At 37.9% G+C, this 72,089-nt stretch overlaps 1 protein-coding gene across 2 annotated transcripts; it reads left to right on the top strand.

The window, feature by feature from the left end:
* The first annotated feature begins 57,652 nt into the window (after nt 1-57,652).
* LOC148090022 (homeobox protein orthopedia-like) lies at nt 57,653-63,786 on the top strand. 2 transcript variants are annotated; one of them, XM_087785573.1, is made up of 3 exons: nt 57,653-58,222; nt 58,391-58,794; nt 60,937-63,786. In XM_087785573.1, the coding sequence occupies exons 1-3, from the start codon at nt 58,186-58,188 to the stop codon at nt 61,435-61,437; spliced, it is 942 nt and encodes a 313-aa protein (XP_087641699.1). In that variant the 5' UTR covers nt 57,653-58,185; the 3' UTR covers nt 61,438-63,786. The 2 variants fall into 2 exon arrangements, with proteins under 2 accessions (XP_087641699.1, XP_087641698.1); XM_087785572.1 differs by having other exon boundaries at nt 57,653-58,261.
* The last annotated feature ends 8,303 nt before the right edge of the window (nt 63,787-72,089 follow it).

Here is a 72,089-nt window from a genome sequence, read left to right as displayed (position 1 = left end):
TGTTGTGTTTGTGTTACGTTTAAAACGGTCTCTACTTTGTGGATTTGTATCGTTGCCGTAGCCACTAGCGCGCTGTTCATTTGCGGCCAGTTTGGCTCAAAACGTGGGCTGCGTTTAGAGAAATCGTGGCAGCAAAAGCACATGCGTCAGTGACGGAGGCGCGAGAGGATCTGGTGAACATGAGTCCAGAAGGAGCTGCTCACGAGGCTGTAAGTGCGGCTGCAGTGCCAGCACTCTGCTAACAAACACAAGATTTATCACCTGCAGTCGCAGCCTCCGCCCCTGACGGAGCAGGAATCCCCCCCGACACACACACACACACACACACACACGCGTGTTGTGTTGTGACAGGCGTGTGCGGCGGGTTCTTTTGTTTGGCCTTGACGAGTGTGTCATTAGCGGCGGCGCTCGGAGACAGAAGCCTCATCAGTATTTAAATTGTCTGACGTCTTCTCACGCCGTCCTCCGGCTCCTCGTCCTTCCCGAGGAATCCTCCGGGCGGCTCCGTCTTCTCGGACCTCGCGGACGTAATGAAGACGGAGCTGCAAGCGAAGACACTCGAGTCCAGATGTTTGTGTCTCGTGTCCCCTCACTCGAGAACAAGGCGCCGCCTTCTCGGACTTATTCATTGATAAATCAAAATAAAAAAAAGGTTAACTTACAATTAACAAACAAAGATAAACATCGTTTTTTCATTTTTGTGTTGAAATTAAACGTCCGGCCACTAGACGGCAGAAGTCATTAGTGTTAAAGAAACAATGAATTCCTATGCGCTCCAGGCCAGGACTGGGGACGAGAGGATACAGTGGCTGCCAGCAGCTTTTAAAGCTGATGTTTGGACATATTTTGGTTTAAAAAGAAAAGAAGGTAGTTACAACTTTGTCAAGAGTCATGTGGTCTATAAATTCTGGGGATGACTGAGGACAAGAGGATACAGCGACACCAGCAGCTTTTAAAGCTGATGTTTGGACATATATTGGTTTGAAAACGAATGAAAGTAGTTACGACTTCGTCAAGAGTCATGTGGTCTGTAAATACTACAACACCAGAGTCAAGTACTGGACAATACTACACATATATACTTGTTACTACACTATCACAACACCAGAGTCAAGTACTGGACAATACTACACATATATACTTGTTACTACACTATCACAACGACAGAGTCAAGTACTGGAAAATACTACACATATATACTTGTTACTACACTATCACAACACCAGAGTCAAGTACTGGACAATACTACACATATATACTTGTTACTACACTATCACAACACCAGAGTCAAGTACTGGACAATACTACACATATATACTTGTTACTACACTATCACAACACCAGAGTCAAGTACTGGACAATACTACACATATATACTTGTTACTACACTATCACTATATATCATGATACATCTCTCGTTTCCTCTGTATCGCTACTGCTAATGAGTGTGTTGTTGACACATTAGCTTGTAGTAGCAGTGATTTGTGTTTTTTCTCTGTTTATTGTTAACAAATAGTTGTTTTTTTTCAGTCAAGCTGGAAATTTGTTGAGTTAATTTTCATCATTTAATTTTGTGTTTATATGATTAAAATTCCAATAATTGTTTTTTAGTAATATATTGCTTTTCATTATTCTTTCTATTTTATTTGGTTTTGTGTTTTTTAAACACTTCAAAGACTTATTGGTTATATTATTATTGTTTGATTGTTTCGCTGATTGTTTTATTTAATATTTTGTTGTGTTTTCTTTCCTTACTGTACTTCGGAACTGGGATTTGTAATTGTTTTCTTAGCCCAAGAGTAATATTTGGTGATTATGTTTGGTTTAGTTGTGTTTTTCATGTTAATAAATGGTTTTGTTGTGCAACTCATGGTTGAGTCACACAATATGTTTCTGTATTTTGGGTTTGTTTTAGTCAAGTGATGTTTTTCTTACTTTGTTGACCGATGGTTTGTTGTTGTGCTTAATAATAAGTGTTTGTGTTTGCTGTGCCTCTGTGTTGAATGTCCGTATTTACAATTAGTATTTTTTAATCTGAGGTTGTTGGTTTTTTCCCTGTGTGTCTGTGGATGTGTTTTTTTAATTGTTTAATTCTTACTTGTTATTTTGGAGTATTTATTTGTTTCTGTGTTGATATTTGTGTTTATTAGTTGTAGCTGTGATTAATGTAATTGTAATTAATGGGATTTTGCTTATTTTTTTTGTTCTGTGATTTGGTAAATATATTGTTTTGTGTTTTTTTTTGTGTTCCTCATAGGATTTTTTTTTTTACATTGTTAGTTGTGTTTATTCCTTAAGTGTTGTTGTGTTAAGTGTGTGATGTTTATTGATATTTGATGCATTTTGTTTTGTTAAATCTGTTTGAAGTGGTTGATTTTGTGTTTACTAGTTGGTGATTGTGTTTGTTTAATTTATTGGTGAATTATTTTGGGGGGGTTTGGATGGTTTCTTTTGATGCGTGTAGAATTTTTGGTTATCAAAGTTTTATTTTTATCTTCAATTAGTCGTTGTGTTCATGGGGTTGTGTTGCTCATAAGTCGTTGTGTTGATTTGTTTCTTATTGTGTACAGCTATGTAATATTATGAATGATGACAGAGATATATATTATATTTATATTTATAAAACGTGCCTCAACTCCACAAACGTGACGTTAAACAATGAAAGTTAATTTCCAGTGGATCAACATGGATTTGAAATATTTCTCGAGAAAGTATTTGTGTAACGACATCAGTTCTGGCAGCATGTGGCCTCGGATTTAAGAAAAAAACACACAAACACCAGAGTGTAATTCATCCACTTGTTCTTTGTGTATCTCAGCGTGTGTGTGTGTTAGTCACGGTGTTTCCCGCCGAGCATCACGAGCTGCTGCGAATTATTAAATTCTTTCTCGTTTTGTTTGTTTTCCACTCAGTAGAGATTCATTAGGACCGAGTGCAGCAACGAGATTTGATTCCATCGTTTCTTCTTCGACGCGCTGCAGCCGCTGGTCGTCGTCGCCGAGCCCGGCAGGAGGGACAGAACCTCCTCAGATCCATTTGTACCGGATCGATACAGAAATATCTTTCACACAAATAACTTGGAAAGTCATCAACGGATCAGAAGGAAATGATCATAAAGTTATTATCTGTCGACGTCTTATTCTCACTGGAAACTTCTCTCATAAATTTGTCCGTCAAAACTTTAACAAATTTTATCCTTGTTTCTATTCGTCAGCTTTTAAGTTTGTATCCTTATTGTTCAAGGTTCAAATACGGATCACAAAGTTAAATATACAACAAGAATTCACTCCAGTTTCCTCCCACAGTCCAAAAACATACAGAGGTTGATAGGTTTATAAGTAGAATTGTGTGTAGGTATGAGTGTGCAAATGGTTGTGTGTCTTTGTGTGTCTTGCAACTTACAAGTGTCCAGGATGTCCCCCGCCTCTCACCCTGAGAAGCTGGGATAGACCTTCCCGCCGCAACACCCATATGGGAATAAGCGTTAGAAAGTAAATAAATGAAAAAAAATCACATTTTGTTTTTAGAATAGTTGTGTAATAAATTATATTTCAATAAAGTGTGTGTATAATAAAACGGTCAGAATACTGGTACAGCAGTATATATTTTTTTCTCACCGCCCTGTATCAATATTTGACACGTGTATTAAATAAAAAAACAACAACTATATTTTGGCTTTAAGTCATATATTTTTTAATGGTATATAGTTCAATAAAATGCAAATAATTTTTTTTAATTTACATTTTTCATGTTAATATTCACTGTGTTTCTTAATATTTCTGTTACAATTAAACCTCCGGCCACTTGATGGCAGCAGTCATTATGTCCTATGCAAGTAAAGGAACAATGAAATCTGTTGACTGAGGACGAGAGGATACAGTGACTCAAGCAGCTTTTAAAGCTGATGTTTTGGACATATTTAGGTCCCTGTATCGTGAAACTTATTGTATAAGCAGATTCGTGCAAATACACACCCCTAATATATAATATATAATAAAAACAATAATAATTTAAATAATACTTCTTCTAATAATAAAAATAATAATTGGATATTTGATGTACTTTTAACCGTTTATAGTTTATAGTAGTTTCATTTTTTATATATGAATAAAAGTATATGTTTCAACATAATTAACCATTTTTTTGGGTATTTTTTTACCAAAGATTGTTTTTTCTCCTTGTTCTAAGATTCAACAGTAAAAGCAGTGATGAAAGCAGTAAAAATATATTGTCGTAACTTCTGACTATTGCGCCGTCTTGTTGAAAAATGTAAGGATATATCTTCGATAAATATATGAACTTTGATTATAGGAAGTGTTTTTCTTATGATCTGCACCAGGATCAAGGAGTTTTTGTAAGTAAGTAAGGATGTAATTGGTATTTATAAAGCGCTTTTCCAGACCAGGGTCACAAACCGCTCAAACAATCAAAACAATACTCAATAAAATATATACTTTAAAGCTCAAGATAACACCGTAACTTTTCCATGTTTTTGCTTTTCTAGCCAAGTTCGGATCCGGTGTAAATACGGCGCGACGCTCATGTTTGTTCCCTTCGTATCGTCGGCAGCACTTTGTGTCGTCAAACACACAAATAAACATCCGGCTCCGGTTTAATTGTGAGTCTGATTTGAATGAGAAAGCATTTCAATAAAAGCTGCAGCAGCAGCAGCCGCGCAGGTAAAAGCTTTCTTGTTCTTCTGCCTTTAACAAGCACTAAAACAACTCTGAACCTGAAGAGGTCTCTCTCTCTGAAAGGCTCTTTGTAAGTGTCTCTGCTCATGTCTGCGCTCTTTGCATCTCAGATGTGTTTACAGCAGACGAGCCGGGGTGTGATGTGCAGCAGGTAAATTGAAGCAGGCCTTTCAGGTTGCTTTGCAGCTCCGGGCTCTAATGAGAGCGGCGTTCCCCCGGTTTCTTCGCCCGACAAAAGCCGGCGAGTTCTTAAGAGCTCCTCCAGGCCGGCGGCGGCACAAACACTCCACATTAGATCGCTGGCTCGCGGGAGCCGTCGCGCTGAAAGGCCTCGGTTCTCGCCGAACGCTTGTTTGATTCTCTCCCTGCTTTGCTTCTAAATGAATGATTTATTGGCTGTCAATGAGGAGGCCAAGCGTAATGGACAAAAAGCTGCGGCGCCGAGCTCCAGTCAAGAGGAGGCTGTCGTGGATGTTCTCTTTGAGGGTCTCCTGCTCCGACCAGCAAAACAAGACCCGCTGAATCAAGTCACATTAGGGGTCGAACCCCCCCGACAACGAACAAAAGATTTACAAGTGCACACAAGTCGAAGCTTTAAGATGACGAAACTTTTACATTTTTAACACGACATCTTCCACAAACTTGAGTCTTTCAACCACCGAATCGTTTTATTCAAAACATTTAATGACACTTTGATACGACACAGTTTCATATACATTTTTACTTGTTTAGTTAAAGGTTAAAATGACTCGATAATCATGTGATCTGTTGTTAGACGGTGGTTGTTGTTGTCGTCTGCACAAGATTCGAGATACAACTGTCATTACTGGCCTGGTGTCTCAGATTCGATCCTTCTTAAGGTGGTAGGAAGGCTCTTAAGAAGGGGTGCTAAGATGCCTGTGTTTTTAAATCACGTTCTTAACTGCCTTCTTAGGAGAACCAAGTCTAAGGCGCTTCTTAAGAAGCTCTTAATGGACTTTGGCAACACCTTTATAACCTGAGCTCAATGTTTTCTTGATATCTGTGAAATAGTTGTTGATGTTTTTAACGTGTAGTTGTTAGAAAGTCCATATATTTTTTTATGTTTTACTCAGTTTATTGGAGTTAAAATCGTTTAGTCACGGTGTGTTTGTGTTGTCTCTGGGTCAAGGTGACCCAAGGCCCCAAAAACAAATGTGTGTTCACTTTGACCCGGAGACAACACAAGGGATACCACAAACACATTTGTTTTCAGGCCTTTGTGTCACTTTGACCCGGAGACAACACAAGGGATACCACAAACACATTTGTTTTCAGGCCTTTGTGTCACTTTGACCCGGAGACAACACAAGGGATACCACAAACACATTTGTTTTCAGGCCTTTGTGTCACTTTGACCCGGAGACAACACAAGGGATACCACAAACACATTTGTTTTCAGGCCTTTGTGTCACTTTGACCCGGAGACAACACAAGGGATACCACAAACACATTTGTTTTCAGGCCTTTGTGTCACTTTGACCCGGAGACAACACAAGGGATACCACAACTACAGTTGATTGAAAATATTGTGAGGACAGTCTTGGGGTGTGTCACAAATCGCGCACTTCTGTGCTTACACTTAATATTTTGAGTACACAAGTGCACCCCAATGTGCAGTGTGTGAAAATGTAGTGTGCAATGAGCACTCAATTTCTGCACTCAAACGGTCAGATAATTGAGTGTGGATCGATGGACACTTTCCACCCTTAACGTCCTTCATCTTAGTGACGTAGATGAAGCTAAACTGACGCTACGTCACTGACGACACGTCTTCAGTGCAGATACCGACGTAAATGTCTCGAAGAAAACACTAATTTTATCACAAAACAACAGTAATAACACAATAAAACACAACTTACTATCTTGTTTCAATCAATACTGTCAAGTGTCAACGATAATGTTGCAATTTCCGGTGATCAGTGTTAAAAAGTAGTAGAAGAAGAAGCTGTCTTAATGTGCACTATCTTAATGTGCACTTTCTTAATGTGTACTATAAACCAGTGCACTCGTCATTTAGATAATCCTGGCTTTGATTGTCTGAGCTGTAGCAAAAAAGAGGCTCCTATTGAGAAGGACCTAAGATAGACCCTTGATGAACACCACTGCGAAAATCTCTATTGAGCTGTAATAAATACTATATAGTAATACTTCATTATCATTGTAAGAGCACTCTTGAAACATGATGTTTTCATAACAAAAGACGTCGTATGAATCAAAAAAATCATAGTAATCATAATAAGAGTTTTCTAGAAGACATCCTTCTTCTGAAAACAAGTGCTAAACTTTAAATGCATTTATATTGATAGTTTAATGTTAATGGGCGGATTTTATATAGTAAACACTTATTTAATTTTCATACATTTTGCCCCCAAAATATCAGTGATACTAAGTGTGTAATATTGTACCCATAATTTAATGATATATATATATATTTAACAATTTTAATTCTTAAATTATATTATTCTAGCTAAATTGAAGCAGGAAAATTGTTCTTTAGAAGCACTTAATTTTATTTTATTTTTTAAATACGTTTTAAGAAAGTGTTTAAACCTTTTCAATTGATTTCATTTTGAATTTTTCGTTCCAGACATCCGTTCAACCTGAAATAAAAGTCCTTTAATAGCAAAAACGCTGCATCTTTATCTGAAAAACCTGGATTTTTCTGGTCTCATTTATTGACTCGGTGTCTCTGAGCGGACCAGAGCCGCAGATGCAGTGCCGGTCCAGACCATCAGACCAATTCAGCTTCTCCTCAGCACGTGACTTCAATTAATTAACAAGCCCACCACTCACCCGGGGTCCACGGCGTCTGCAGGCGGCGATAGAAACCTGTTATTTAAAATCCCTGCTGCTTTTGTTCGCTTGAAAGGGGACATTAACACCCGCTAGTCCTTTGGCCTCTGCTTGTCATCCAAACGGCTAATTTCTGCAGATCCCTCTAATCCCCCAGGAGCGTCCTCGGGGATGGGGGGGTTGATGGGATGGGGGGGCTGCCAGAAGAGTCGACTGGTGCTTTTGGAATCGACGCCCTAAAACGTGCCTTTGTTTGCTCGCCGCTCTCCGGCAGGAGGCCTTTCAGCGCCCTAATGAAGAGTGACAGGCCATTAATTGAAGCTCTTTAGGAAGCCGTCGTCACACACACGTCTGCGCCGCCGGGACCCCCCGGACCCCCGGCTGGACGCCCGCAAATGAGGAAATTGTTGAGTCTGATTTTTATCGGTGCTTGTAAATCATTGGCCTTTTAAAGATTAATGGAGTTAACATCCACTTAAACAGTCGGAGGGATCTGGACGCGGACAGGTCGACGGCTCTAGTTAGTCCGTGATCGTAAAAATCTCTTTGTGAGCTTCGAGGCGAACAAAGACTCTTTTGTTGGTCTACAGACCAAAATACACAACAGCTATTGTCACCTGCACTAATACATGGTACGCTTTCAATCCATATTGTTTCATTTATTAACCTTCCAGAACAACCTTTATCTAAGGATTCATGTGTTACTGAGTCAATTGTTTTTACTTTAAACTTTGTTTCAAAGACTAAATGAGTCCAAACATCACAGCTGGTTTATCCTTTCATTTTCACTCATTGCTACCATTTCGCCCATAGCACACAAATGAATAAACTCTGTGAATATTTGGGTTGTAATTGTAAAACAAAATAATTTTCTTTTATATACACACTATTGAAATATAAACCGTAAGGCAAAAAAATGTATAAATAAATAATGATTATTATTTAATAAAATGGATACAGTGCTATTGATAATCTATACAGTATCCTGAATAAAAACATTGCGATATACAGTATCTTATATATATCGATTTATATTTTTTATTCATATACAGTGCATGACAGAAAATATAGGACCACCTCTTATTAGATTAGATTAGATTAGATTTCATGTATTAATATTATATTTATATATATTGGTATATTGGGTTTGCAGGTAACAGCAGACGATTAGTTTCATAAAAACAAGAACAAAGTCCAAATAAAAAGAACAAAGGGCAAGGGATAACAAAGTGCAAATATTACGATATAGATCATAAGAAATAACACAAAGAAAATGATACAAAGATTAACATGGAATATAATCATCCCTTCAAACTCAGAGTTATACAGTTTAATAACACAAGGAATTAATGAGTCCCTGAGTCTATTAGTGTTGCATCATGGGAGGAGCATTCTTGCTCCATCTAAATGAAAATCTATATGTATGTTTTTTGTTTATATTCCAGACCTTCCTAAAACTGTTTGCTCTTAAGGAAGGTCTGGTCTGAAAGATCTAAAGAATGTAGGGCCTAAAAAATATCTCATTGAACTCAGAGAAGGTTATTTAGTAATTGTTTGTTTTATAAATAGTTTTATTTTTCTTTTTTTTTCCTGTGATGAACTTCTGAAGGTTTTTATGATTATATGTGGCTCTCTGGAAAACAATACGTTTTCGAATCACTCCTGCCATTGTCAAACATTACGTGGCCCTCACAGGAAAACATTTGAGACCTTCTGGTCTAGAAGTTTAAGATTGAGTTATTTTCCACATTTTTTCTGAGCTGAGCTAGAGTCTGAATATTCTCACTTCCTGCCCATACAATTAAAAGAAGGAACTCTTTTTGCGTGAAAAACATTTGAATCTGTTCACGATTTGCTTTGCTCAAAGTGCAGATCTTCTCTTGCTCTAAAAGGTTAATTTTCTGGAATATTTTTGTTTGCTTTGTTCGGGATTTTGAATCTTTTTCGCGTTGAAGAATCATGTTTTTACTACTTAAAATATTTTATTTTTGTTCCTAAGCATTTTCCTATAAACCAGTGCACTTGTCATCTAGATAATCCTGGCTTTGATTGTCTGAGCTGTAGCAAAAAAGAGGCTCCTATTGAAAAGGACCTAAGATAGACCCTTGATGAACACCACTGTGAAAATCATGCCTATTGAGCTGTAATAAATACTATATAGTAATACTTCATCATCATTGTAAGAGCGCTCTTGAAACATGATGTTTTCATAACAAAAGACGTTGTATCAATCAAAAAAATCATAGTAATCATAAGAGTTTTCTAGAAGACATCCTTCTTCTTCTGAATCTTTTTCGCGTTGAAGAATCATGTTTTTACTACTTAAAATATTTTATTTTTGTTCCTAAGCATTTTCCTATTTAACTCACATTTTAAGATATTTTGTGTCGCCCCCTCATTCACAACTACTAAAGATCACCAAATATTTCAGCCAACGTTATTTTTTAGCTGAAAATGGTCCGAAAGTGCATTTTTAAATTCCATAATGATACATTAATAAATCAACACTGTACTTTTAGACGTTGTAAAAAAAAGACTAGCAAAAAACATAATACGCATTCAATGACGTCCGGATTTCTACGGTTCGTTCAATAGCGTGCGATATATTGTAACTCAATTGGATTAGAATTTGAGTGATCCTACGCATACATGTTCAAATACACTCAATTTAATAAGAGAAAATGCTTAGAAATGCATGTTTCTGCTTCTCATTCAGTGGGCCGGTGCATTATCAGCCATGAGTGTAGTTTGGTTTGACAATGAAACAATTTGTTTTTCATTTAATTCGACTTCATATTGTTCATTGTTGAAAATGTCAGAACCAAATGAATAATTTAATATTTTTAATTAGATTATTCTTCAATTAAACTGATTCGAATGCCTTCTTTTCAGCGAGATAAGCACACAATGATATCTAGGAATTGAATGGAAACAATCTCTTTTTTTTTTTTCGGTTTTTGGCCTTGGTTACCTGATTTTTCGGTATCGGTTTAACTCAAGAATTTAAATTTCGGTCCCTAGTAATAAACAAACATGGACAGTGTCAAAAAATATGTTTGTAGGTTTTAGAGAAGCTCTCTTAGTTCTAAAAAACAGTTCTAAAAATGCATTGATTTCATTAGTTAAATTAAAATTATTTTAATTGTTTTATTTCGAAATATTTCCCCCAAAAATAACCAATTTTGAGTGTGTATTAAGTGTGTAGTTATATGTGTGTGTGTCATTATGTTCAGATCATATGATCAGACGAGGAAATATTTTTAAATTAAATTTAAATAAATTTAAATCTTCAACCTTGGTTGCCTGATTCCATCCTAGGATTTCCCCGAAAACTACAAAAAGCACTCAGACGGCACATACCTCTGCCAAGTGGCTCAATTTCATGATACAATGCAACACAAAGTGTTAAAGCCACGGTTTCCGGCCTTAAGCAACATTGGATTATTAACGATTTTTTCCACTCCCTGGACCGTCAGGAACTGGACGAACCCTCCTGAAGAGCCATTGTTTACCCAGAGAGCGTGTGATTCCACAAGGTCAAACCCGCTCGTACTGGAAAAAGCGTCTCCGGGGCCCCGGGATGCTGTTTTTTCCGTCGGATTTATGCGGCTGTCGTCGGGTCGTTTTCAGCTGCTCTCGTTTCCACCGGAACCGATTCACCATCTGTGCGTCTCTCCATCTTCCGACCAGAGGAGGAAACAGTTGTGGCTGTTTGGGTTTTAGAGGCTAAATGATGTCGCTAATCACCGACTCTTAGTGCCGCTGATTTATGGCGGAGACATGAATTGTTATGGGCTCTGTGTGTGTGTGTGTGTGTGTGTGTGTGTGTGTGTTTAGGTGTCAGAGAGGCAGCCGGTGTGCAACGACTAAATAGTCCTATTATTTATGGTCTCGGAGCGGCCTCTCTGAACGGAAGAGCGGCTCTCCAAATTGAAATATAGCTGAGTTTACTCTTCTGATTACGGCAGTAGTTTACTCCGGCGGCCCGAGGAGATCATTAAACATGGCCGCCGCCACCAGCAAGCCCTCCGACGCCGGCGTAATAGCCGCGGATAACTGCCGCGGCAGAGACACGACTGATGGACAATAATCCGGGCCCCGCAGGCTCCTAAATCCTGCTCAGTGCCGCCGTCTCCTTGCACTCCGGCTGGCATCAGAACAATCGCACTGTAATGGATTTTTTACTGAAAAGATTTATCGTCCTCCGAGGCGACAACAAAAACATCCATTAGGGCCATTTGATGCTGCGCCGCTGGTGCTAATGTCGTGAGCGGCTGTAGGTGCTACGAGTGCAGAGGAACAAACTGTTTGTTCTCAGAGACCAAGACGGTTATTGAGCAAAAGTGTGACCGGAAATAAAAAAAAGTACTTTTTTATTAAATTGATGGGAACATTTTGTGGTGAAAATTCCTAATAAAAAGTGTTTCCTCGGCTCGACGAGGCGTCGCCTCAGACGTCTAGTTACACCGTACGTTAAATATTCATCCGCGTAACGCAAAAATCATCTCGTGTGACTCGCAAACAAAAAAGATCGTTGAAATCTCGTATTGTTTTGTTTCATCGTACTGTCCTTGAACTTCTTCACAAACTATTTAATCGGACGGTGAGATTTTTGCGTCAATCTTGGAAGACTGAAGTGAAAAATAAACTTCCCGCCTCTAGATTGTAGCAGTTATTACGCAGCTGAAGGGACAATGAAACATCGCAAGATTTCGACGATGACTGAGGACGAGATGATACAGTGACTCCAGCAGATTTTTGGATATATTTTCAAAACAAATGAAAGCAGTTACGACTTTGTCAAGAGTCATGTGGTCTGTAAATACTACTACACCAGAGTCAAGTACTGGACAATACTACAAATATATTCTTGTTACTACACTATCACAACACCAGAGTCAAGTACTGGACAATACTACACATATATCCTTGTTACTACACTATCACAACAACAGAGTCAAATACTGGACAATACTAAAAATATATACTTGTTACTACACTATCACAACACCAGAGTCAAGTACTGGACAATACTAAAAATATATACTTGTTACTACACTATCACAACACCAGAGTCAAGGACTCGACAATACTACACATATGTACTTGTTACTACACTATCACAACACCAGAGTCAAGGACTCGACAATACTACACATATGTACTTGTTACTACACTATCACTATATATCGAAATATAGTGTATCCTTGTTGCATCTGCTTTTGCCTATTGGCTCAGCTCTTTCTTCACCATGACAGGAGACTGCTTTGATCTTTCCATCACTCGTGAACAAAACCCCCAAATATTCTCATCTCGGCTGCATTTCATTAAGGTATACATTTTTGGATACTTGTGGAAAACAAGCTGCTTGGTGGAGGTCTGCGCTTTCTGAGTGTTTCCAGTGTTTAATTGTATTTCTGCTCTGAGTTACTACATCCTACCTACTGCTCCAGAAGTAATATACTGATGATTGTGTAGCCGTATTATAAATTATTATTATACACCAGTTAAATTAGTCCTGTCTGAAATCTGGACGAACGAGAGGTTACGAGAGTCCATTATGACGTCACAATAGCTTTACTCCCCCTCTAGCCAGCTATAATCATGCCAGCTTTGTTTATACAACGAGTCCCTCGGAGGTGGGGACTTCCTAGATTGATGACACGCGGTGACGAACCTGAGTGTTTGATCAATCACAGTAGAGTGGGCGTGGTTATGGTGAACAAGATTTTCATCTCCAGAAAATCAAAGTGTTTTCAGTGGGCGGGGCTTAAGATCATTTGTCATAAGTACCTTCAATCTTTTGACATAAAAACAGCGTCTTTTATCTGAAAGAAAACCAAGAATCAGAAGATTTACACTCGAATATCTTTTCCCGCCTAAAAGCAGCGCACGTGGTAACTTGCACACACTTAACTAAATAATAGTGTTTTAATTTTCTTGTTAAAGAAACCTTGAGATAATTAATGAATTAAGAGTTAAAACAATCCGTATATGTTCAATATATTTCTATTTTCACGACGAGAGTTTAGTGTCGTTACGTTAAACTTTGATCACATCAGCAGCGAATAAACAAACTCGGCTTCACTTAAGTTTAATTAAATATTAATGATCTTCTTAAACACGGATTCATTTACAGTTTGAATGTTTGTGGTTTAAATCTTTTGGCTAAATTAACACTGTTGGATCACTTTGATGTATTATTGAAGATTTACACATTGTTTTATGTCTTAATTCATTAATTATCTCAAGGTTTCATTCGTTAGTAAAGTCACTGCTAGTTTGATCGTTTATCTTGAATCACTAAAATAAAAATGGTCAGTTTTGAGAAAAACACGTTGAAATTAAATCAATTCCTTGGTTGTTATACTTCTTAGGGCTTAAGCTGTTGCAGTACTTTATGGGACTCTATGTTTAAGTGCAGTGTGTGTCTTTTACTGGATCAAAGTATTATAAGTTTTGTTTAATTGTTGTAATGACCGGGGAGACTTTTGTTGTCTTTGAAACTACCGAAAATTTGTGATGAGAGCAGGAACATTAAGAGTGTGTAAAAATTCTGATAAACTCGCAATATACTGTATATTCCTCGATATTCTACATTTAAATCTATCCTAGTTCTTTTATGCTTTATATTTCAACTAAGTGTGTATAAAAACAACATTTTATTACGTATATATTTTCAATAAACATGCAAATATTCACTGCGTTTGTTCATTTTTTGTGTAGCAATTAAACTTCTAGCCGCTAGATGGCAGCAGTCATTATGTCCTTATGTGGCTAAAGTAAAGTTTCAATCCCGCGAGATCCCAGTCGTGACTGAGGACGAGAGGATACAGTCGACTCCAGCAGCTTTTAAAGCTGATGTTTGGACATTATTTTTTTTATTTTTAGTTTATGTGATTAAAATTCCATGCATTGGTTGCTGCCTAATTATTTATTTTTTAGCAATAAATAGCTTTTATTTTGTCTTATTATTCATATTTATCGTAGTTCTTATCATCTTGCACAGCTGAAGCAGGAATGAAATGGGGATGACTGAGGACAAGAGGATACAGTGACTCAAGACGCTTTCAAAGCTGATGTTTGGACAAATTTTGTTTTGAAAACAAATGAAAGCAGTTACGACTTCGTCAAGAGTCATGTGGTCTGTAAATACTACAACACCAGAGTCAAGTACTGGACAATACTACACATATATACTTGTTACTACAGTATCACAACACCAGAGTCAAGTACTGGACAATACTACACATATATACTTGTTACTACAGTATCACAACACCAGAGTCAAGTACTGGACAATACTACACATATATCCTTGTTACTACACTATCACAACACCAGAGTCAAGTACTCGACAATACTACACATGTATACTTGTTACTACACTATCACAACACCAGAGTCAAGTACTCGACAATACTACAAATATATATCCTTGTTACTACACTATCACAACACCAGAGTCAAGTACTAGACAATACTACACATATATCCTTGTTACTACACTATCACAACACCAGAGTCAAGTACTCGACAATACTACAAATATATATCCTTGTTACTACAGTATCACAACACCAGAGTCAAGTACTGGACAATACTACACATATATCCTTGTTACTACACTATCACAACACCAGAGTCAAGTACTCGACAATACTACACATATATACTTGTTACTACAGTATCTCAACACCAGAGTCAAGTACTCTGTAAAACTACACATATATACTTGTTACTACAGTATCACTGTATATCATATTGTTGTCCATATATTGTTGTACGTATCGTTTCTCCAGATTCTTTCCAATACACACCCTTAAGAAACATAAATCGTCTTGCGTCACCTTTGCCTATTGGCTCAGCTCTTTCTTCAGCATGACAGGAGACTGCTCCATCTTTGCTTCACTCGTGAACAAAACCCCAAAGATTCTCATCTCGGCTCTTTCAGCGATACCAATGAAGTTGGAACAACATCATGTCATCTGCAAAGAGCAAATTAACGAAGCAAACTTGACCTCAAACTATCAATAATCAAATGAAAAGAATGTATTGATCATGTTTTGTGTTCAATACATCGATGATGTTCAAACACATTTACTTCAGCGAAGAAGAGATCAAACCAAACTTCCGCAGAAGATCTTCTTGGAGCGAACGCGACGGAGAAACGCTGTCTCTTCACATCAGCGTCAACCAAGCGTTTCCTCGTCGACCTTCTCCAGGGTCGGGGGTCGCGGCTGGAGTCCTTCACGCGCCGCTGCTGCGATGACTGCGACATCTGTAAGCCTCACAAAAGAGCAGGACGTCAACAGCAACAGGCGTGACAGTGTCAGCTGCAGACGACACGACAGTGATGTTTCTGTCTCACGCTTCCTCCGCATCCACGAGGGCTGAAGCCGCCGCGGAAGATTCTTGTGTCAGAAGATTAATCTCTGACCCTGATTACCTCCGTGGTTAATGGAAACACTTGGATGGCGAGCGTGGCGCGACCGACACCGAGTTAAGAATCAGAAAAACACTTGTTATGAACGTCAAAGGTTTTGAGAAAATAAACACTTTTTTATGCGTTTTTACAACGAATTAGATACATTATAACAAATCTTCTTTCATTTGTTCTTCTTGTTCTTCTTCTGAACCCAAAATTTCAAGGACACTAAAGTACTGGACAATACTACACATATATACTTGTGACTACACTATCACAACACCAGAGTCAAGTACTGGACAATAATACACATATATCTTTGTTACTACACTATCACAACACCAGAGTCAAGTACTCAACAATAATACACATATATCCTTGTTACTACACTATCACAACACCAGAGTCAAGTACTGGACAATAATACACATATATCCTTGTTACTACACTATCACAACACCAGAGTCAAGTACTCAACAATAATACACATATATCCTTGTTACTACACTATCACAACACCAGAGTCAAGTACTCAACAATAATACACATATATCCTTGTTACTACACTATCACAACACCAGAGTCAAGTACTCAACAATAATACACATATATACTTGTTACTACACTATCACAACACCAGAGTCAAGTACTCAACAATACTACACATATATACTTGTTACTACACTATCACAACACCAGAGTCAAGTACTGGACAATAATACACATATATACTTGTTACTACACTATCACAACACCAGAGTCAAGTACTCAACAATACTACACATATATCCTTGTTACTACACTATCACAACACCAGAGTCAAGTACTCAACAATAATACACATATATACTTGTTACTACACTATCACAACACCAGAGTCAAGTACTCAACAATACTACACATATATACTTGTTACTACACTATCACAACACCAGAGTCAAGTACTCGACAATACTACACATATATACTTGTTACTACACTATCACAACACCAGAGTCAAGTACTCAACAATACTACACATTCATCCCGAGTTAAGAATCAGAAAAACACTTGTTATGAACGTCAAAGGTTTTGAGAAAATAAACACTTTTTTATGCGTTTTTACAACGAATGAGATACGTTTTAACAAATCTTCTTTCAATTTTTCTTCTTGTTCTTCTTCTGAACCAAACAAGGAAACTGAAGGCGACACAAAAGTAATATTAAATTATTAGATTAGATCAGATTAGATCTGATAGACAGCATTGGTTTCATCATTTGATTTTGTGTTTATGTTGATGATTTATGATTGAAATTCCATGCATTGGTTGTTGCCAAATTATTTTTTTTTAGCAATATATTGCTTTTTATTTTGTCTTTCTTTTTCATTTGGTTTCCTGTTTTCTAAACACTTTAAAGACATGTTAGGATTTGTTATATTATTACTTTCAAATCATTATTCATTTTTATCGTAGTTCTTATCGTCTTTTGCAGCTTAAACAAGAATGAAATCCAGGGGACGACTGAGGACGAGAGGATACAGTGACTCCAGCAGCTTTTAAAGCTGATGTTTGAACATATTTTGGTTTGAAAACAAATAAAAGCAGTTAAGACTTTGTCAAGAGTCATGTGGTCTGTAAATACTACAACACCAGAGTCAAGTACTGGACAATACTACACATATATACTTGTAACTACAGTATCACAACACCAGAGTCAAGTACTGGACAATACTACACATTCATGCCGAGTTAAGAATCAGAAAAACACTTGTTGTGAACGTGAAAGGTTTTGAGAAAATAAACACGTTTTTTATGCGTTTTTGTTCTTCTTGTTATTCTTCTGAACCCAAAATTTCAAGGACAGTGAAGGCGACATAAAAGTAATATTACATTATTAGATTAGATTAGATTAGATTTGATTTGATTAGATTTGATAGACATCAGACGATAGTTTCATATAAACAAGAACAAAGTGCAAATATAAAGAAAATAGATGAAAGGAAATAACACAAGGATACAAAGATGATCTAATCTAAGTAAATATATTTATTTTAATAAAACGGAAACAAATATATTTGTGGTATCCCTTGTGTTGCCTACGGGTCAAAGGGACCAAAAGGCCTGAAAACAAATATGTTTGTGGTATCCCTTGTGTTGTCTATGGGTCAAAGGGACCAAAAGGCCTGAAAACAAATATGTTTGTGGTATCCCTTGTGTTGTCTATGAGTCAAAGGGACCCAAAGGCCTGAAAACAAATATGTTTGTGGTATCCCTTGTGTTGTCTATGGGTCAAAGGGACCCGAAGGCCCGAAAACAAATTTGTTTGTGGTATCCCTTGTGTTGTCTATGGGTCAAAGGGACCCGAAGGCCCGAAAACAAATATGTTTGTGGTATCCCTTGTGTTGTCTATGGGTCAAAGGGACCCGAAGGCCCGAAAACAAATGTGTTTGTGGTATCCCTTGTGTGGTCTCTGGGTCACAGTCACCGAAGGCACAGAAATAAACGTGTTTGTGGTATCCCTTGTGTTGTCTCTGGGTCAAAGTGAACAACCTCAACCACTACAAGTGAACTGTATATATTAAGCCAGGGAGGTCATTGACCTTGACACAGAGACAACCCAAAGGATACTACAAACACATTTGTTTTCTGGCCTTCTGGTCACCTTGAACTATAATAAATAAAAATACTTAGAAGGTTGAAACAAGTCTTATAAAAAAAAAACATTTTGATCAAGACACTGACAAAATACAGGTAAAAATGATTGGCTTGGATTATTCTTAGATATTCTTAAGATGAACATAAAATAAAATAAAAATATGTAAAAAATGAGCTTTAAAAATAAATGTGCAAAATAAAAATAAACCGTTCTTGTAACTTCAAAAAAAAACAACCTAGGAAACGTGATAAAATGATTCATTAGAATAATCATTGTAACCAAATCAGAAACTGGTCCACCCACTCAGCTTTCCAGGGTGTCCCCTCTCTCTTGGCCAGATGTGTTCTAAGATGGTGAGTGAAGTGAAAATGTGTTCACAGAAGTGGTGAAAGTTCTCTTAAGCAGGTGTAATTCCAGCTTCATCACGGCGAGAAAGAGTCGGACGTCTCTCTGCTGTTGTTGTGGCTGCTTCGGCGTCTGTCCGAACACATTTGCCTCCGACCATCAGCGCTCATTACTCGCCTGCTGCTGCTGGGAAACAAAAGAGCCAATCCGGGGCCTCCGACACATCAGCGGCTCCCCAGACGCGCCGCCGAAATTCTCCAACATATTTTTCTAATTTATGGACGGATAATAAATCAACATTAAGGCCCGGACAACGAGTTATACTTCAGAGGGAGACGAAGTGGGCCGCGGCGCCGCCAGGAACATCTGCCGCCATGATCACGTGCGAAGACGTGGTTTGTTTCTTCGCGAGAGTACGAAGAGGAAATCGGTCTGACAGCGTTTACTTCTAGAGCTTCTGAACATCTCTGACATCTATTTAACCCTTGGTGGTCGAGGGAGGTCACTGGTTCTGTACCGACGGTTCTAAATAAACGTCTTAAAAGTGTTGAGTTTATGATTCAACAGCACGTTGTAGAGAAATCAAACAAGATGTAACTTCAAGATCAAAAGATAACAAGAAACAAAATTGTGATATTGTATTATTTTTTATTTAGCTTTGATTTGTATTTTGTAGTTTACTTTACTTTATGATTAAGATATTTCTTCTTGGTCACTAGATAGAAATTTTATAAAAATAATTCAAAATGTGTAATATTTTGTCGATACATTTGTTAGCATTTTTAGCGTGCTGAGCTAGGAAGCTAATGACGTAAGCATTCCAGAAATGGACCCAAAGGCAAGACAAGGGTTTCCGTGTTAGTTGTCAAATGAAAAGAACAAAATACAAATATATTATATACAACTGAGATTCATAGAAATAGGAGGTTAGTTACGATCACATCGATCTATATATTTTTTAAGCTTTGATTTAATATAATAATTTGAAATGTGTAAAATTTTGTCCAGATGCATGTATTAGCATTTTAGCGTGCTAAGCTAGAAAGCTAATAACGTTTTTGTTTTAATTTCCCTTGACATTTCTTGTCTTCTTTAAGAAGTTTTAATGGGATGTTGAAGATATTTACTTTTACAGTGTTAGTTGTCAAATGAAATGAAAAAAAGAAAAAGATATACAACTTAGATTCATAGAAGTAAGATGTTAGTCAGGATCATATGATGACAAGAAAGAAAAACGACAAATTTAAAATATTGTGATTTTTACTTTATATTTTATTTATTTTTCATGCTTCGATTTACGTGTTATTGTTTATTTTACTTTATGATAAAGATGTGTCTTCTTGGTCATTAGATAGAAATGTATTAAATAATTTTAAATGTGTAAAATTTTGTCCAGATTCATTTATTAGAATTTTAGCATGCTAAGCTACGAAGCTAAAAAAGCTAACGTTTTTAAAATTACAGTTTTCATTTTCCACTTAATTTCTCGAGTTAAATACATGATAATAACTTATTTAAGAAGTTTTAATGGGATGTTAAAGTGATTTAGTTTTTCAGTGTCAAATAAAAATAACAAAATACATATTATATCAACTTATATAATCAAAAAAGTGTGTTGCTGCAGACAAGAAGAAATTACCGACTATATTTTTATTAAAATCTTTATATCTTCAATTAAATCAGGAATAAAACTCACATTGTTTGCCGTTTGAACTTAAGCCTTGAAGTGAAATATTCAGAGGAATATTTAAAACATGTTTTTCTTTCTTATGGTTTTAATCTTCTCTGACATATCAACACAAATACTTGGACTTTTCTCAGGCAAGTTAATCAGAAACACAAATACTTCCACGTCAGAAAAAAAAACCAAAAATTATAATAAGATAACACTGGAGTAGTATTAATAAGACGTTGAAGTATTTTTTAAGTCATTGGTTTGAAAAATTTTAAACAAACTTAATTCTATATAATAAATGTGTTGTAGCATGCAGAAGAAATGAACTACTTTATCTTTCTTTCTTTGGTGAAACAGTTCGTTTCAGAGTGTATCTCTGCAGGAGGTCGTCAACACTGAGTCTGGTGATGCTCGAAGTTTCTGCCTCCTAAAAAGAAAGGGTTTCCTCGTCAATGGCGCATTGAGTTGATCTGTTTTTCTTTTTCTTTCAATATAGTCTTTCCTAACTGTATGGTGTCTTGAGACTACTTGTTATATGACACTTTATCATTTTTGTTTTCTTCTTGTTTAGACTATTGTAAAAGTTTATTTTCGTGTCTAAACAAGAATTATCTGTCTCACCTGCAGTTCACACGAAACTCTGCAGCGAGAATTCTGAGCCGCTCTAGTAGAAGAACTCACATTTCTCTGATCCTTAAAACTCTTCACTGGCTGCCAGTTTCTTTCAGGATCAATTTAAAATTCTGGTTCTTACTTTCAGATCTATTCATGGTCAGACCTACATTACAATAAATGTGAATGTTCGTTAGCGCTCTGAGCTAACTGTTTTAGCTTTTAACCTTTCATATGAACTTGATGAGTTCTTTTTGAGATTTACATTGGATATAAAATCTGAAAATGACAATTCAAAGGTGATTAAAACGCTTGTTGGTTTCCCCGACTGCGTGAGTTTCGTGTCGGAAGTGTCGGCAGCGAAGGAAGTGTCGGCAGCGAACAAAGTGTCGTCAGCGAAGGAGGCGTTGTCAGCGAACGAAGCGTCGTCAGCGAACAAAGTGTCGTCAGCGAACAAAGTGTCGTCAGCGAACAAAGTGTCATCAGCGAACGAAGCGTCGTCAGCGAACGAAGCGTCGGCAGCGAACGAAGCGTCGTCAGCGAACAAAGTGTCGTCAGCGAACAAAGTGTCGTCAGCGAACAAAGTGTCGTCAGCGAAGGAGGCGTTATCAGCGAAGGAGGCGTTGTCAGCGAAGGAGGCGTTGTCAGCGAACAAAGCATCGTCAGCGAACGAAGCGTCGGCAGCGAACAAAGAGTCGGCAGCGAAGGAGGCGTTGTCAGCGAACTAAGCGTCGCCAGCGAACAAAGTGTCGTCAGCGAACAAAGTGTCGTCAGCGAACAAAGTGTCGTCAGCGAACGAAGCGTCGTCAGCGAAGAAAGCGTCGGCAGCGAAGGAAGCGTCGTCAGCGAACAAAGTGTCGTCAGCGAACAAAGTGTCGGCAGCGAACAAAGTGTCGTCAGCGAACAAAGTGTCGTCAGCGAAGGAGGCGTTGTCAGCGAAGGAAGCGTCGTCAGCGAACAAAGTGTCGTCAGCGAACAAAGTGTCGTCAGCGAACGAAGCACGTCAGCGAAGAAAGCGTCGGCAGCGAAGGAAGCGTCGTCAGCGAACAAAGTGTCGTCAGCGAACAAAGTGTCGGCAGCGAACAAAGTGTCGTCAGCGAACGAAGCGTCGTCAGCGAAGGAAGCGTCGTCAGCGAACAAAGTGTCGGCAGCGAACAAAGTGTCGTCAGCGAACAAAGTGTCGTCAGCGAACGAAGCGTTGTCAGCGAAGGAGGCGTTGTCAGTGAACAAAGTATCGTCAGCGAACGAAGCGTCGTCAGCGAACAAAGTGTCGTCAGCGAACGAAGCGTCGTCAGCGAACGAAGCGTTGGCAGCGAACGAAGCGTCGGCAGCGAACAAAGTGTCGTCAGCGAACAAAGTGTCGTCAGCGAAGGAGGCGTTGTCAGCGAACGAAGCGTCGTCAGCGAACGAAGCGTCGGCAGCGAACAAAGTGTCGTCAGCGAACAAAGTGTCGTCAGCGAACGAAGCGTCGTCAGCGAACGAAGCGTCGGCAGCGAAAAAAGTGTCGCAGCGAACAAAGTGTCGTCAGCGAACGAAGCGTCGTCAGCGAACGAAGCGTCGTCAGCGAAGGAGGCGTCGTCAGCGAACGAAGCGTCGGCAGCGAAGGAAGCGTCGTCAGCGAACAAAGTGTCGTCAGCGAAGGAGGTGTCGTCAGCGAAGGAGGCGTCGTCAGCGAACGAAGCGTCATCAGCAAACAAAGTGTCGGCAGCGAACAAAGTGTCGTCAGCGAACGAAGCGTCGGTAGCGAAGGAAGCGTCGGCAGCGAACAAAGAGTCGGCAGCGAAGGAAGCGTCGGCAGCGAAGGAAGCGTCGGCAGCGAAGGAAGCGTCATGGCGACGCAGTTTGGGAGTAAAGCGACTCGATCTAATCACTCATTAACCTCCATTAGACTGATAGGAGGGCGAAACCCAACGGCTGATTTAATCCTCCAAGACGAATGTGGAGCCGCCGCCGCCGCCGCCGCACTACCTCCTCGCCACGTCTTCATCGCACACTCGCACACCTCCCGTGTTTGTGTGTTTGTCATTCATTACGCTGACGCACCATCGGCGCTAAACTAGCCATGGCGGCCTGACTCATTATAAGCTGAAGGTTTATTTAAAACCTGCCTCGTTCCCAATCCACTCGCCGCCATATGCAGGCGGTAATTACAGCGGCGAGGAGGAGGAGAAGGTGAGCGTGTGTGTGTGTGTGTGTGTGTGAGTGTGTGTGTGTGTGTGTGAGTGTGTGTGAGTGTGTGAGTGTGTGAGGGAGGACTGTGTATGATTATTTTCCCCGCCATGTTTCGCCCGAGTTCTGCCTCTACTACTGAGGATCTAATCAATCTGCCGGCTATTAAGTCTGTTAATTGATAATGCATACTAATTAGGGCCTGGTCCGTTGCCACGGCGACGGCGAGACGTGAGCGTAGGCAAGAGTCCAAATGGACTTTGAAAGTAGGAAGAGCTAAAGTGAGGCCCATCGACTCTTGTCACAGAAGGAAGTCGTTGATGCTTCACCTCCACGACTTCCTGTGACACTTTCATCACAACTTTATCGACACAACCGTGTTGACGCAGCTGTTTAACAATGGATGACTTTTATTTGAATCTTTTCTTTATTTGTTAGTGAAACATTTATTACAATTAATGCATTTCCTGATGTAGCTTTGCATAGTTGTTATTGTTGATTTCTGTCATGGATGTTGTTTTTCTTCAATAAGTCAGCAGTAGTATTTGAAATAATGTAGTATTTATACAAATTTACCCACAGTGGGAGGAATAAAGATTTTATCTTATCTTATTTATTACAATTATTCTTTTTGCATTTTTACTTAATTTGTTTTTATCAAGATAAAATATGTGACATCTTAAACAAATAAACAATGGTTGCATTCAAATATTAAAATGTATTAAATGATCAAGATCCTAAAAGTTAAATAAATATCTTACATGTTACACAAATAAAATATGGTTTAATGAGAAAATTATTAATTAAATAGACGACAAACATCTTAAACATCAATACAGTTCTACCTACCTAACTACCTAAAATATTTAAAAAGAAAATGTTTCAAGAAAATTAAAATGTAAATTAAAAATGTGATAAAATTACTTGAATTTTAAACAAATAAGCATTGATTTTATTAAAATTAGATAGATAGATTTCAAACTAATAAACAATGGGTTCATGAAAAAAAATATTTAAAATTAAATTAAATTACTTGAATTTTAAACAAGTAAGCATTGATTTTATTAAAATAAATAAATAAATGAAATTAATTAGATTTCTAACTAATAAACAATGGGTTCATGAAAAATAAAATATTGAAAATAAATATTTAAAATTAAATTAAATTACTTGAATTTTAAACAAGTAAGCATCGATTTTATTAAAATAAATAAATAAATGAAATTAATTAGATTTCTCACTAATAAACAATGGGTTCATGAAAAATAAAATATTGAAAATAAATATTTAAAATTAAATTAAATTACTTGAATTTTAAACAAATAAGCATCGATTTTATTAAAATAAAAATAAAAATGATTATAAAATTACCTAGAATTCTTTGTGAAAATAAAAGGTAAATTGAGCAAATCTTTTGATTTTAAACAAATAAACAATGGCTTCATGACGACAAATATTTAATTTAATTTAATTTAAATACTTAGATTTTATACTGATAAACATTGATTTATTTAATAGATGACATCATAAAAAGGATGGTTTCATAAAAAATAAACTAACAAACAAAATTTTAATTTTGTGTATAAAATAAATAAATAACCTACATCTAAAAAAAAAAAGAAATATAATTTCATTAATTATTATTGGTTTTAAAAAGTCTTTAATTAACGTATAATATCCTTTTTTGTTCAATATATATTCTTCCGTCTTGTCGTCGATCGATAGTAAACGACGGATGAAGCTGTAAATGTTTTTTCTCTCTCGGTTAAAATTTCTATCACTGTTTTACAAATGGATTGTTTTTTTTTCCCGTGTTTGCTTTACTTTCATTCCCTCCATTTGTCACCACGCGTGAGAATTAAATGTCGTCTCACACACACACACACACACACACACACACACACACACACACACACACACACACACACACACACACACACACACACACACACACACACACACACACACACACACACACACCATTCATCAGCAGCACAGGAGCCTGAATGATGATCTCGGGGGTTCAAGGCCAAAGACATGCAGCAGGTAAATTGGAGTCTCGAGGGTCAGCGGCCGTTAATCTTTCTTTTCCTTCAGGCACTGATGTCGTTGTTATCTTTATTGTTATCTCGGCTCTTTTGTTTCCCAGATGGAGACATTCTGTCGACACGTCAGCTGGTCATGTGACCTGGAGACTGTACCCAGACTCTCGCTGCCGAGGAAATGAATGACCTTTTAGAAAAATGTTATTTAAAAATAAAAAAACAGAACTTATTTAATATGAAACTGACCTTCACAGCAGCAAATAAATAAATACTATAGAAAACGATATAAAATATATATATTTAATGGTTGAATTTAACATTTTAAATGCTTTTTTAATTGAAATATAATTATTATTTTTTATTTTATTATTTTACTTTTTTATGTCGACAGGTGTGTTGTGGCTTGGATTTACTTCCATAGTAAAATTATAAAAAAGTAAAACAACAATGCAAATACATTTTTGGGTAAAAATTTATTACAAATTTAACTTTGCTATTTTCTTACCATAGATTATGTTGTTTATTTGGTTTGTCTGGACTCAAGAGTTTTTGAAGTATTGTGTATATTTGTATAATTTTTGAAACATTGAAAACATTGAGACACAGAAACAAATACAATAAGATATTGTATCATCACTGGTGTGTCAAGGTTGTGTGTTTTAAGTTCAGCAAAAATATGTCCAAACATCAGCTTTAAATGCTGCTGGAGTCGACTGTATCCTCTCGTCCTCAGTCATAGTTGGGATCTCACAGGATTTTGATTGTTCCTTTTTCTGCGGAGGACGTAATGACTGCTTTCAGTGGCCATCTAGTGGCCAGGGGTTTCATTGCAATACAAAAATGTAAAGAAAAAAAGGAGAATATTCGCATGTTAATCATTATAATGATGTTTTTATATGAAAGTGAACAAAATGCCAACATTGAACCAGTTTGCGTTGAAAAAAGAAGTGGTTCATATTTTTGACTAATAAAGTGTTTCAGATCAATTATATATATAAAAAACAACATATTTTGGATATAAACTCATCATTTCTTCAGAGTCAAAGTGATGACAATAATGACAAAATAAATGAGGAACGATTGAACCTCAATTAATAAAAAGACATCTGGGAAAAAATATATATTTCTTTTCAATGAAAAATCACATTTTCAATATTTATGTAACATTTCTTTGTGTTGACGTGAAGTACGTAGATTTTTGGCCATCTTTTACCCTTGTGTTATCTCAGGGTCAAGGTGACCTGGAGGCACGAAAACAAATGTGTTTTAGTTATCCCTTGTGTTGTGTCTAGGTCAAGGTGAACTTGACTGGTCGTATCACGATACAGAGGCAACGAAACAATGTATTGTGATATATAGTGATACTGTAGTAATAAGTATATATGTGTAGTATTGTCGAGTACTCGACTCTGGTGTTGTGATAGTGTAGTAACAAGTATATATGTGTAGTATTGTCGAGTACTCGACTCTGGTGTTGTGATAGTGTAGTAACAAGGATATATGTGTAGTATTGTCCAGTACTTGACTATGGTGTTGTAGTATTTACAAACCAAAATATGTCCAAACATCAGCTTTAAAAGCTGCTCGAGTCACTGTATCCTCTCGTCCTCAGTCATACTTAGGAGTAATGACTACGTTTTTACTAAATGTCTATAACATTTTTTTTCGTGATCACAGTGTCCGCCTGAAAATGAAGTTTGGTTCTTTTGCTTTTTTTGTCTGAAATGATTCCCAATTATCAACGTGTACAGCGACAGAAACAGATATTCAGTAATTGAGTAAATAAGTGAGTAATAGTTATTTGTAAAGATCTTTCTAGACCAGGGTCACAAAGCGCTTTAACAAACAAAACAATACACAGTTAAAATATATACTTTAAAAGATCAAGACACATAAGACAAACACAGGAGTCCCAGAAAGTTAAGAAAAAAGCCTAAATTAAAGTGTCTTCAGATGTTTCTTGAAGGAGTCAGTAGATCATCAAACACAGATGTTTCTTGAAGGAGTCAGTAGATCATCAAACACAGATGTTTCTTGAAGGAGTCAGTAGATCATCAAACACAGATGTTTCTTGAAGGAGTCAGTAGATCATCAAACACAGATGTTTCTTGAAGGAGTCAGTAGATCATCAAACACAGATGTTTCTTGAAGGAGTCAGTAGATCATCAAACACAGATGTTTCTTGAAGGAGTCAGTAGATCATCAAACACAGATGTTTCTTGAAGGAGTCAGTAGATCATCAAACACAGATGTTTCTAGAAGGAGTCAGTAGATCATCAAACACAGATGTTTCTTGAAGGAGTCAGTAGATCATCAAACACAGATGTTTCTTGAAGGAGTCAGTAGATCATCAAACACAGATGTTTCTTGAAGGAGTCAGTAGATCATCAAACACAGATGTTTCTTGAAGGAGTCAGTAGATCATCAAACACAGATGTTTCTTGAAGGAGTCAGTAGATCATCAAACACAGATGTTTCTTGAAGGAGTCAGTAGATCATCAAACACAGATGTTTCTTGAAGGAGTCAGTAGATCATCAAACACAGATGTTTCTTGAAGGAGTCAGTAGATCATCAAACACAGATGTTTCTTGAAGGAGTCGGTAGATCATCAAACACAGATGTTTCTTGAAGGAGTCAGTAGATCATCAAACACAGATGTTTCTTGAAGGAGTCAGTAGATCATCAAACACAGATGTTTCTTGAAGGAGTCAGTAGATCATCAAACACAGATGTTTCTTGAAGGAGTCAGTAGATCATCAAACACAGAGAGGGTTCCAAAGCTTAGGAGCAACAGTCTGGAAGGATTTTTCTCCTCTGGTCCAGAAGCGTGTTCAGGAACCATCGGTAGATTCTGATCCACAGACCTCAGAGCCCGAGCTGGGGTGTAAGTCTGGATCAGATCACTGATGGAAGGTCTGACCATGAATAGATCTGAAAGTAAGAACCAGAATTTTAAAACAGATCCTGAAAGAAACTGGCAGCCAGTGAAGAGTTTTAAGGATCGGAGAAATGTGAGTTCTTCTACTAGAGCGGCCAGAACGCAGTTTTGTATGAACTGCAGGCGAGACAAATCCTTCTTGTTTAGACACCAAAATATATATATATATTTTTTAATGGAATCAGTTTCATTCTTCCTGTTTATAAATATTATTTTCATTCGGAAACTTCAAATTTGACCCCAGAATTGTACAGATTTCCAACCAGCGACAAAAAAATGACCCTGACTTGATCTTACGATATATTATTAGCTATTACTGTATAATTACCTATTTCTACAAACACCTACCGCTGAAGTTAATCTTGTACTTCATGCACAACTCACTTCAGGGAAACATCCTGGAATGTTCTCGTCATCTCTTTTTGTATCAAACTCCCCCCTAAACCCCCAAAACCCCCGACACCCTCCAAGAATCAACGACTTTGTTAAACGCAGACCACGAAAAAACACCAAATCACCCCTTTTTTTCCACCGTCTAATCTTCATTTTCACCTTCCTCGGTGGTTCCGTGTGTTCAGGCTGCAAACATGGCCGTGTGTTGGGGGAGCACTGGGGGGGTGTGTGGGGGGGTGTAGAGGGTGAGGGGGTGAGGGTGGGGGGGTGGAGCAGCCAGCTGGGTTGGAGGGGTAATAAAGAAGGAGAATCAATAGGCCATGCAGTGGAGCCGAGGTGCTGCCATTTATCACGCCGCCTCCATGACTTCCATCATTCATCAAGACCAATGAGGCAGCAAATAGGAAAATGACTATTTGTATCAAACACATCTGCACTCATCCACCGAGGTATTTTATTCCCATTAACTCTCCGAGTGGAATCGGCCACTTTCCGCCGCCGTTGTTTGTGTGTGTGCGTGATTCTATTTGTTCAGGCTTGTAGTCGCAGATTTGTTGGGAACACATTCATGGTGTTGTTTTTTCCCAGAGAAACAAAAAAAAAAAAAAAAAAGGAAAGAAGATCCAGGAATGTCGCCGCCAGCTCTCTCTCTCTCCTCCCTCTCTCTCTCGCCCTGCTGGTGGTGGATAATATAGAAGCCGTCACATTAAACCCTCCTTTCATTTTCCACCGTAAATTAGCGCCGACTCCGGTCCAGGGTTGAGTGTGTGTGTGTGTGTGTGTGTGTGTGTGTGTGAGGGCCGGACGCTGGTCATTATGCTCTAATATCCCATGAAATGGTGGAATTATTATGCAGCCCCTTTTATGAGCTGCCGGCGAATATTAAAGAGGGATGTTTTACGAGATATTCCACAGATAAATCAATGAGCTTGTGTTTGTCTTGAGCAGATATTTATGAGTCTCTCGGCTGGACAAACAAACCTGACGATGCTCTTCCACACAAATTGAAAGGTTTGCGAAGATTTGACGGATATTGATTGAATTTTTCTACTCGTTTCAAGGTGTATTTAGAAGTAAATTGTATTTAAAGTAAATGTGTCTCCCTAAAATAATTGCATTATCTTGAATTAGCCTCATAAATAATAGTGATAATAATAATAAATATATTATTTGTGATAATAGTTTTTGTTACATGATAACAACTCGAGTTAATTATGTTACTTTATTAACGTAATTTAATTGTATTAACATGTATCTTTAACATTTATATATAAGTCAATATAGTTCTTTTATACTGTGTTAATTAAAACTTACATTAGATTTTAAATTCAATTTTAACTTATCTTAAACCTAAGACCTTTGGGTTGATATAATATAAAACCAAAGAATATAAAGCAATACAAACATAAGGCTTTTTCTTTGTTATCAATTATTCAAATATTAAATAAAGAATCGTTAAATTCCTTAAAAATACAAAGAAAAAAAAAAATGTTATTTCCTACTTTTTTGTTTAATTTTTAATTTATTAATTTATTATATTATTTTGAATTGTTATTATTTTTTTCGTTTTAAAAAACTAGCTAGCTTAGCTGATGGATATTTGCTTCTTTTGTTAACAATTCAGATCCTCAAGAGAGTTTTTATTGTATTTTTTTAAACCTGATACTTAATAAAGAAGCTAAAAAGTAAAGGCTGAGTTATGTTTTAACTCACACTGCAGACGCTAACCATTAGCGGATAATTATTATATGATAGCACATAGCATTTTGACACAGTCTATAAGTTGAATCACAAAATTTTGATACGAGGATATACTGCAATATTCTTTTCCATGATAATGTATCGTTAATCGATATAAATGTTTATGGTTTATAGCTCAATAATTTGTATGTAAAAATAAAATTATTCAATTTTTTTGATTTTACAATTAACAAGGAAATATTCACAGCCTTTGTTCATTTTTTGTATTGCACTTAAACTTTCGGACGCTAGAAGGCGGCAGTCATTACGTCCTCCACGGCCAAAGGAACACAAAGATCCTGGCGATGACTGAGGACGAGAGGATACAGTGACTCCAGCAGCTTTTAAAGCTGATGTTTGGACATATTTTGGTTTAAAAACAAATGAAAGCAGTTACGACTTCATCAAGAGTCATGTCGTGTGTAAATCCTGGGGATGGCTGAGGACGAGAGGATACAGTAAGTCCAGCAGCTTTTAAAGCTAATGTTTCGTCATACTTTGGTTTGAAAACAAATGAAAGCAGTTACGACTTTGTCAAGAGTCATGTGGTCTGTAAATACTACAACACCAGAGTCAAGTACTGGACAATACTACACATATATCCTTGTTACTACACTATCACAACACCAGAGTCAAGTACTCGACAATACAACAAATATATCCTTGTTACTACAGTATCACAACCCCAGAATCAAGTACTGGACAATACTACACATATATCCTTGTTACTACAGTATCACAACACCAGAGTCAAGTGCTCGACAATACTACACATGTATACTTGTTACTACACTATCACAACACCAGAGTCAAGTACTCGACAATACAACAAATATATCCTTGTTACTACAGTATCACAACCCCAGAATCAAGTACTGGACAATACTACACATATATCTTTGTTACTACAGTATCACAACACCAGAGTCAAGTGCTCGACAATACTACACATATATACTTGTTACTTCACTATCACAACACCAGAGTCAAGTACTCGACAATACTAAACATATATACTTGTTACTACACTATCACAACACCAGAGTCAAGTACTCGACAATACTACACATATATTCTTGTTACTACAGTATCACAACCCCAGAATCAAGTACTGGACAATACTACACATATATCCTTGTTACTACAGTATCACAACACCAGAGTCAAGTACTGGACAATACTAGACATATATCCTGGTTACTACACTATCACAACACCAGAGTCAAGTACTCGACAATACAACAAATATATTCTTGTTACTACAGTATCACAACCCCAGAATCAAGTACTGGACAATACTAGACATATATCATTGTTACTACAGTATCACAACACCGGAGTCAAGTACTCGACAATACTACACATATATACTTGTTACTACACTATCAAAACACCAGAATCAAGAACTCGACAATACTACACATATATACTTATTATTTGTTATTAAAGTATCAGGATATATCGTAACGTTGTCCCTGTATCATAATACATATCATATCATCAGATTCTTGAAGCTACAGTTCTGTAAATGTTTTATCTCTAACAAGATAATTCTTGCTTCATGTTTTCTTGGATCTTTTGTTGTTCACAAATATAATCAATACACATCAACAAAAGACGTCTCGTGATCTTCTCTAATAAAACAGACAAAGGAAGCAGCGGCTGAAAGTGTGTCGGCTCTTTAAATGGTTCCAGAGACAAAAGTCTTGAGTGTGTCCAGACGACACTAATCTTCATCGCCCCCTCTGTGAAGGAGAGTGTAATGTTCCAAGGTGACTTAACACATCTATCGCGGCGACATTCATCAGCGCTCTCAGCTCCTTTACTGCTCTCTGATGTACGACCCTCCCAGGACTCGCACCGGGACGGCGCTGGCGGTCATTAGCAGCTGGATCTTCCTCCGACGCCCAAAGCTTCTTCTTTTTTTTTTTTCTTCTCCCCTCGAATAAATGAAAACAATCCTCGTGATCACGGTGTTTCCTCCTTTTGTGGAGCTTGTTACGGTGAATATTTGATGTGGCGTAGATGGAAGAGGCGACCGGGGTTAACACCATTACCTACTCGCTGCCTCATAATCATTACTGATTGGACAAATTTCTAAAATTACCTTCTTTATTACCAATTACATAGAACACTTAGCTTTCTCAATATCAATCAGCTCGCTGTGATAATGTGTAATTAAGTCTCACGGGCTGAATTATCTCGTCGAAAGCTAATGACAAAATCAAAAGCTCCGAGTCAAAGCGTGTCGGCGCTGATGCATGGATCAGGAAAAGATAGTTTCGAGTCCAGATCCGTCATCCGAAGAAGTAGTACCTGTCACAGTACTGTGGTCGTACAATACTCATGGTCAAAGAAGAAGGATGGAGACGGTGATAGCATTAGCTTGTGAAGTTAAGTTCATCACAAGTCATTGTGACAATAGTACTTTGTAAATACTGGTGACGTCATTGTTGCTTACAGTAAGTAAGTAAGTAATATTTATTTATATAGCGCTTTTCCAGACCAGGGTCACAAAGCAATATTCAATAAAGTATATACTTTAAAGATCAAGATAAAAACTGATAACACAACAGGAGTTCCAGAAAATCAAGGAAAAGCCTGAACAAATAGAAACGTCTTAAGATGTTTCTTAAAGGAGTCAGTAGATCCATCAAGCGCAAAGAGAGAGAAGATCGTTCCAAAGCTTAGGAGCAACAGTCTGAAGTAGTTGTGTTGATAATAGTATTGTGATGTCAGAAGAAGGGGTTAGAATTATGTTTAGATCGTAGTAATAGTTAGATAGTAGTAGTAATTGTTCTGGTTATAGTGATGTTGTTTAGTTAGTATCACTGACTAATAAACAAGTGAATGACTATGCATGATGGATTGATAGAGGGATAGTTGTATGGATTTATGATAGACAGATGAATGGTTAGATGGATAGAAGTATAGTTGTATGAATGGATGATAAATTGTTTGATGGATGGATGAATATAAGAATAGCTTGATGATAGATGGATGAATAGAAGAATAGCTTGATGATAGATGGATGAATAGAAGAATAGAAGGGTAGCTTGATGGTGGATAGATGGATTGACTGATAGCTGAATGATGGATGGTTGGATGGATGATTGATAGATGAATTGACGGATAGAAGAATAGCTGGATGAATTGATAGAAGGATAGCTGGATGAATGGATGAATATATAGATGATAGAAGGTTGAATGGATGGATTGGCAGAATGGAGGATAGCAGGATGGATGATGGATGGATGGATGGATGGATGGATGGATGGATGGATGGATGGATGGATGGATGGATGGATGGATGGATGGATGGATGGATGGATGGATGGATGGATGGATGGATGGATGGATGGATGGATGGATGGATGGATGGATGGATGGATGGATGGATGGATGGATGGATGGATGGATGGATGGATGGATGGATGGATGGATGGATGGATGGATGGATGGATGGATGGATGGATGGATGGATGGATGGATGGATAGGCACAGAATAGTGTTTAATTGTGTAAGTTTACTACACACAGTAGTGAAGAAGAAAGTGCAGCACTACTTAAAGACTGATGAATCCTTCAATAAATTCCTGGATCCGGACTGTAATCCAGAAGGTGTCAAAATATTACAACAAACAATTCATAAACATTTCTTTGCAAAATAAGTTAAATATGATCAGTTGACCTCCCTGGAGACAAACATTTAACTAGCATATCTTGAACTGCTGGTTCAATTCCTTAATGTATCTGATCTTATTGGTAATTTTCTATTGACGTGCCCTTGAGCAATAAACTGAGTGAATCAGGTGCAGTTAGCATGTAACACCAGTGTTGTTTATGTGTGTAACAAAAAAAAATACTTCCCGCTGTGTGAAAGTAATTTTCTTATTCAGGGGTGGGAGGAAAGATTCTACTCTCTCTCCAGCACGTCCCAGAATCCCCTGGGAGTCGCGGCAAAGTCACGGCCCGCACTAGTGATGGTGTGTGTGTGTGTGTGTGTGTGTGTGTGTGTGTGTGTGTGTGTGTGTGTGTGTGTGTGTGTGTGTGTTGGGGGAGTGAGTCTTTCAGATTCATAAAATTCATCGACTTCTTCACAAATGGATGAACACAATTTCCCCTCAATTTCCTCATTATGCAAATATGCCAAATATCAAATCTGGACCAATTAGGAGGCGGCGCCGCTTCAGACCCGCCGCGTCCACGCCCTGATTCCACAACCCGTCCAATAATCAGTCGACTAATTGGGAATATTTGTGACAGATACAACAAATTACATTTTGTCGGAGGGGCCCGTGTAATTCCTCTTACATAATGAGAGGAAGTGGAAACTTGTTATCACGTTCAGCGTCGTCGTGACGACGATCAAATAGATGAGGAAGAGATTCCTGCACATCCTGTCCAGAGACGCTATTTGCTATTTGTGTTGAAACTGCTTCAGTTCGCATCGATGCAGGGCTTAATAGACAGTGAGAGGCGGGGGAGACAGTGGGGGGGAGACAGTGGGGGGGAGACAAGGGACACCTTCAAAAGTTCTGCACACTGAGCATGGACCCCTAGCTAGCTGGGATGTCATTTATATTTAATTAGAAATTATCAGGACCAATAAAACAAGTTAAAATGTGTTATAATATACCTTTAAAATTGAAAATGTTCTTTTTGTTTCAAATGAAAATTCGCAAAAATGTCCAAAAATGTTTTTTTTACTAGTATTTTCTACTAGTACTTTAAGTTAATTGTATCATCAGATTTGGTTAGAGAATATTTACAACAAAAACACTTAAAGTAACAAAAGTGAGACTGAATCTTCATAATAGACCCTTCAGCAAACATTCATACTTGTAAAGAAAGTGTAGATAAGCTTGTTCTTCCTGGTAAAAATGTCCTCCTTGCGACCTTGAAAAGCACTGAGAGAGCACACACCTCTGCCAAGGGACTCGTTTTCACCCATATTGTGATGGAAACCTGATACTGTTACTTGATTAATCCTTTTTTGGCATTTCAAATATTGTTCGTAGCAATAAACACTCTTGACACACACATAAAGTACTGCGATGTGTGTGTATTGTCAAGAATCGGGAGATTCAATACCTTTTAAGATACAGTGCATCCATATCATACATATTGCAATACTGTAATATATTGAGTTTGTTTTACATAATGTAATTGTAGGAAACTGAAATAAGTTGATTCTGATTATCGTGTGTATTGGCAAGAATCTGGCGATACGATGTGTATCACGATACAGGAGCAACGATACGATATATTGCGATATATCGTGATACTGGAGGAACAACCATAAAGTATATGGAGTGTCTTTTACAAAATTGTATTGCAGGAAACTTAAATTAGTTGGTAATGATTAGGGGTGTGTATTTGGTAGAATCGGGCGATACAATACACATCACGATACGCACAACTGTAGGAATGACGATATATTGACGTTCTTTCACGTTAATTTATTGTTGGAAATTGAAATTGTGTATTTGTAAGAATCTGTTGATACGATCTGTTGATACGATACTCATCACGATACAGGGGCAACAATAGGATATATTTTCAGTACGTCGCACAACTGTAGGAACGACGATATATTGAGTTTCTTTTACTTTAATTTATTGTTGGAAACTGGAATTCGTTGTAACTGATGTTAATTGTTAAGAATCTATTGATACGATACTCGTCACGATACAGAGGCAACTATACGATATGTTGCGATATATTGCGATACTGTAGGAAAACATACATTGAGTTTATTTTAAAGAATATAATTTATTGCTTAATAAAAAATAAAAAAATAAATCTTCTGGTGTCAACGGTATCCTCTCGTCCTCATTACCGCGAGGATCTTCGTTTTTTTTCTTCAGTTTTGGAGGATGTCGAAAATACTGCCCTCTAGTGGCTGAATGTTTAATTGGACACGAGCGTCGCTGACATACATGAAGCTAATCTCAGGTCCACTGTCGGGAGTTTTGTTGTGTCGTCGACCTGTCAATCAAATCAGTCTGTTGAAAAACAGTAGGTTTTAGGTAATTATTGTGTGATTATATAAAAAATATTTTCATTTTTAATTGTTGTTTTAATAATTTCATTCCAAAAAATCAAGGATATTTTCTTTATTAATTCTTCAACATGATTATTTACTGTGTTTATAATTACTTGTCAGTTCAAAGTTATTATTTCTATATGTTGTTTATTAATGTATATTATTTATTTTCTTCCCCTCAATACAATTGTATTTTTTTTAAACATTAATAAAAACGTAAGTACAATTCAAATACTCAATGTTCATACAAGTTTTACATTTTAGATAAGTTGTAATACTGTAGGAACAAGCATATAGTTTTAGTATAACCAAAATATGTCCAAACTTTAGCTTTAAAAGCAGTCCACTGTATCTTCTCGTCCTCAGTCATCGCCGAAATCACGAGATTAAAATGTCCTTTTTCCAACATACAGTATATATTATTTTTATTTTGATTAAATATCAATATGGTAACGGAAAAAACAAAATTGCAATATTTAAGTGAATCGTTATTTTCTTACATCTCTAGAAAATTGTATTTATTTTATTATGGTTTTAATGAACCAAAGTATTTTTTACATTTTCCTAAATGTATTAATTTATTTTAATGTGAATTTTATTGCAATAACATGAAAACTGTTTGGGAATCTTAAGATGTTTGATAAGAAGCAGATGAGACATGGTTGTGTGCGCAAATGTGTGTGTGTGTATGTGTGCGTGTGCATGTATGTGTGTGTACATATGTTTGTGTGTACATATGTTTGTGCATGTGTGTGCTTGTGTGAATGTGTTTGTGTGCACATGTGTGTGTGTTTGCACGTGTGTGCATGTTTGTGTGCATGCGGGTGTGCATGTGTGTGCATGTGTTTGCATGCGTGTGTGCATGTGTGTGTGCATGTGTGTGTGTGTGCATGTGTGTGCACGCGTGTGTGCATGTGTGTGTGCATGTGTGTGTGCATGTGTGTGCATGCGTTTGTGCATGTGTGTGTGTGTGTGCATGTGTGTGTGCATGTGTGTGTGCATGTGTGTGCATGCATGTGTGCATGTGTGTGTGTGTCTGTGCATGTGTGTGTGCGTGTCTGTGTGTGTGTGTACATGTATTTATGTGTGCGTGCATGTGTGTGCACATGTGTGTGTGCATTTGTGTGCATGCATGTGTGTATGCATGTATGTTTGGATGCGTGTGTGCACATGTGTGAGCATGTGTGTGTACATGTGTGTGCGTGCACATATGTCTCCATGTGTGTGCGTACATGTGTGTGTGCATGTGTGTTTGGATGCATGTGTTCATGTGTGTGTGTGTGTGTGCATGTGTGTGTCATCTCTAATAGGGCCTCCCTGTTAATTGGCCGACAGTGTTTCCACACACACCTCTGCTAATGTTGCGCTTGCTATTCCGTCCGCGGGCGCTGCTTCCTCCTCCTCCGCGTCCCCGCGGTACAGATTGTTTCATTACAATAGCAGCAGATAATTAAGATTGTGATCAAAATGGCGACGATGTAAACATCGGGCTCCATCCCGGCGTCTTCTTCCGGGCGCCGTGGACGGCGGCGGCGGCGGCTCTCGCCCTCGCAGACATCACTCACCACCATCAGAGGCCATATTCTCCACGCGCTGACAGACGTTCCTTGTAAGTCTCTCTCCTGCTCTCATTACACTCGCTGATTAAAGCATAGATTAGCCAGCAGTGGCCCCGAGCCCCTCGCCAGCCGCTCGCTCAATATCAATTAGGGGCCGAGCCAACGGCGGCGTGTCCACGTGAACCTGCTCGCCGGGCCCTCGCCGGCAATCTGCTGCTGGGACCTGAGAGCTCATCGTGGAGCATGAGAAGCAATCAGGAGATGAGATGAAGGAACCTTTCAGTCTCAACAGAGCGTTCTTCTATATTCTCCAAGCACTTTCACAGGTCTGCCCCGGGGCTTCCTCCCAGTTGAACAAGAGACCTTAACTCTGTGACGTGGAGGATCAGCCGTTGTACTCTGAGGGTCTCATCGATGGCTCAGCTCTCTAGATTGAGTTTTATATCTGGAGTCGTGGTTTTTACAAAATATCGATACGGCGATGTATCGCGATCATTTTTTACGATACTTTGCGGCGTATCAACTTATATTTTCTTTTTTTAATAGCAACGTTTTGGGGTTTTTCTTTGGCTTTAACAATTTTTTTACCATAATTCTTTTGTGGTTTTCAGTTCACCGTGCGTTTAAAAAAATAATTCAATTTTTTAAATTATAATTTACATTAAAAACATTCTTTATATTTCAGTTTTATGTTGCAAATAACATTTCTGCCACTAGATGGCAGTTGTCATCGCGTGTTCTGCAGTTAAAGAAACAACAAAATCCCACTAGACCTCAATGATGACTGAGGACGAGAGGATACAGCGTATTGCCCCCTGTATCGTGATACTTGAAAATACACTAATTTAAAGCACTGCCTTTTGGCTCAGCTCTTCCTTCACTTTGACTTGAATTTTCTTTTTTAAATCCAGGAGATACATAAGCAAAAATCCATTAAACGCAACAAAGTGAAGTAAAGTGAAGTTTTTGTTGTGGTTTCAAAAAGTATTTAGATATTTTAAACAGCCTATAATGATAAGAAAATGACATTATATATACATTTTAAAACATTTACATGTGACATATCACACTATTAAAATAAAAATATCTGCTAAATATGATGAGTAAAATATTTTTGCAAAAACTCCAACATCCTTCCCGCGCAGTAATAACCGTGTCATGACTTCCACACGTCTGATATCTAAGTAAAAAAAAAAACTCCCTCCGACCTCATTTGCTTTTCCTCAGCGGAGTTAATTCCAGGCTTAATGAATATATGTGAATGGGAAATGAAAAGCATTTCAACCCAGCATCAGCAGGTCGTTCCGGCTCTGAGAGAATTAATTCGACGTTCCTCCTCAGCGCTGACCTCGCCGTCGCGCTAGAAATGAGGCTAATAGGAGGCGAGTTGATTCACTGACGACACACAACGCTTCTGCTGGATTCTGTCCGTCGTACGACGTCGCACTTCAGTTTAGGAAGGTTTTTAAATGATGTCGTTGGTGATAAAAGATGATAAACGGGTGGATTTTGATCATATCTGGCTCTTTTTTTAGTTATCTGGTAAAAAAAACGTTAAATTAAAAGAGAATAGAACAGAATATCTTCTTTGTTTGGTCAGTTCAATGTAATTAAGTTTAACATCTCTACACAGCTGGCAGCAAACAATACATTACACAAATAATAATAAAACATTTACTATTAAAATGAATGAATCAGAATCTAAAACAGCAATACATTAATAAATATCTCCTCCTTCGGTTAATTTGGTTCACACAGCAGACAATAGAAGCTACAGCAAGTTTCATAAAAATAAGACAAAGAACAAAGTTCAAACAAAAGAACAAAGTTCAAACAAAAGAACAAAGTTCAAACAAAAGAACAAAGGGCAAATAAAATAACAGATTATTATAACAATAATAATAATAATAAATATTTGTATTATTCATTCAGACATTCATTTTCTGCGCCGCTTGATCCCTTATGGGGGTCGTGTGAGGGTGGAGTCTATCCCAGTTTTATCAGGCGAGAGGCGGGGGACACCCTGGACAGGACGCCAGCCTGTCGCAGGACACACTAAAACAGACAACCATTCACACACACACTCATTTTCCCAAAGTTCCCAATTGGACCTGTATATGTTTTTTGGACAGTTTTTCACACACTGATGGGAGTAGGCTGCAACGCAGCAATCAGGGTTAGAGGCTATGCTCAGGGACACAACGATACAATCAGAGCTGGAATTGAACCGGCATCTTCTTAGGCCACATGTACTTAAGAGTGAGAGAATATCCATTTACTGACATAACGCAATATATTTACTGTATATTTTTCACAACACTGTATTTATATACTTTTTTTTTTTTTTTTGCTAATTTTTGAACGTTATATTTTTTGGTTTTGGCTTTAAAATCATATATTTTTTTATAGTTATTTTATAGTTTGTATTTCTATAAAGTGTGTATAAAATAAAATAATTGCTTTTTTTATAACAAATATTATCGACGTCTGTTTTTGGGTCGCAATTCAACTTCCGGCCACTAAATGGCAGCAGTCATTACGTCCTATGCAGCTAAAGTAACAATTGATTTCAATGATATCCCCGTGATGACTGAGGACGGGAGGATACAGTGACTCCAGCAGCTTTTAAAGCTGATGTTTGGACATATTTTGGTTTGAAAACAAATGAAAGCAGTTAAGACTTCGTCGAGTCATGTGGTCTGTAAATACTACAACACCAGAGTCAAGTACTCGACAATACTACACATGAATACTTGTTACTACACTATCACAACACCAGAGTCAAGTACTGGAAGATACTACACGAATATACTTGTTACTACAGTATCACAACACTAGAGTCAAGTACTCGACAATACTACACATATATTCTTGTTACTACACTATCACAACACCAGAGTCAAGTACTCGACAATACTACACATGTATACTTGTTACTACACTATCACAACACCAGAGTCAAGTACTGGAAAATGCTACACGAATATACTTGTTACTACACTATCACAACACTAGAGTCAAGTACTCGACAATACTACACATATATTCTTGTTACTACACTATCACAACACCAGAGTCAAGTACTCGACAATCCTACTAATACATTCTTGTTACTACAGTATCACAACACTAGAGTCAAGTACTCGACAATACTACACATATATTCTTGTTACTACACTATCACAACACCAGAGTCAAGTACTTGACAATACTAATAATACATTCTTGTTACTACAGTATCACAACACCAGAGTCAAGTACTCGACAATACTACTAATACATTCTTGTTACTACAGTATCACAACACTAGAGTCAAGTACTCGACAATACTACACATATATTCTTGTTACTACACTATCACAACACCAGAGTCAAGTACTTGACAATACTAATAATACATTCTTGTTACTACACCATCACAACACCAGAGTCAAGTACTGGACAATACTACTAATACATTCTTGTTACTACAGTATCACAACACCAGAGTCAAGTACTCGACAATACTACAAATATATCCTTGTTACTATATAAAAAGATGATACCGCAGTGTGTTTATTGAATAAGAACAGTACTAAAATGGTGTTTGTCTTAGATGACTCTGAGGTGGATCAAGTATTTGATGTGTTTTCTTTGGTGTGTTGTTCACAGCAGCCTCTTCACGCTCGATGATCGTCGGGTTGATCGGCGGCTCGTCCGACGCTCTGGAACCTCAGGAGTCGCGCGACCCGGCGTCCGCTAACAGACGTCCGCTAACAGACGTCCGTTTGAAAGTGGCCATCGATTATTGATCGCCGCCGGCTGGCACGTGCGAGGAGGAACGCCGACGCCTCGCCGCTGCCAATACGGGTCGGCGCCGGGCGGACGCTAACCAGAGCTGACACCGGCAGGATTGGATGTGGACCGGGTTCATTCAGCGGCAGTTAACCCTGGTGTTGGCTCCGGAGTCCGGAGGGTTCGGCTGTTCAGTCTAAGTGCTGATCATTAAGTTGCTTCCAGCAGTCACGATCGCAGCCTGAAGATATTGATCAGCTTTTGTCGGTAATTCAATCGGGACTGAACTTAGTTGAATATTCCGATGTACTGTAAGTTGTTTGAACCTTTAGGCTTTCCTTACAACACCTGGTTTTGTTTTAGATGGTAGTTCACTCTAGTAAAGTGATAGTTCACTAGTAATTAAGGTTTAGAGTTAGGTTAGGGTTAGGGTAAGGGTTAGGGTTAGGGTTAGGGTTAGGGTTAGGGTTAGGGTTAGGGTTAGGGTTACGGTTAGGGTTAGGGTTAGGGTTAGGGTTAGGGTTAGGGTTAGGGTTAGGGTTAGGGTTAGGGTTAGGGTTAGGGGTTAGGGTTAGGGTTAGGGTTAGGGTTAGGGTTAGGGTTAGGGTTAGGGTTAGGGTTAGGGTTAGGGTTACGGTTAGGGTTACGGTTAGGGTTAGTTAGTATTCCAGTTAATATTGAGACCACTTCCAGTGTAGACAGTAGACATTATGTGCTCTGAAAGTGCTTGCAATATTTACCCAGAGTACTTCCTGTTCATACTGCTTGTTACTGATTAAATGTATGCCAACAACGATCTTAAAATTTTGACAATAAATGGCATCTTTTAGATGTTTTTAAATGTTCTTCTTTGTTGGTATACATGTTGAATGTTTTGTTCACTGATTTGGTAGGACAGACAAAAGTGGTACTACTATTAACTATATTATTAAACCAGATATTTGAAAAAATGTAAAAATAAAAGTTCTAAATGTGACACAAGTTCCCATGAACCAAATGGAAATAACACTAAATAAAGCTGCTAAGTTTAAATGCAAATATTTTATTTTCAGTCGTTTAATGTTGACAGGGTTGGCGATCTATGAGCTTTTATTTTGAAACTATGGAATGAGGGTAAGATTTCCATGTAAACATTTGGCCCTCGCTCACTTTCTTGACTACCTGATGAACGTTTATTTAATGGCCTTGAAACCAAGGTTTTATTCATGGTACTGTCATATTTTTTCAGGAATAATAATAATAATAAAATAATAAATATCGCAATTAGTTTTTTCACGACATGCTTATTTTCATAGTTATTTATTGTTTGTATTTTAATAAAGTGTCTATATAATAAAACATAATTAAGACAAAAGAAGAAATACTTTTTATTTATAATAAACATGCAAATATACACAGTTCTTTTGGTTGATTTTTGTGTTGCAATTAAACTTCCAGCCTCTAGATGGCAGCAGCCGTTTATTTCTTTGCAGCTCAAAGAGCGAAGAAATCTCTGAGATCCCCGCAATTACTGAGGACAAGAGGATACAGTGACTCCAGCAGCTTTTAAAGCTGATGTTTGAACATATTTTGGTTTGAAAACAAATGAAAGCAGTTACGACTTCGTCAAGAGTCATGTGGTCTGTAAATACTACAACACCAGAGTCAAGTACTGGACAATACTACACATATATACTTGTTACTACACTATCACAACACCAGAGGCAAGTACTCGACAATACTACATATATGTACTTGTTTCCACACTATCACAACACCAGAGTGAAGTGTTCGACAATACTTCAAATATATCCTTGTTACTACACTATCACAACACCAGAGTCAAGTAATGGACAATACTACACTTATCCTTGTTACTACAATATCACAACACCAGAGTCAAGTACTGGACAATACTACACATATATCCTTGTTACTACACTATAACAACACCAGAGTCAAGTACTCGACAATACTACACATATATCCTTGTTACTACACTATCACAACACCAGAGTTAAGTACTCGACAATACTACACATATATAATTCTTACTACACTTTTACAACACTAGAGTCAAGTACTCGACAATACTACACATATATACGTGTTACTACACTATCACAACACCAGAGTCAAGTACTCGACAATACTTCAAATATATCCTTGTTACTACACTATCACAACACCAGAGTCATGTACTCGTCAATACTAAACATATATCCTTGTTACTACAGTATCACAACACCAGAGTCAAGTACTCGACAATACTTCAAATATATCCTTGTTACTACACTATCACAACACCAGAGTCAAGTACTCGACAATACTACACATATATACTTGTTACTACACTATTACAACACCAGAGTCAAGTACTCGACAATACTACACATATATACTTGTAACTACACTATCACAACACCAGAGTCAAGTACTCGACAATACTACACATATATACTTGTAACTACACTATCACAACACCAGAGTCAAGTACTCGACAATACTACACATATATACTTGTTACTACACTATCACAACACCAGAGTCAAGTACTCGAAAATACTACACATATATACTTGTAACTACACTATCACAACACCAGAGTCAAGTACTCGACAATACTACACATATATACTTGTAACTACACTATCACAACACCAGAGTCAAGTACTCGACAATACTACACATATATACTTGTAACTACACTATCACAACACCAGAGTCAAGTACTCGACAATACTACACATATATACTTGTAACTACACTATCACAACACCAGAGTCAAGTACTCGACAATACTACACATATATACTTGTTACTACACTATCACAACACCAGAGTCAAGTACTGGACAATACTACACATATATACTTGTAACTACACTATCACAACACCAGAGTCAAGTACTGGACAATACTACACATATATCCTTGTTACTACACTATCACAACACCAGAGTCAAGTACTGGACAATACTACACATATATACTTGTTACTACACTATCATAACACAAGAGTCAAGTACTCGACAATACTAAACATATATACTTTTTACTACACTATCATAACACAAGAGTCAAGTACTCGACAATACTATATATATATCCTTGTTACTACACTATAACTATACATCGTATTGTTGTACATGTACGTCGCTCTGATAATAAACTGCAATAACGACCAGGAAGGAGTGTTTGGTAGTTTTCCATATTTCTCATCCTCCTTCTTATTTTCCAGCAAGATGCGTTTCCATTAGCTTTGGGAAAACACGCTGGCAGCTCCATTAAAAAAAAATGGGATCCAAACTCCAACCTTCCCACGATCCCTGAGCTCTGGAAAATACCAAATTAAGAGCAGCGAGCGTTTCATCATCAGCCCGAAACACTCGGCGCCGGAGGGCGGGACGGCGAGCGCTACCTTAGCATACGCTAACCATCGCGACACGTCTTGATGGAACACAATCAGACGAGTGGCGGGAGCTAATTGACATAAAATATGACAAAGCGTTTGAGTCTTTCTGAGGAAAGCGTGTCGTATTACGGCGTATCAGCTCCTGTAACGCGGCTGATTAATGGAGGATCGGCCTCGCACTCACTCAGCTGATCCGCTGAAAAATGAGTTTTGTGTTGTCGTTCCGACAAGCCGGCAACGGCGGCCGGAAAAAGCCTATTAGCCAGGAATCATTATCAATAGCCATATTTTCAAACTCTATTATGGCAATCAGGCTGGAATTTATTCAATAGATTTAGTTCATTTGGCTGTAATTGATAAATAATCAAAATTTATCAATGTACTCGCACACTTTTCACTAACAATCAGGGAAAACTGCCCCATTTACCAGCTGACTTGGTCCAAATTAGAGCTAAATTGATGATCAATTAATCTTGGGGGGGGGGGAGGGCGGGGGAACGAGGGAGGAGAGGGAGGAGAGGGAGGAGATGGATGGGAGAGAGTGAGAGACCATCTGAGCTGCTGACACACCAGGATACAAAGGAACTTCTAATCGAGTGTGTGACGTTTATACGGAGTCATGGATTTACAAGATCCATCGACGAAATAATCACCTGAGAACTTGGTTCATCTCAGGAACAAAGTACTTCTTCGTATACAAGATGGACTGAACCATTATAAGATGTGTATTTTTGGACTAAAATGACTTCGTAACAAATGTTAAGATTTTTATGGGTGTGAGAAACAATTGATTTCTTTGACTGTATTGATGATTTTTTTTTTTTCTTTACATTTTTGTTTGCGTTTGAAGTAATTTATTTTTACTCAATATACATTGATTTTTACAAACCACTTTGTCAAGAATAATAGTTTTAGAAAAATGAAAAAAATCGCAATTTTTTTCTTTTTTTTTTTAGGAAACACTGTATTGATCATTGATTTTAGTTTATAATTTTCAATTTTTAGTTTTTCCTTTCAAGTCATATTTTTTGATCATTTTCATAGTTATTTATTGTTTGTATTTCAATAAAGTGTGATGAATAAAATATTTACACTTTCTACTTACGATTATCATTCAAATATTCACAGTGTTTATTCATTTTTGTGTTGCAATTAAACTTCCGGCCGCTAGATGTTAGCAGTCTTTACGCTGGACAACGTAAAACATCTATAACTTATTTTGCACTCAACATTTTTTGTGTCACAAAATTTAGATATTTGTGTTTTTACATTAACTTTTGAAGTTGCATGTTTAACTTAGAAATTGAAAATAAATAGATAAAAACTGTAACTCAAGTTAAATTTTAAAACCAACAATAAAATAACTAGTTTCAGTGAGTAGATTTGTTTTGTACTGTATTGTTGCTTTAAAAACACATAATTATGTTTTTGAAATTCTCATTTTTGATAATCTGACATTGACTTAAAATTGCATATTGTGAACATCATGAGCTTCCGTCTCTTAAGTTACAGGCAACTGACAAGAAACACGAACAACATTGAAAATAAAAAGACATGCAGAGATATATTAAGATTATTCTCAAATATTTCATCCTGTTTAAGATTTAAAATGGTAAAAGTGATTTCCTCGCAGTTGAATTGATAGTAAGACACATTAAAATATATAATAGTTAACAAAATAAAAAAAACTCTACCGATATATTTTGACGTATAATAACAGTATTTGAAGAAAGAAAGTGACTAAATACGAACAAAATATCAAATCACAACTTCAGTTGATGTGAAGGTGGTGAAGAAGAGAGTGCAACTATGGTGGACAATTACATTTCTGAGATGTAAGAGGTGAATTAAAATAGCCTTAGTGTGACGGGAAAACTTAAATTAAAATTAATTAAACAAAACTAAGCTTGATGATTATTTACTAATGATAATAAGAAAAACTAATTTTCCTAAAATACAAGAAATTAGAAGAAATACATGGATAACAATGAAATTATGATGATGAAGACAGGTGTGACCAGAGACGAGGACATGAGGCACACAGGTGTGAAGACAGGTGTGACCAGAGACGAGGACATGATAGACACAGGTGTGAAGACAGGTGTGACCAGAGACGAGGACATGATAGACACAGGTGTGAAGACAGGTGTGACCAGAGACGAGGACATGAGGGACACAGGTGTGAAGACAGGTGTGACCAGAGACGAGGACATGAGGCACACAGGTGTGAAGACAGGTGTGACCAGAGACGAGGACATGATAGACACAGGTGTGAAGACAGGTGTGACCAGAGACGAGGACATGATAGACACAGGTGTGAAGACAGGTGTGACCAGAGACGAGGACATGATAGACACAGGTGTGAAGACAGGTGTGACCAGAGACGAGGACATGAGGGACACAGGTGTGAAGACAGGTGTGACCAGAGACGAGGACATGATAGACACAGGTGTGAAGACAGGTGTGACCAGAGACGAGGACATGAGGGACACAGGTGTGAAGACAGGTGTGACCAGAGACGAGGACATGAGGGACACAGTTGTGAAGACAGGTGTGACCAGAGACGAGGACATGAGGGACACAGTTGTGAAGACATGTGTGACCAGAGACGAGGACATGAGGGACACAGTTGTGAAGACAGGTGTGACCAGAGACGAGGACATGATAGACACAGGTGTGAAGACAGGTGTGACCAGAGACGAGGACATGATAGACACAGGTGTGAAGACAGGTGTGACCAGAGACGAGGACATGAGGCACACAGGTGTGAAGACAGGTGTGACCAGAGACGAGGACATGAGGGACACAGGTGTGAAGACAGGTGTGACCAGAGACGAGGACATGAGGCACACAGGTGTGAAGACAGGTGTGACCAGAGACGAGGACATGAGGGACACAGGTGTGAAGACAGGTGTGACCAGAGACGAGGACATGATAGACACAGGTGTGAAGACAGGTGTGACCAGAGACGAGGACATGAGGGACACAGGTGTGAAGACAGGTGTGACCAGAGACGAGGACATGAGGGACACAGTTGTGAAGACAGGTGTGACCAGAGACGAGGACATGAGGGACACAGTTGTGAAGACATGTGTGACCAGAGACGAGGACATGAGGGACACAGTTGTGAAGACAGGTGTGACCAGAGACGAGGACATGATAGACACAGGTGTGAAGACAGGTGTGACCAGAGACGAGGACATGATAGACACAGGTGTGAAGACAGGTGTGACCAGAGACGAGGACATGAGGCACACAGGTGTGAAGACAGGTGTGACCAGAGACGAGGACATGAGGGACACAGGTGTGAAGACAGGTGTGACCAGAGACGAGGACATGAGGCACACAGGTGTGAAGACAGGTGTGACCAGAGACGAGGACATGAAGGACACAGGTGTGAAGACAGGTGTGACCAGAGACGAGGACATGAGGGACACAGTTGTGAAGACATGTGTGACCAGAGACGAGGACAAGAGGGACACAGGTGTGAAGACAGGTGTGACCAGAGACGAGGACATGAGGGACACAGGTGTGAAAACAGGTGTGACCAGAGACGAGGACATGAGGGACACAGGTGTGAAGACAGGTGTGACCAGAGACGAGGACATGAGGGACACAGGTGTGAAGACAGGTGTGACCAGAGACGAGGACATGAGGCACACAGGTGTGAAGACATGTGTGACCAGAGACGAGGACATGAGGCACACAGGTGTGAAGACAGGTGTGACCAGAGACGAGGACATGAGGGACACAGGTGTGAAGACATGTGTGACCAGGGACGAGGACATGAGGGACACAGGTGTGAAGACAGGTGTGACCAGAGACGAGGACATGAGGCACACAGGTGTGAAGACAGGTGTGACCAGAGACGAGGACATGAGGCACACAGGTGTGAAGACAGGTGTGACCAGAGACGAGGACATGAGGCACACAGGTGTGAAGACAGGTGTGACCAGAGACGAGGACATGAGGGACACAGGTGTGAAGACAGGTGTGAAGACAGGTGTGACCAGGGACAGGTGTGAAGACAGGTGTGACCAGGGACAGGTGTGAAGACAGGTGAGACCAGGGACAGGTGTGAAGACAGGTGTGACCAGAGACAGGTGTGAAGACAGGTGAGAGTGTAAACCCCGAGAACGAAGTGTTTTCTTGCGCGAGCCTCTGGACTCTCAGGTAGTTGCTGAAGGTCAGAGCGACTGATCCATCGACTCTTTCATTTGCTGGAGCATTAAAGCTCTTTGCAGCTCTTTGATAATCAGCAGCACATGTTTCTAATTTCAAGCCACTCCAGACACTAGTGACCCTCGTCCTCCCCTCGTCCTCCCCTCGTCCTCCCCTCGTCCTCCCCTCGCTCGCCGCCGCCGCCGCAGGACTGAAGGCGTTGCTGCTAATCACGAGCTAATTCCATCATCTGCAACAATTAAAGCGTAAACTGACAGCTTTGTGTTGTTACGAGTGTCCGTGTGTGTGTCCGTGTGTGTGTCTGTTTGTGTGTCCGTGTGTGTGTCCGTGTGTGTCTGTGTGTCTGTCCATGTGTGTGTCCGTGTGTGTGTCCGTGTGTGTCTGTTTGTGTCTGTGTGTGTCAGTGTGTGTCCGTGTGTGTCCGTGTGTGTGTCCGCGTGTGTGTCCGCGTGTGTGTCCGTGTGTGTGTCCGTGTGTGTCTGTGTGTGTGTCTGTTTGTGTGTCCGTGTGTGTGTCCGTGTGTGTGTCCGTGTGTGTGTCCGTGTGTGTCTGTGTGTCTGTCCATGTGTGTGTCCGTGTGTGTGTCCGTGTGTGTGTCCGTGTGTGTCTGTGTGTGTCCGTGTGTGTGTCCGTGTGTGTGTCCGTGTGTGTGTCTGTTTGTGTGTCCGTGTGTGTGTCCGTGTGTGTCTGTGTGTGTCTGTGTGTGTCTGTGTGTGTCAGTGTGTGTCCGTGTGTGTGTCCGTGTGTGTGTCCGTGTGTGTGTCCATGTGTGTCTGTCCGTGTGTGTGTCCGTGTGTGTCTGTGTCCGTGTGTGTCTGTGTGTGTGTCCGTGTGTGTGTCCGTGTGTACGTCCATGTGTGTGTCCGTGTGTGTGTCCGTGTGTGTGTCCGTGTGTGTGTCCATGTGTGTCCGTGTGTGCGTCCGTTTGTGTGTCCGTGTGTGTGTCCATGTGTGTGTCCGTGTGTGTGTCCATGTGTGTGTCCGTGTGTGCGTCCGTGTGTGTGTCCGTGTGTGTCCGTGTGTGCGTCCGTTTGTGTGTCCGTGTGTGTGTCCGTGTGTGTCTGTGTGTGTGTCCATGTGTGTGTCCGTGTGTGTCCGTGTGTGTGTGTGTGTGTGTCCATGTGTGTGTCCGTGTGTGTCCGTATGTGTGTGTGTGTGTGTCCGTGTGTGTCCATGTGTGTGTCCAAGAGTCGTCGGCACCATGAGTGTAAAGGTCATCAGCGTCATGACGACGAAGAAGACGTGGAGAAGATTCTTGGATCAGACGTGTTGAGAAGAACCAACGTCATGATCTGTCGTTGATGTGAGGAACGCTTTGATATCTGAGGGGATTAAAAACTTTATTATTATTATTATTTATATGAAAAGATGTGGTTTTATTGGACGTCACACATTTTCAAGGATGAAGATTCAAACAATACATGAATAAAATATTTTGGATTATTAATTTCACATTATATATATTTATATAATTGATTTGATATTATTTAAAAACTTTTTAAAACATTTTACATTTTTAAATCTTCATGACAGTATTTTTCAAAAGCAGTCACAGTTTTTGAAAGTTTTTAAGAATTTTTTTTCTCCAAAAATCTGAATTCAGATTCAATGTACAGGGTTAAGGCGACCCGGAGTCTCAGAGACAAATGTGTTTGTGGTATCCCTTGTGTTGTCTCTGAGTTAAAGTGACCCGAAGCCTTGAAAACAAATTTGTTTGTGGTATCCCTTGTGTTGTCTAAGAGTCAAAGTGACCCGAAGCCTCAAAGACAAATGTGTTTGTGGTATTTCTTGTGTTTTCTCGGGGTCAAAGTGACCCGAAGTCTCAAAAACAAATGTTTTTTTGGTATCCCTTGTGTAGTCTCGGGGTCAAGGTGACCCGAAGGCCGGAAAACAAATGTGTTTGTGGTATCCCTTGCGTTGTCTCAGGGTCAAGGTGGCCCTATGGCTTGAAAACAAAGTGTTTTATAGTATCACTTGTGTTATCTCAGGGTTAAGCAAAGGTGTTTGAGGTATCCCTTGTGCTGTCTCGGGGTCAGGGTGACTTGAAGGCCGTAACACAAATGTGTTCCTGGCTTCCAGAAATATGTATGCAGTGGTGGAGACCGTTGACCTTGACCCAGAGAAAACATAAGGGTTAATAGTTATATTAATAATAATAAAAGTAAGTAAAATATGTGGATTTCAAAAACACATGAGTTTAATATGATGAATATGATATTAACAGGAAGTCATTTCAGTAACTAATTACTTGAATATTAATGAGAGTATTTCAAGATTTGTCATCAGCAGTAAGAGAGAGTTTTAAATGTTTTTTTCGAAACAATAAAAATTCAATAATGTCCAAATATGATGTGAAGTGTTAGAATAAATGTATAAATTACAATAAAATAAAGATTAATTTAATAATGTGAATGTTTATTATAATTATTATTAATAGAAGTTTATTTGAGTAATTAACTATTTGAGTCTTCATGGCAGTATTTTTTATTAGTAGAAAGAGTGAAAAATGTCCCCAAATATCTGAACTCAGATAAAGTTACAAATAAAGTAAAAATAAATAATAATAATTATTATTATTATTATTATTATTATAATAATAATAATAATAATAATAATAATAATAATAAAAGTTATAATAATATAATAATAATAATTATTATTATTATTATTATTATTATTATTATTACTATTATTATAATGATGATTATATTAATAGTAATAATACAAGAAAGTACAAATATGATGCAAAACATTATAAATCATGTATATAATTTACAATAAAAAAATAAAAAAATGTTTTTATTTTTTTCTTAACCTTATCTCAGGGTCAAGGTGACCCGGAGGCCCAAAAACAAATGTGTTTGTGTTATCGCTTGTGTTATCTCAGGGTGAAAGTGAACGACCTCAACCACTTGACCCAGAGACAACACAAGGGTTAGTTATATACGACTATTTTCCGTTTTGTTTTCTAAATCAATTTTCTTGATACAGTACAAGTAGATACAGGGCTTTAACAAAACTTTGTAACAATATGTTTTCATTTACTTGTACTTTATTCATTTTTTCTCCTCAAAACGTAAATAAAAAAACAGTGTTGCTGCTAAAGGTGTCGTGATTCCCTCCACATACACTGTGATTAATTGAACAATATTACGGCATGCGATGGAAAATCAATTAGCAGTGAAGAGCAGAAACACAATCTGGGGCAGAAATAATGAAAACATACAGCATCACGTGGACTCGGATCAGGAATGCACGGCGAACCTCCCTGGATGCTCTCGGCTAATAAGCTGTCAAAACAGATTTCACACAAGATTTGTTTTGCTGTTGACCTTAAACCTCCGCATTTCCAAAATGTCTACTTCTCAGGGTAAAAAAAACAACAAAAAAAACAACCTTGACGCAGAATTTCAAGTGTTTGATTCTCTTGGTTGGTCTTTTAGTGTTTGTGAGGATTAAACATTTCTTCTGGGGTTTGTTTAATCACAGCGTTAAAGTGAAGCTAATCTTGTGTTGACGTGAAATATTATTGAGCACTTTTTTCATTTTCAAAAGGTTAAAGTTCAAGCAATGTTTTAATGAAACAACTTGTTCACTTTTAAGAGATATTTTTCTTCTTTTTTTTAAATGCCTTTAGCGTAAAATGTATCATCAATACAACGCTTACATGTAGCAAAACAGCTAAACATGCTAACAAAGCTAAGTGTGTGAAGCTAATATGCTACATATGCTAACAGGAGTTTGAAATTACTTCCTGTCGACGGCTGAATATGAAGAAAATCATTCTATTATTTTAGAATTTCCGATATGATTTTTAACTTTAATATATCATCTTAAAAATATATGTGTTATTTATGTATGTTAGCTTCAAACTGCTTAACTAGCTAGCTGTTGCAATCACTTCACGTGTCCATGAATATGAAAAATAATGAGAAAATAATGAAATTGTTTCATAAGACAATAATATATTCAGCTTGAAGCCAAATTCAACGTTTCTAACGTCCAGATTAATGTTGTTGTTCAAAAACTGAGCGACATTAGCAATAACCAGCTAATCTAGCTAACCATGCTAAATGTGAATTCATTTTACTAGCTAATAGAGCAACACAATATATTAAAATATATGAGAATGGGTCAATTTAAAACAGTTTTTTTTAAGGAGGATCAGATTTGATCAAAGTAAAATGAGAACCATTACAACATATAGTGTCTCTTTCCAAACTTCAAAATAAAAGCTCCTAAAGCTTCAGACAAACGGTTAAAAAAAATGGCTTGAGAAAGTAACTCTGTTACTTGTTTTCCACTCATTGTGTCACAAAAAAGCTCCTGTAAAGTCAGTTATTACTTTTAAAAAGTTTTCTACATTCTCTGGTTGAATAATCTTGTTTATAACTTTGAACGAGGGACGCATAGAATCTGCCAAGAGGCGGAAAACTTTATTGATTTTAAAGTGTTATGCATTGAAGCACTTTATCAGTGACATCAGAATATAGACTTTCTTTATTGAAACTCATTTTAAGCAATATTTGTGGAATAGTTTCATTCATATATTAGCAATATATATACATTAATATATGAATTAAACTATTCCACAAATAATTCTTAAAATGTTCAATTAATATATATATATATATATATATACATATATATCCTCCCACAGTCCAAAAACATACAAAGGTTAATTGAGAACTTTGGGAAATTGTCCATAGGTGTGAGAGCGTGTTTGAATGGTCTGTCTTTTGTGCGTGCCCCGCGACAGACTGGCCTCCTTTCCAGGGTGTCCCCTGCCTCTCGTTCTATGATACTGGGATACGCTCCATTGTCCCCGACCCCGGGATAAAAGCTGTTGTCAATTAATTATTTTTATTTTTTTTATTTCAAATATCTTCTTAATTAAAAGTTTTTTTGACACATAGAGTTTAATTTTCTAATTCCATTTTTTTTTTCTTAAATGCTATGTTTTTAATTCGTATTATTTTAAATTCAATACAAAGATTTTGTTATAATAGTGACCTGCAGACATTTTTTTTTTTTTACTTTTCTGTCTTTTCACCAGACATTATTGAATTAAAAAATACATTTAAAACATTCAACAAGTCAATAATCTAATGGAACTGATACACTTTATTTGCTTTAACGTATAGTTGTGACAGTTTTTCTTTATTTAATCATTAATTTTAATTGTTATTAAATAACGTAACAACGTTACTAGTTAAGTGTGTTTTTTTGTTGTTTTTTTTAATTTTCAAAACATCCAAGCACACACACACGCACGCACACACACACACTTCGTGACACACGCCTCTCCTTCCTCATTAAGGAAATCGCTCTTCTTCGCTGATTATTTTATTTGACGCCGTGATTATCAGCCCACGCAGCAGATCACGCGGCATCCGAGGGTCGCGGGCTCTAATTGGACCAATAGATGCGCAGGCCCGCACCGCCTCTGTCCGGGGGTCCAGGCGAGGAGGAGGGGGGGGGGGGCTCTAATGGCCCCGCAGGTTCTCCACGCAAAGAGCTGCTCTCTTGCTCCGCCGCCGTCAAATGAAAAGTGCAGATGAAACATTGATTTTTCTTCCTCAGCATCAGATCCACACACGTCGTTACATGTAGACGAGCAAAGCTGCAACAAAAAAAAGGGGGTGGGGGGGGGGACCCCCAAGATACCCCCGATCCTGGAGCATCTTCAAAGTCTCCAGCAATGGATCCACGCGCAGGAGGAGCAGGACACGGAATTCTTGATCTTTGAAATTGCTCTACAAAATTGCATTTGTTTTTGGTGCGCTTCCATTAAAAGTGTCTCCTGGCGTGTAAACAGCCGTTCCGCACTCAGATGCGCCACATTAACCCAGAGGATGATGCGTGCGTGTGTGTGTGCGTGTGTGAGAGAGTGTGTGTTTTTCACTGCTGAAGATTGATGTGGTCCAGTTAAGGAACCCTGAGTGAGACATAGACCTGCTTCAAGAGGTTCCTCTTCTTATAGAGACGCACTTTCTGGAGTTAATGGCGACACTGTTAATGTCAAAAGAACACTTTAGTCATTATATTACGGTAAATATTATTAGAGAAGTATAACAATAAACGTTGATTTGAGAATATGAAACGAAAATATTGAACATAATTGTGTTTGTTTTTGGTTTACATATTTACTCAATTTAGGATGAACAACAAAACAATAAATGATATATAAGAAATTTCAATATTAAGTTTTTGTTCAATTGAGCATTTAAATGACCTTCTTAATTAAGATTTCACACAACAAATCAGATTTATGTTAATACTATTTAATAATAATTTGATTCATAGAACACCTTTTCAAACAGTCATTGTCACAAGGTACTTTATATTGAATTAAAATTCTTCATTTAATAACATTTAATTTAACAACAACAACATGTGATTTTTGTGTGTGTTTGTGGTGTCAGTACAGAATAAAAGAGATAACACACACAATAAGCATTATGACACATGTACATTAAACAAAACATTGTAAAAATAGTAACAACAATATGATGAATCAGGGAGTTTTTAAACAGGCCTTAATCGCAAACTTAAAAATACAATTCATCACATTCTTGTTTCTAAATTAAATATTTTTTATACTTTTGAAGTTTGTTACGTTGAAACTTCAAGAGAGAAAAAAGCACTTTTTTGTTTTGTTTTTCTCACTTGTTATTATTATTATTATTATTATTATAGTACATGCAGTATTTTCGGGTCAATAATTACGCACCAATCGCAGTTTTAAACTCGAGTCAGTAAAAAAAAAGTTCAACACCGTCTCTCCACTCGCTGGGGGTCCACTCGGGTGTACTCGGGTGCCCTCGGGTCCCCCGTCTGAACAGGTCCTGGTGATAAAAGATGGTCCACGAGTGGGGAGAGAAAGACGCTCCTCTCCGCTCGGACGCCTCCTTTGTGCGGCTGAAGACCCCATTGAGTCCCGGCGCGAGGGTCTATTCAGCCTCAGCCGCTGACATCTGCCACGGGAACCGCGTCTCTCGCGGTCCATTCACCGTCTGAGGGGCTCGGTTCTGCCGGGACTCGGAACCGCCTCTAAAAACGTCTCTAATTGCGGCCTCGTTGACGAGAAGTCGATGTGGGTTTAAGCGGCAGATCACTGCCACAGACTCGATCCATCTGGAAGCGTTTATTTATTTATTTCCTCCATTTGTCTCCACAAATCACCTGCCGAGCGAGGCTCGGTGTGCTTGTGCGCGGGAGGGAGTCTGGGTCTGGGTCTGGGTCTGGGTCTGGGTCTGGGTCTGGGTCTGGGTCTGGGTCCAAATACTGATCTTTAAAGAGCGACATACGACGAGTTCCTGGTGTTGATGCCACGTTATGGAAGTGACAATTTAGCGACGAATTAAATAAATTAAAACACATTTAATAATAATAAAAATACCAATAGTTATCCCTCGTGTCAATGACTTAGAAAAAATAGATTGATTTTAATTCATCACGTGACTTAAAGTATACATGAATAAATTATAATCTTGTCCTTTTTATGAGATGTAAGGTCAGCAGTCCTGAACTCTATAGGCCTGCCCAGAAATATCACTATATAAAACTATTAAATAAATAAATCTTTTAATTTATATGACATTTCATTTTTTTTTTCTTCCATTTTGCTTCAAAGTGTCATATAGAGTCAAGTTAGCAGCATGTATTGGTTAAAAAGTTTGTTCGATTGATGGATGCACCTATTATTATTATTATTATATCCACATTCTGGGGTTTATATGGCGACATTCACTACAAAATAAATACATTTAAAAGCCAAAAACGTGATTAAAAATAATAAACTTTAACGCATAAAATGTAAAACAATATTAAATAACACTAGAAACAATGTAGTCTTTAACTTAACTTTGACAAAACCATTTATTTATTATTTGGTATTTGCAGGACACTTCTTGTGGAGATTATGCTCTTTAATCGTTTTAAAATTAGCATTTCGGTTAGCATTAGCAGCATTACTGTTGACATGCTAATGCTAACCGGATGTAGCATCGTTAAACTATAATGCTTGAGCACAATTTTTTTTTAAATAATTTTATATGATTACTGAACTAATACGTTACTAGATTCATTTTTTTCATTTTCATTTTAAGTGTTATTTTATTTATTTTTGATTTCTTGTTATCAACTACATCTTCAATCTAAAGACGTCATCTGTAAAACGATTAAAATGAACTTAATCGATCGTGAATTGTAAAAAAAATAAAATGTGTGGCTGGTTTATTTTAAATAAATAAATAAAAATAAAATAAACTTTCATCGCTGGAAAATCGAGGCGTCGACGCTCATTTCTCGGGTCACGTGATCCCCGGAGCTTTCGCCGCGTCATAAATCAGGACTCCGGTCCACAAACAGGTGTCCCGTCACCAGCAGCTTATTCCAGATTAAACAAACACATTAAGACGCTTAACGTGGAATAATTTGAGCATGAAAAGCTAATAAATCAGAGGACTGGAGGATTGAATCGTAGCTCAGATCCTGGAGAAGGAAAGAAAAAAAAAAAAAAAAAAAAGTGGGAGAGTCTGTGATGTTTGCGCGTCTTGTCTCTGATTGGCTCAGAATTGAAGGCTCTTTCAACTAATAAGCGCCTCCCCGTCGTTCTAAGGGACATTATAATGCAACGGAGCCGCTTTTTAAAACCACAAACCGAATTTTGGCTCATTTAAAGACGATATAGAATTTGTAAAGAAATTGAAGTTGTCGCGCTGGAGCGGTACGCCATGCTATCTCACGCCGACCTCCTGGACGCTCGGCTGGGTGAGTTGTCGTCACTGAACTCCGGGGCTAAACTCCACTGTAAGACTCTTTTTCCTCTCTTTCATCAATTTCCCTTTAATCGTGTTAAGTAGTTTATTGTGATCTGACAGATTAGATTAATGATAAGTTGATTAAAAACGGGCTTTTATTGTTGGAATGTGTTCGCAGGGATGAAGGATGCGGCGGAGTTACTGGGTCACAGGGAGGCTCTCAAGTGTCGGCTCGGCGGAGGGGTACCGGATCACCCGGGAGACATGGCTCCCGGTTCCGACTCCGTGGAGGGAGCCACGCTCCTCCCCGGTGAAGACATCACCACCGTGGGCTCCAACTCGGCCGTCATGCCGGTGAATGGCAAGGAGCCGGAGAAGCAGCAGTCTCAGCAGCAGCAGCAGCAGAACTCCGGTCCAAACAGCAGCAGCACCAGCCAGCAGAAACAGAAGCGGCACCGGACACGCTTCACTCCGGCCCAGCTCAACGAGCTGGAGCGCAGCTTCGCCAAAACCCACTATCCTGATATCTTCATGAGGGAGGAGCTGGCGCTCAGGATCGGCCTCACCGAGTCCAGAGTCCAGGTACGTGGTCCAGTCTGGTTCCGAGTCGTCTACGATCATTTAATCATCTTCATATAATCGTATATTTTTATAAATATTCTGGGCTTGTTGTTTGGTTTAACGCGTAAAAACGAACGAAAATGAAATTATGTTTCAAACGACTTCACCTCCTCAAGTGTATTATTAAGAGTATTATCAGTTATTTTTATTTATTTATATATTTGATAATAAGTGACGAGATTTTTGTATTTGTACATTTAAAGTTCAACGCATACAAATGTTGCGCGCGCGTAATTTACGCATGTGGTAGTAGAACTAACTTAAATTGTCCCTTTTATTCCTTCGTTTTTATTATAAACGTGTTTATCTATTACATTATTTACACTATTTATTTTTTTAAATCCTCGACTGTCTCTATTTTCAAATAGTTTCATGGCCTTTATTATCTGGATGAATTTTGTCGTATTTAACTTGAAAAAAAGAGACTTGATTTCTAGATGATCGTTGCTTTTCTAATATAAATGTTGTTTTATAATCTTAAAGAAAACGTTTTATGATATTTTATTGTTTAAAATGTTTAATTAAATAATAGTAAAGAGGACAAGCACGTTGGCAAACATTTTGTCATTTTTTTCACCTTCGTTTCTCTAAAAATAAAATTGATTTCATATAGTTTCTCAATTATTTATAAATTAACTTCAGAATGAGTATACATTTTTTGTATAATGTACAGTGCATCAGATTGCTTGAAAAATTCGTCTATAAAATAAACAAATGTTTTATTGTAGACAACTACATTTATTTGACATAAACATGTTTAACTCACAGTAAATAAGACATTTTAATTAATACATTTAAGCATGTTGAGGTCCAAGACTGACCTAAATTACGAAATTTGAAAACACACATATTTCTTTATTTTAATTCTTTATTTAATGAAAATGGGTAAACGTTAGTTTAAAAAAAATACTGTTGGTGTATTTCAGCACTTTGGACAGCACCATTCGAAGTATATTTCTACGGAGAAGATTTGGCTTTTGATTTATTTTTTAATTTAATTTCATACGTTGATTCTAATAATACTGGACGCGTATATTTTATTTCAACGCGTTTAAATCACAAAAATAAATACGTGAAAATGTCAATATTTATGATGTTATCAGTGTTTTCTTTTCTGCAAAGTGTAAAATCCATCAAAGTCCGCTGGTTCTGCGCCTTTAAAAAAAAAAAAAAAACTGCTCCATCAGCGACGTCTTAATAGCGGCGCAGAATATATTGTAACTTTTTTTAATGGAATGAGAAATTGCATTTTCTTTCCTGCCCGCGTGTAATGGGTTTGCGAGCGGGTTCACGGGTGAACGAGTCGAATGAGAGCGAAGCTGGAACACGCAGCGAGGAGCGTGCACATTAATCACGCACGGCCATGATGGAATCTTTAAGATGTGGTCACACATATATATATATATTTATATATAGTTGTGGGTTTAACTCAATTATCCGCCCCTTTCTATCTAATACCTGAGAGATTCACGACGACAACAATTAATTTCTGTTGAAAAATAGAAATTTACTCATCAGGGTTTTCACAATAAGAGCCTCCTCTCGTTACATTTTATTTTACTCTTTGACTTCAGTGTTGTTAACCCGCTCTGGTCTGAAATACCACTTTGATAATGTGAGTTTAAATACAGCCACAGAGAGATAGAATGAGGGGGAAATTTATATTAATTCGATTCATGAATTCAGAGATGAATTTTGAAGGGACAACACACACACACACGCAGGTCGTATTTAATACAATGAAAGGGGGGTCTTCTATCTTCTTTATTCAAGCAGGCAATTATATAAGCAGCAAAAAGTATTAAAATCAAGAAATAAAATCAAGCTTAATATACCAAAAACATAATATAATTGAATTGTATATTGCTTTTTTAAAATCTTATATAAAAGCATTATTTTCCAAATAGTGTTCAAGTTAAATCGTTTTGAGAGGAAATAAATACTCATATTTAAAGAAATGTTGTTAATAAAATGTTAAAATAATAAAAGTTTGTTTCTACATATTGTTTCTAAGATAATATTTAACTATGATCTCGTGGAATACACTCAGTTATTCACGGTGTGTTTGCAACATTAGTGACGGTTCGGTTGTGTCGGTTCCAGGTCTGGTTCCAGAACAGACGCGCCAAGTGGAAGAAGAGGAAGAAGACCACCAACGTGTTCCGAGCCCCGGGGACGCTGCTGCCCACCCCGGGTCTGCCCCAGTTCTCCGCGGCGGCCGCCATGGAGAACAGCCTGTGCTCCTTCCACGCCAACGACACCCGCTGGGCCACCGGCATGCCGGGGGTCTCCCAGCTGCAGCTGCCCCCGGCCCTGGGCCGCCAGCCCGGGATGGCCCAGTCGCTGTCGCAGTGCAGTCTGGGCCACGGGCCCCCGCACAACACCATGGCCCTGTCCAACGGCCTGTCCTCCAACGGCCCCGGGCTGCAGTCGCACCTCTACCAGACGTCTTTCCCCGGCATGTCGGCGTCGCTCTCCGGACAGAACGTGTCGGGCTCCCCGCAGCTGTGCACGTCCCCGGACAGTGACATGTGGAGAGGGACCAGCATCGCGTCGCTGCGGCGCAAAGCCCTGGAGCACACAGTCTCCATGAGCTTCACCTAGTGACTGGTCCTCCACCACTGTACCCCCCCCCCCCCCTCCTCCTCTACACCCCAGCACCCCCACGACCCTTTTCATGTTTGATTGATATTTAAACGAAAAACAAGCGACCACGTGATGACAGAGGAGTGAGAGAGATGGACTCAATATTCAAGTTCAACGTTGTTCATTTACGTGGGAAAAAAATTGCAATTCTGAAGAAAAAAACTCCAAAAACTATCATTTAAAAATTAAAATTCTGACTAAATTAACGAGAGAATTTCGTATAAACAAAATTAAATCCTGATGTTTCTTTTAAAAATAATAAGTGGCGTTTTTAAAGTAGAATAAACTAAATATATCCTGTGTTTAGTCGCTTGTATTTTCTAAATAATTTAACTGCTGAATATGTTTGTGTTTTACTCGCTTCAAGTTATTCTCGATACAACAATCTGACCAAAGATAATTCCGTAAAAAAAATGTTTTCTTCACCAGAGAATATAATTGTAACCAAAATGAGGGAGAATAACGAGAAGACCAAAGCTTTATGGATATTCAGATACATTATGTTTTATTTTTAAAGTACTCGTTTGACTTGTATATTTATTTATTTATTTTATTTAAATTCATGTGGACAAGCTTGCGATATAATATGCATATTAATTCTCCTCGGAAACGTATTTTTTAAGTTGAATTTAAACCTGTTTAATGGTTTAAACCTGGTCAAGTGTAAAACATATATTTTTCATAACCAAAAAGAAGTTTTCTGCTGACGATGCAATCTTATTTGCTACCAAAGCACAACGAATAGACGGGCAACACACTTTTAACAATGACCTATTTTCCGGGAGCGCAAACTTACAAACATAATACTCTTTTTTTTCTTAAAAATACTGCAGTAACTTCACGAAAATCTGTGACGTTGAACGTGGAAATTGAGCCTCGACCTGAACATCCCTTCCTCACTCCTCGTATCTCCATCACGTCCGCGTCACGTCGTCGAAAATCTGAACTAAAAAAAAAAAGTGAAGGACATTGATGAGAAAAAGGACACGTGGACCACAGACAATTATTTATGTTATTTATTAAAGGATTTATCATGCAATGATGATGATTATTGTATTGATCTGTAATTATTGAGAGCAGACGATCCTGTGGGTGCTTCACGGCCCGGAGAATTCCGAGCTTTGACGGAAATTGCCGAGCTAGAACAGCTCCTGAACGACGATGAATTTAGGGATGTATTTGTTTCGAACTTTCAAACTCAAAATCCGTGTTTGGAAAAGTTAAACTAACTGGGATGGTTGGTGTATTGTTTTTTATTTATTTATCATTATTTAATGTTGAAAATGGATTCTGATTTTCCCTGAACGCACCAGTAATATATTGTCATTTTTTTATGCTCGTGTTCAAATATCGTCTTTTACTCGTTCTTTCATTTGTGATTACGATGTACAGCAGTAAGTTTTACTAGCAAATTTACATGCATTCGATTCATCCGGTATGTCTTATTTACAAACGGAACTTCCGGTTGTGTTTCAAAAAAAGCGGAAGAATATAAAGAAAAAATGAATTACAAATGAGGGTTTAAAAGAAAAACGTGTTTTTGTTGTTGTTCCTTTTAAATTAAATTAAGTTGAACTAATATATTTTCCAAATATAATTTATAAAAAAAAAGTAAACAATTGTTTTGCTTCAGCATGTATAATAAATCTTTATAATGATTCGAAATAGTCCACTATTTGACACTTTCTACCCATTATATTCAATTCAACAACAAGAATCTCTTTAATTTTGCCTTTTTTTAATCACAAGTAAAAATAGGAGGATAAAAACAGATGATATAATCGATTTTGTAAAGTAAAACTACACAACATCAGTGAACCGACACCACTTTGACCACAAAATGGATAATTTTGTAATGAGTGTGTTGAGTCATTGTGTGTTTGTTGCTACTCAGCAAGGACCTAAATGTGAGGGCGGGTCTTGAATGGAGCACCCACTGGCAGCGATCGGAGAAAGAGAACCAAACAATGGTCGTCCTGAGCGTCTGCTCTTGTTATTGTGTTCAGGTGAACTGTGTTATGTTATTGAAGATGACGACTGGGACAGCAGGTGGGTCTGCACCGTGCATGTGGACTTCTCACACGGAGGGAGTCCATCAGGACCTGGAGGTGACCGGTCGAGAAGAACCTCTCTCTCTCTGTGTCTTTTTAGGATGTTTTGTGTGGATAAAACATTCTTGCTATGTACCCGCTGGTCTTTTTTGTGACATGTTGAACTTACTGTATGTGCTATTACTTGATACATTTCTTAAATGTTTGACTGACAGCGACAAATGCATCACATTGGCAGGTTTGTATACCGATTTAAAAGGACGACGAATAAAATAATTTTCAAGAATGTCGAACGATGAAATGATTGATGTCTTTTTTTCAATTCGATAGGTTCAGTTTTGTTGGACCAATTGTGTGTTTTTGCTAGTGTTTACCTAAACAATACCTCAAAAAAACATTATGACTGGTGGTATTGGGACGATGGACATATTATTTAATTTTGTTGTTGTTCGGCTTACCATCTGAATCCAGGAATCTTTTGAAGGATTTGCCGCCAACCAACTACTGCAATGCTAGCTCGGTGTATTTATCAACAACTTCTTTGTTTGTCAAAACATATGCTAATGTTCCTGCTTCGACATTTGAACATATATTTGAAGCATTTACTCTTACAGTGTAGCCAGTGAAGCTTATACAGATACTATACTTTATTTCCAGACTTCATATTCGTATTTGTACGTAGTTTTAATCCCTTGAACTGAATTAATATTTTTAAAAATCTTTATAAATTAGTCTTATTCTTTACGAAGGAACTCAATTATAAAATGGTTTATTCAACAAATTAGCTGTTTATTAATTTGCTTATTGGGAATGACTGGTCGTGGGTTTAACTCCCGATGTCTGTAAGTCCATGAAGCAAAATCTTTACAGCTTTTCTACGAGTTAACTAATGGTAAAGTAATGGAGTTCAAGTTGTCATGAATTCATAGCTTCACGGATCCGCTATTAGCGCTTACGACCACTTACCAATTCTTTTGTCTCCGCAGTAACGTGGCGGTGAGACGTTAATGCGCCTCAGATAAAAGCCGACATGTTCCTTTAAATCTGCTGCAGGATTGCCCCTGTCCACTGCCATGAAACACCAACAAATAGCTACAATTTTCCACATGAAACAAACCCTTCGGACTCTTCATCAACGTCACGTCGTCTGCATAGAAGGTAAACCCGTATCTCCGGCGTCAATTATCCAAACATCCCCGAACAAGTAACTGAGAAGGTTCCATTAAGAAAGTGGACTTCTGTGCTTGTCGACTGGAGCCTGGTATCGCGGCGGCTCAGATTAATCAGCGTGTTAACCTCATCTCGTTGTCAGCGCGGAGGCCAATTTATGGTCGCGGCGCCTTAATTGATGAGATATGGCATCACCCGCCGCCGAGCCGCCGCCTGTAAACTTATAATTGGAGTTTTTGTAACAATGCGAGGAGGGTTACGCGAAGGATTAATCATAATTAACAAAAGTTTATTATGCTTCCCGTATTAAACTGTTGCTTCCCACCTTTTTCTATTTACATAAAGTTGTTGGAGTAATTTAATGAATTATTGAAAATACCAAGAGCAGAGCGTGAAAATATATTGATTCCTTCTCTGTGCTCTTTGGTGTGTGTGAGATTTAATTACATTAAGCAGCAAATACCATTCTCCGGCTTCAAATAAAACATTTAATCTGCTTCGTGAACGGGTTCAAGGCATCTGGACGTCGGATAAATGTAAAAGTGGAACGCCGCTGTTTTCCGTTCGTTAAGTAAACAAATCCTATTTATGGGTTAATTAAAAAAGAGAAATACAGATTCATCAAGTTAAATCTGTACTTATTCTTGTGTTCTTTACATGGAAACAAGTAACGTCTATCTTGTATTGAAGCGTCAACATTAGAAACTGTTCCCGAAAAAACATAAATTAATCTGTATTTTAAGTTTGTTTATAGCAGACGCTAATATGCTAGCTGCTATGCTAGATGCTATGCTTGCTGCTTTGCCAACATCCTACTGAATAGATATCCCAAGCACTTCCTGTGTAAACAGTAGACTCATCTATTTTGTATTTTGTATTGAAGCGTCTACATTAAAAATTGTTCCCGAAAAATATAAATGAATCTGTATTTTAAGTTTGTTTGTAGCAGATGCTAATATGCTAGCTGTTATGCTAGCTGCTATGCTAGCTGTTATGCTAGCTGCTATGCTAGATGCTATGCTATCTGCTTTGCCAACATCCTACTGAGTAGATATCGCAAGCGCTTTCTGTGTAGACAGTAGACTCAAAGCGCTCGCGATATTTACTGAGAGTACTTCCTGTCAGTGTAGAATGTTGGCATAGCAGCTAGCATCAAGTTAAATCTGTACAATTCATACGTATTCTTGTGTTCTTTACATGGACACAAGTTACGTCTATCTTGTATTGAAGCGTCGACATTAGAAATTATTCCCGAAAAAACATAAATGAGTCTGTATTTTAAGTTTGTTTGTAGCAGATGCTAATATGCTAGCTGCTATGCTAGCTGCTATACCAACATCCTACTGAGTAGATATCGCAAGCACTTCCTGTGTAGACAGTAGATTTGTCTATTTTGTATTGAAGCTTCGACATTAGAAATTGTTCCCAAAAAACAAAAATTAATCTGTATTTTAAGTTTGTCTGTAGCAGATGCTAATTTGCTCTTAGCAATGCTAGATGCTATGCTAACTGCTTTGCCAAAATCCTACTGGGTTGATATCCAACGCTTCCTGTGTAGACAGTAGACTCAAAGCGCTCATGATATTTACAGAGAGTACTTCCTGTCAGTGTAGGTTGTTGGCATAGAAGATAGCATCAAGTTAAATCTGTACAATTCATGCGTATTCGTTTGTTCTTAACATGGAAATATATAACATGTTTCTTGTATTGAAGTGTACAGAATAGAAATTGTATCTGAAAAAACATAAATTAAATGGATTTGTTTGTACCAGACGCCAATATGCTAGCTGTTATGCCAACATCCTACTGAGTAGATATCGCAAGCGCTTCCTGTGTAAACAGTAGATTCAATGTGCTTGTGATATTTATCGAGAGTACATGTTGTCAGTGTAGGATTTTGGCCTAAAAGCTAGCATAGCAGCTAGCATCAAGTTAACTCTGTATAATTCTTAAGTATTCTTTTGTTCTTAACATGGAAACAAGTATTGTATGCCTTGTATTAAAGCCTTGACATTAGAAATTGTTCCCGAAAAACATAAATTAATCTGTATTTTAAGTTTGTTCGTAGCAATCGCTAATATGCTAGCTGCTATGCTAGCTGCTATGTCAACATCCAACTGAGTAGATATCGCAAGTGCTTCCTGTGTAGACAGTTGACTCAAAGCCCTCGCGATATTTACCGAGAGTACTTCCTGTCAGTGTAGGATGTTGGCATAGACGGTAGCATAGCAGCTAGCATAGAACAAATTGCTGCAAAACAAGGTTAAAATTACAAATACAGACGAGCAGTATTGAGGTATTTGCTTGTTTTTAAGAAGATAAAGACAAGAGAACTGAGCTCCAGTCGCTACATTAAAATGAACAAACCTTTTTTTTCTATCACAATTGCTCTGAAAATAATCCCAACCCTTAGTCGAAATTAGAATTTTGGTTGAACCATCTCTTCAAGTAACAAACGTAGCATTAGCTTTACGAAAATATTTACATCTACTAACTATTAAGTGTTGCTTTTTTCCCATTAGGATTTACTATTTTCATCATTTTATAAGGAAGGGAGAGACGAGCTAGCTGGACGGGGAGATTAAACACATTGATTTGTTGGAAAATGAAAAGGTTGATTTGAAAAAGTCCGAACATCTGCTGGTGTTTTTTTTTTATGTTTCTTTTTTTCTTCTACATCCACCTCGGCGTGCGGTTCAGCCCGACACATCCGGTTCTGACGGCTCCGGGAACAGATGTGGAGTCACATTACCCAAACGTCGCAATTAGTCTCACTCGCTTGTGGGTTAATGAGTTTGTGGAAATGTGCGACCCATTTCTCATTAGTTAATTTCTCACGCGCCGAGCGGGAAAGAAGGGAAGAGATTCAGCTTTTTACTGTAACATGTGTCGACTCTTACGAGAGATGATGTCACACGTCTTTACATCTCTTGTGTTTATCTGCTATATAACCTCAGTACAAAACTGTTTGACCAGTTAATACCACGGGTCGAAGAAAAAGGTAAATGAATCTTAATTATCTTTGTGTTTGTCTTTCGCCAAATACCTTTACTCGTAGTTGTTGTTGACGTCCATAGTCTCTGAAGGTCAGCGACATGGACATTTTTTTTGCTTTGATTTCTCTCAAAAGATGGTTTAAAGATCAACTAATGATAAACTCCAACATCTCCAGACTCTCATCACTCAAATGTTGAAAGTTGTTTCTCTGAAATCTGGGCGAACGAGAGGTTACGAGAGTCCATTACGACGTAATTATGACTTCACTCCTCCTCTGGCCAGCTGTAATCACGCCTGCTTTGTTTATACAATGAGTCCCTTGAAGGGGGAGACTTCTTGTACTATTGACCAATCAGAACAGCGTGTTATGATAAACAAGATTTAATCTCCAGAAAATCTAAGTGTTTTCAGTGGGCGGGGCTTAAGATAATTTTCTAATGTCAATATTTCAATGAAAAGAGAGTTTTGTACAAACACACACTGATGATACAATAGAGTCACACATCACAACAACACACACACTGATGATACAATAGAGTCACACATCACAACAACACACACAGTGATGATACAATAGAGTCACACATCAAAACAACACACACACTGATGATACAATAGAGTCACACATCACAACAACACACACAGTGATGATACAATAGAGTCACACATCAAAACAATACACACACTGATGATACAATAGAGTCACACATCACAACAACACAAACACTGATGATACAATAGAGTCACACATCACAACAACACACACACTGATGATACAATAGAGTCACACATCACAACAACACACACACTGATGATACAATAGAGTCACACATCACAACAACACAAACACTGATGATACAATAGAGTCACACATCACAACAACACACACACTGATGATACAATAGAGTCACACATCACAACAACAAACACACACTGATGGTACAATAGAGTCACACATCACAACAACACAAACACACTGATGATACAATAGAGTCACACATCACAACAACACAAACACTGATGATACAATAGAGTCACACATCACAACAACACACACACTGATGATACAATAGTCACGCATCACAACAACACACACACACTGATGATACAATAGAGTCACACATCACAACAACACAGACACTGATGATACAATAGAGTCACAATAACACAACAACACACACTTACATCTACACATGAGTTGAACTTTAACAGCTAATAAAACTAAAACAAAAACTCACAGAAGACGCTATTAAGGGTCAATATCTGTGTAACTGAGGGATGCGTTGTGTTGATATTTTTAAACCATTGATCGACATTTTAGTGTTGGTTTATACTGCAGGTGATTGAGGTGCAAACGGACCAGAACATGAATGTTATTTAATTGATTTAAATGTATTTTATGTTTTACTAACTATTCATTATTTATATGCCCTTTGATGATTATGTTTCTTATTTAAATTAATTTTATATTATCTTGATATTTGACACGACAACAATCAACAAAAGTTCCTGGTTCTGGTGTTTGTGACGAAAGAACTACTTTTTTTTCTACATCTTCGCTCCACCATCGCGTCGTTACCGACTTTTAATTCCCGAAGATGAATCGACGATATCTTCGCTCAGGGGTTTGTGTGTCAGCGCACAATGGACGACGACACAAGAACCAATTAGCCAATCAATTACCGACATGTTTCTGTCCTGCTCCCTTTCTTCTGCTGGACCAGGTTACCACACACACACACTCACACACACACACACACACACACCTGCTGGTTGTGTTGCTGGTCACCCGGTGAAGCTGCTGCGATGCTGAAGAATGTGTATTTAACAAGAGGGTAACAAGGTCTGGAATCTTCACATTGATTCACTTTAAAAGACGCTTCTTTGTGCGTTTGTGTCGCGGTTGTCGTCGCTCGTCGTTGATTAGCCTCGTTCTGCGACAATCAGTCTTCATTTGTGTACAAAGCCTCTTTATTGCCTCCATTAATTATTGCCATTACGCACAGTTGATGTGTAATTGAGGAGGAAGTTCCTGGGAACGATTGTGTGGTTTAATGGTGTTAAGCAGGTTACCGTCCTGGTCAATTGAATCAAGAGGCTTTCGTTCACTTCGGGTCAGAAGCAGAAGGAGAAATGACGTCTTCAGCACCAGTTGAACGTTTCTTATCGTAGTTTGTTCAATATTAGTGTTGTAAGTAAATATGTCTTCACTTAAACACATCATCGATAGTAAACAGACCTGAATTCATTCATAAAACTAACAATTAACCATAAAATATTCACTTTATTTCTCTTTATATCTTCTCTAGTGACATACAAGTAAAGATCCTGATGGAATGTCTTGGTCAAAGTGCCCGAAGGCCCGGAAACAAATGTGTTTTTGGTATCCCTTGTGTTGTCTCTGGGTCAAGGTGACCTGAAGACCCAAAAACCAATGTGTTTGTGGTATCCTTTGGGTTGTCTCTGGGTCAAGGCGACCCAAGGGCCCAAAAACCAATGTGTTTGTGGTATCCTTTGGGTTGTCTCTGGGTCAAGGTGACCCAAGGGCTCAAAAACAAATGTGTTTGTGGTATCCCTTGTGTTTTCTCCTGGTCAAGGTGACCCAAGGGCCAGAAAACAAATGTTTTTGTGGTATCCCTTGTGTTGTTTTGTCTCTGGTTCAAAGTGAATGACCTCAACCACTGCAATTGCATTTAGGGAAGATGACCTTGACCCAGAGACAACACAAGGGATAGCACAAACACTTTTGTTTTCGGGCCTTCGGTTTTCCTTGACCCTGAGATAACACAAGGGTTAAGTAATGTTAAAGTAAATAATATAATGATTTAGAATAAACCCCAATATATTGTTGTTACTACATCGCAATACATATATTGCAATATATTGTATTGTTGACCATGTATTTTGATACATATCGTATCGCTAGATTCTTGCCAATACACACCTCTATCAAATATTGTATTTTCTTGTTGGTTATTTATGTTTATAGCAGTTTATTGTTACTTTAAACTCGTCAAACTCTGCTGCTCTAACTGATTCTGATATTGAAGAAATTACACAAATTGTTTACAATTGTGTCAACGAATGAAAATACATTTTAAAGAAATACTTCTAAGATAATGCAAGATTTTTCCTCATATTTTTTCCTTAACATAAGATTATGTTATCCTTTAACATAAGATAATTCAGCACATTAATAAATCCACTCAATATTTTAGTGCATGTTTTAGATAATAACACAATAATAAGAAGCTTGTCTTGCTAACCTGATTAGCATCTGTTGCCAATGTTTACATAACTAGCAATAACATTTTATTTTTAAGAATAATACAATTATAAGTAAAAACAGAGAGTAAAACTTTGGATTTAAATGAATTATTCCTCTCAACAGTCTCTCTCTTTTCTTTTCTTGTTTAGTCGTGACATTTTAAGTGGAAGAACAAGTAAGGCTAGCGTTCTATGAAGTCTATGGTGCAGAATTCAGAAAGACAGTCAAGATAAATAAAAATTAAGATAAACTAATTAAATACAATTGTTTTTGTGGGACTTAGACGGATTGACTAAGGAAAATAGAAAATAACATTTTTAATAAAGGCAATGATTTTGCATCTTTTCCAAATATATTTTTCAGTGGATATGTGGCCAAAATAATTTATTCGTCATTTATTAAATCATATTAAATTATAAATTGTTTATTGTAGTTCATTCTTCATTGATTAATTGATTAAGTTGAAATTAAATTAAAATTAATTAAAATAAAGCAGCACTATGCAAAATATTGACATTATGTATGAATGTTTTCTGTAATAATTTACATTTAAATAAAAATTCTTGATTAATTACTTTTGACATGCGCAGTAGAACCGTAGCTTTAGGAGTGTCCTCGTAACATGACTGCAGTTACACTTTGTTGACACTGGGCGGAGCCAGAAAGAATGTTTCAATGTAACCTAGAGGTGCTTTAATTCGTATAAAAACTAAACTATCAACTTTAACCTGTTTTCAATATGTAATAGAGTGTTAATAAAATGTAATAAACAATTCTCTGTGGAATAAAAAGGAAAATATACACATTTAAAAAAATCTAGTTTAAGTTTGTCAATAAGCCTCTAACCTTAGCTTTATAGAGTGGGAGGCACAGGACACCCTGGAAAGGTAATCAGACTGTCGAACGCACTCTGACCAACGACTCAAAATGAGTTTAAGAACGAACGAAGTAATGTAAAAAAAAATGACGTCACATATGAGGTGAGAAAATTACCTTCTGTGGACATGTGGCTCGTTCATCTCAACACCTACCTCTCCACTGTGCTGTTAAACACACTCTCACACACACACACTCACACACACTCACACACACACTGACATCTGGGCGAGGAGGCTGCGAGAGCC

This window comes from Callionymus lyra, chromosome 1, assembly GCF_982586985.1.
Source record: "Callionymus lyra chromosome 1, fCalLyr1.hap1.1, whole genome shotgun sequence".
NCBI classification, from domain to species: Eukaryota; Metazoa; Chordata; class Actinopteri; order Syngnathiformes; family Callionymidae; genus Callionymus; species Callionymus lyra.
Note: the sequence above shows the minus strand (reverse complement) of the source record. Positions and strands in the feature narration are given on the sequence as shown.

What these genes read in the sequence shown, in the direction of transcription:
- LOC148090022 (XM_087785572.1), top strand. Translation starts at nt 58,186, where the DNA reads ATGCTATCTCACGCCGACCTCCTGGACGCTCGGCTGGGTGAGTTGTCG. An exon ending in CTCCGGGGCTAAACTCCACT is followed by an intron (nt 58,262 to 58,390) that starts GTAAGACTCTTT and finishes ATGTGTTCGCAG; the next exon opens with GGATGAAGGATGCGGCGGAG. An exon ending in TCACCGAGTCCAGAGTCCAG is followed by an intron (nt 58,795 to 60,936) that starts GTACGTGGTCCA and finishes TGTCGGTTCCAG; the next exon opens with GTCTGGTTCCAGAACAGACG.